Source organism: Ascaphus truei, chromosome 3 (assembly GCF_040206685.1).
Source record: "Ascaphus truei isolate aAscTru1 chromosome 3, aAscTru1.hap1, whole genome shotgun sequence".
Lineage (NCBI taxonomy): Eukaryota > Metazoa > Chordata > Amphibia > Anura > Ascaphidae > Ascaphus > Ascaphus truei.
In genome coordinates this window covers 351,565,486-351,637,574 of record NC_134485.1, presented here as the reverse complement: position 1 = coordinate 351,637,574, position 72,089 = coordinate 351,565,486, and the positions used below count along the sequence as shown (strand labels likewise).

At 48.1% G+C, this 72,089-nt stretch overlaps 1 protein-coding gene and 1 long non-coding RNA gene across 5 annotated transcripts in view; one reads left to right on the top strand and one right to left on the bottom strand.

The window, feature by feature from the left end:
• Window positions 1-13,128: 13,128 nt before the first annotated feature.
• LOC142491141 (uncharacterized) lies at window positions 13,129-45,758 on the bottom strand. Its single transcript, XR_012800304.1, has 4 exons — window positions 45,672-45,758; window positions 38,751-38,815; window positions 37,078-37,264; window positions 13,129-14,544 (listed from the first exon to the last, which is right to left on the bottom strand). It is a non-coding gene; the product is annotated as an uncharacterized LOC142491141 (long non-coding RNA).
• Window positions 45,759-59,562: 13,804 nt separating this feature from the next.
• RACGAP1 (Rac GTPase activating protein 1) overlaps window positions 59,563-72,089 on the top strand; it is a 25,068-nt gene continuing 12,541 nt past the window's right edge. For 2 of the 4 annotated variants that reach the window (XM_075591901.1, XM_075591900.1), the window contains exons 1-7: window positions 61,671-61,802; window positions 63,909-63,997; window positions 67,976-68,178; window positions 68,269-68,408; window positions 68,844-68,913; window positions 69,111-69,164; window positions 69,248-69,316. In XM_075591901.1, coding sequence (XP_075448016.1) covers window positions 61,741-61,802; window positions 63,909-63,997; window positions 67,976-68,178; window positions 68,269-68,408; window positions 68,844-68,913; window positions 69,111-69,164; window positions 69,248-69,316 — 687 coding nt within the window. In that variant the 5' untranslated portion in view covers window positions 61,671-61,740. Of the gene's footprint in view, window positions 59,683-61,638; window positions 61,803-63,908; window positions 63,998-67,975; window positions 68,179-68,268; window positions 68,409-68,843; window positions 68,914-69,110; window positions 69,165-69,247; window positions 69,317-72,089 lie in introns of those variants that run through there. The other 2 variants (XM_075591902.1, XM_075591903.1) reach the window with 2 other exon arrangements.

Below are 72,089 nucleotides of genomic sequence, written 5' to 3'. Positions count from 1 at the left end.
GAGAGTGGGGGGGGAGAGAGAGAGTGGGGGGGAGAGAGAGTGAGGGGAGAGAGAGTGTGGGGGGAGAGAGAGTGTGGGGGGGAGAGAGAGTGTGGGGGGAGAGAGAGTGTGGGGGGAGAGAGAGTGTGGGGGGGAGAGAGAGTGTGGGGGGGAGAGAGTGTGGGGGGGGGAGAGGGAGTGTGGGGGGGGGGAGAGGGAGTGTGGGGGGGGAGAGGGAGTGTAGGGGGGGAGAGGGAGTGTAGGGGGGGAGAGGGAGTGTAGGGGGGGAGAGGGAGTGTGGGGGGGAGAGAGAGTGTGGGGGGGAGAGAGAGTGTGGGGGGGAGAGAGAGTGTGGGGGGGAGAGAGAGTGTGGGGGGGAGAGAGAGTGTGGGGGGGAGAGAGAGTGTGGGGGGGAGAGAGAGTGTGGGGGGGAGAGAGAGTGTGGGGGGGAGAGAGAGTGTGGGGGGGAGAGAGAGAGTGGGGGGGAGAGAGAGTGTGGGGGGAGAGAGAGAGTGGGGGGGAGAGAGAGAGTGTGGGGGAGAGAGAGAGAGTGGGGGGGAGAGAGAGAGTGTGGGGGAGAGAGAGAGAGTGGGGGAGAGAGAGAGAGTGGGGGAGAGAGAGAGTGTGGGGGAGAGAGAGAGAGTGTGGGGAGAGAGGGAGACTGACTGACTGGGTAGGTGACTGACTGACTGACTGACTGACTGACTGGGTGGGTAGGTGACTGACTGACTGGGTAGGTGACTGACTGACTGACTGACTGGGTGGGTAGGTGACTGACTGACTGGGTAGGTGACTGACTGACTGACTGACTGGGTGGGTAGGTGACTGACTGTCTGGGTAGGTGACTGACTGACTGTCTGGGTAGGTGACTGACTGACTGTCTGGGTAGGTGACTGACTGACTGTCTGGGTAGGTGACTGACTGACTGTCTGGGTAGGTGACTGACTGTCTGGGTAGGTGACTGACTGTCTGGGTAGGTGACTGACTGACTGTCTGGGTAGGTGACTGACTGACTGTCTGGGTAGGTGACTGACTGACTGTCTGGGTAGGTGACTGACTGACTGTCTGACTGGGTAGGTGACTGACTGACTGTCTGACTGGGTAGGTGTCTGACTGACTGGGTAGGTGTCTGACTGACTGGGTAGGTGTCTGACTGACTGGGTAGGTGTCTGACTGACTGGGTAGGTGTCTGACTGACTGGGTAGGTGTCTGACTGACTGGGTAGGTGTCTGACTGACTGGGTAGGTGTCTGACTGACTGGGTAGGTGTCTGACTGACTGGGTAGGTGTCTGACTGACTGGGTAGGTGTCTGACTGACTGGGTAGGTGTCTGACTGACTGGGTAGGTGTCTGACTGACTGGGTAGGTGTCTGACTGACTGGGTAGGTGTCTGACTGACTGGGTAGGTGTCTGACTGACTGGGTAGGTGTCTGACTGACTGGGTAGGTAGGTGACTGACTGACTGGGTAGGTAGGTGACTGACTGACTGGGTAGGGGGGTGACTGACTGGGTAGGGGGGTGACTGACTGGGTAGGGGGGTGACTGACTGGGTAGGGGGGTGACTGACTGGGTAGGGGGGTGACTGACTGGGTAGGGGGGTGACTGACTGGGTGGGGGGGGGTGACTGACTGACTGGGTGGGGGGGTGACTGACTGACTGGGTAGGGGGGTGACTGACTGACTGACTGGGTGGGTGGGTGACTGACTGACTGACTGGGTGGGTGACTGACTGACTGACTGGATGGGTGGGGGGGTGACTGACTGACTGAGTGGGTGTGACTGACTGTGTGGGTGGGGGGGTGACTGACTGTGTGGGTGGGGGGGTGACTGACTGTGTGGGTGGGGGGGTGACTGACTGTGTGGGTGGGGGGGTGACTGACTGTGTGGGTGGGGGGGTGACTGACTGTGTGGGTGGGGGGGTGACTGACTGGGTGGGTGGGGGGGTGACTGACTGGGTGGGTGGGGGGGTGACTGACTGGGTGGGTGGGGGGGTGACTGACTGGGTGGGTGGGGGGGTGACTGACTGGGTGGGTGGGTGGTGGGGTGACTGACTGGGATTGACTGACTGGGTGGGTGGGTGGGGGGGTGACTGACTGGGTGGGTGGGTGGGTGGGGGGGTGACTGACTGGGTGGGTGGGGGGTGACTGACTGGGTGGGTGGGTGGGGGGTGACTGACTGACTGACTGGGTGGGTGGTGACTGACTGGGTGGGTGGGGGGGGTGACTGGGTGGGGGGTGGTGACTGGGTGGGTGGTCTCTGGTGACTGGGTGGGTGGATGGGGGGGGTGATTGGGTGGGTGGGTGGGGTGATTGGGTGGGTGGGTGGGGGGGGGTGATTGGGTGGGGGGGGGTGATTGGGTGGGTGGGGGGGGGTGATTGGGTGGGTGGGGGGGGTGATTGGGTGGGTGGGGGGGGGTGATTGGGTGGGTGGGTGGGGGGGGTGATTGGGTGGGTGGGTGGGGGGGGTGACTGACTGACTGGGTGGGGGTGTGTGGACGGACATTCACAGAGGTACACAATTAGGAGGCTTTATAAGGTGAAATTATAATAAGGCTTTATTGTGCCTTTTCCTTTTTTATCAGGAAAACATCCAAACAAGGGGGGGAACAAAGCTTCCATTCACTTGGGAGTATTTCTAGTGAAACACTATGCAATAATTCACATCTCCCTTAGTCAAGCAGTTCTCGCAGCCCCAAAATATATAACATGAAATAAGCAGATATAAGCAGTCTCTTAAGAATAAAAGTCTTATCTGTTTCTTGGAGGGAAAATCTCACTTCCTGGTTCAGCTTCAGGTGTAGTAGTTTTCCTGTGTCTTGAATTCAGCTCTGCTGTGCAGAGCTCAAGACCGGTCAGCTCCAGAGATCTGGAGTTCTTTTGGTCAGTCTCTCCTGGGACTCAAGAACCTCTGCTCTGTCTCTCCAAAGGTCAGCTCTCAGTCAGAGCTAGGGAGGAGTTACTTCCTGTCTCAAAGGCAGGCTTTTTCTACTACCTGTAATCAGGCAGGTGGGGTGCTAGTTAATTTGCTACAAGCAGTTAACCACCACACTGCTGGATTAGAGGCACCTTTGTGAACAGGGATAAATCCCCTGCAACAGGGTGACTGACTGACTGGGTGGGGGTGACTACTTGTGGTATCTTTCTCCCCCCCTCCCCCCCCTACACACACACACACACACACACACACACACACACACACACACACACACACACACACACACACACACACACACACACACACACTCTCTCTCTTTCCCCCCCTACACACACACACTCTCTCTCCCCCCCCCTACACACACACACACACACACACACACACTCCTCCCCCTCTCTACACACTGTGGATCACTGTGGTCTCCGGTCTCAGCCGAGGAAGCGGCAGGCCTGGTGTCACCCTCGGCCGATGCGGGTCACCGGGTGGCAGTGAGGGATCCGGACACAGGGGAGAGAGGAGTGGGGGGCTTGTGATGCGGCTGGTCACCGGGTGTAAGACACGCCGGGACATGGGGGCAGCGGCAGCCTCAGCGGCTGTCGGTGAAGGAGGAGACCATCTTCTCACGACGGGCTGATCCGGGTCACCGACCTGGCGAAGCTGCCACGCGGAGTCACGGAGGCCAGGGACATGGAGTTGGAGGTGAGATCGGGAGTGAGTGGGGAGATTTGGGGTGTCGGGGGGAGATTGGGGTGTCGGTGGGGTCCATGGAGGCCGGGAGAGATTGGGGTGAGGGGGGGTCACTGAGCCTGGAGAGATTGGGGTGAGGGGGGTCACGGAGGCCGGGAGAGATTGGGGTGAGGGAGGTCACTGAGGCCGGGAGAGATTGGGGTGAGGGGGGGTCACTGAGGCCGGGAGAGATTGGGGTGAGGGGGGGGGGTCACTGAGGCCGGGAGAGATTGGGGTGAGGGGGGGGGGTCACTGAGGCGGGAGAGATTGGGTTGAGGGGGGGTCACAGGGGCCGGGAGAGATTGGTGTGAGGGGGGTCATGGAGGGCAGGAGAGATTGGGATGAGGGGGGGTCACTGAGGCCGGGAGAGATTGGGGTGGGGAGGGGGGGCGGATGGCCCGATGGGAGGGGAGGCGACAGATGGCCCGATGGGAGGGAGGCGACAGATGGCTCAATGGGAGGGGAGGCGACAGATGGCCCTGCAGGGGCCTGAGGCAGACAGGTGTGGAAGGGGCTGGCTCCGGGAAGGGGGAGGAGTGGAAGTGCTGAGGAGGGAAATTTGCTGAGAGGCGGGGGAGGAGCGAAGGCACTGCTCAGAGAGCTGGAGGCGGGGTAATCTCCCCCAACAACATGAACCCGCCTCCAGCGAGCGGGGGAAATGTAAAAAAACACACGTGTGCTGCTTGGGCCAATATTTACTCGCCCGGAGGTTAAATCCACACGCCCCGGGTAAATGTATAGCATTGTCGAACACGGCATATATATATATACATATACAGTGGTTGACAAATCACCAAAAAATCTATTCGCCACACAAAAAAATCTACTCGCCACCTAGTACCAAACGTGTGCTGCTTGGGCCAATATTTACTCGCCCGGGGGTTAAATCCACTCGCCCGGGGCGAGCAAATGTATAGGTTTGTCGAACACTGTATATATATACGAAACAAAAAGAAAAGGATATGAAGTAGCGCCAAAATGGAAGTGTTGAAATTGTGTGAAAATATATATTATAGATAATAATTTGAATGTATGTTTCTAAATAGGCAAAGGCACTAAAAATCATAGATGTGTAACTACAATTTAAAATAAAAATATATAAAAAAAATATATATAACATATATTATGTGCACCTATTTCGTGAAATATAATTTAAGACAACACTACATAAACTTGTGATAACATAAAATACAGGCAAAAAAGAAGAATTAATATAAAAACCAGTCCTGAAGTGGTTTTCTACACTACATTATTATGTTTAATGTTATTGTATCCTTCCCTACGGGTATATTATATATGGGTTATTGCCTATTTGAATGTCCCCCTTATCAGGTAGATAACGTTTCAATATGCATGTATTTTATTAACAATATTCAATTGATTATTTATTTATTCTATCCATTTTTATAGTTTCATTATTGTTTGATTTTCATGTGATGAATTACTAGACTTTAGTAACAATTATCCCGTGGTTATCCCTATTCTCCTCCCTTTATATATTCAGACCTAATCGATTTTCTGTTTACATTATGCCTTCACTTTGTGACAGCATGTTCGTTCATCTAAGGCAATAGCCTGCTATGATAGGCTTATCCATTTGAACTCTGAACCTATTGAAGGACACGATCCAGCTACCTAGCAACCGGCTGCTATAAATTCTTAGCGAGGGCAGGAATCACCAGCAACCCTTTGAGAAAGTCACAGCACGTGACAAAACGCGTCAGGGAACGGAACTGCGTCATCACGCAAGCGCATGACGGGCCGTATCGAGCGCTTATACACATTGCGGCCAGTAGAGATTGGAGATATTCCTCAAACTCAAAGACTGCATCATTGATTTTAAGGAGCCTTTCTACTCATGCACCAGAAAACATCTACCAGCAGCTTCAAGTGAGAGTTGGACTGCAGGGTCTGGAGGCTGAGTGACCAGACTTGGCGGTGATATATTTCAGTATTTTTTTGATTTTAACTTACCCTTGTGAGTGGATTTTCTACCCCCCCCCCTCCCCTCCCCTTTCCCAAATAAATGTACTGTATTACGCTATGGGGCGTGCGCTCTCTCTCTTTTTTCTTTCATATATATATATTTATATATATATATGTAACGGGTATTCCCCCCCACACCCAATCGCATATATGGCCTATGGAAGGGGAACCTATATGTTACCAGGTGTGGTGCAGTATACCTGTCAGGCTCACAGGAGGTCTGAGCGTCCGCCAGTGAGAGCCTGGGGTGAATCCTCTGAGACGTTCTCGGTTTCAGCTCCTCCACCTGTGTAGGGTTCTAGGGATGTAGAAGGTTACCTACACAGGACCCGCATATACAATAACCACATACTCAGGGATGTATACAACCAGTTTATATATATGCAGACAATAACACACTTATAACATTCCCCGGCGGGAGTAACTGCACAGTCACCGTGTATCCCCACACTGTCCACAGCCCAACCCCCTTGTCCTGTGGTCAGCGCTGCCACTATGTGTGATGATAATATGTTAGGATACGGTGGTGCACATATGATGATACCTGCCGAGCGCTCCTGCACTCGGGCCTGCAAGCACTTCAAAAAGGATCTGCCGCTGGGTGATTCCGTCTGATGCTGTGGTTCCTTGCACGGGATCCGCCAGGGGCAATCCCACCCTGGAGATAGTCTCTATCTCGTTAACGCAGACTTGAGCCCAAGTCTCTTCTCGGGAAGCGCAGCGTCCGCTGTGTCCCTATCTAACACTAGTACTACTGTGACAGGATCCCTAACCTAGGGCCTGTCCCTGTAGCACCACAAACTGGGGAGTGAGGACCTATCTGGGACCTAGGGGGTTACTGGCCTAATCCGTTCCCCTAGCGCTTCCCGGTCCTGACTGCTCCTGACTGCTAACTACTACCTAGCACCTGCAGCAACGCACTGCAACCTACTGGGTACCTGCAGCGAACGTGCTGCACAAACACACAATGCCTTCTTGTCAGCAATCACAGCACTGACAGCCGTGACACTGACAAGACGCACACACACACACGCACCTAAGGGCAGGGTCCCTAACCTGGGGCCGTCCCTTATTAATTACCCACTAACCTAGTGGGGAGTTGGGGCCTGTCTGGGACCTGGGGAACCTTACCTGATGCAGGAGCCACTTGCTCCCTACACCCTTCCTTCCCCTTCTTGCTCCCAGCTCCAACTGACGTTGCTCTAAGCCCGCGAAAAGTATCTATCTGCCAGAGCAGGGAGATACTACAGCCCTATTTGCTCCCTGGCGTCACGTGGGGCATTCTTGAGGCTCATGGGACTCCTTGGCCCTCATTGGCCACTCTGAGGCACCTGGTGCCTGCCTCGCTATGCCCCATGGGAGTTGTAGTCCCGGGGAGGCTGTCTCTGCATTGGGGCCGCGTGCGCACTTGCCCTGCGCATGCGTGAGTCTCCACTGGCCACCGCAACTCCCTGACTCTATCTGCGCATGTGCAATCCCGCGCACGCTCGCGCAACCCGTCATGGCGGCCCCCGCTAGCCGGGTACGCCGCCGAGCTTCCGAGCGCTCCCTGCACTGGCCCCCACCCTCGTGTTGTGCCTTCGGGTCCGTCGCTGCCTCCGGCGACACCCGCGACCGCTCGGCACTTCGGGAGGGGGGTCTCTGGGACATAGAGGGCACCGGGGCTACATATACATACATATATATCACATAAAAAGATCACTTGTGAGTACATTCACAACCCTGCCTTTCACCATTATTGTATTGTATGTCTTTATTTATATAGCGCCATAAATGTACATAGCGCTTCACGGTAGTAATACATGTTGTAATCATATAAATAATAAATCACCTAGCATACAGTGCTTCCACTGCAGCAAGGTATTCTGGGAAATGACATGCAAATGAGAACACCGTGTCACCTTTTTCCTGAAATCCATTTTTACATGGAACCCTTAAGGACTAATGCTCGCTATTAACACAGCTTTTAAGCACAGCATGGGAATCAGATGCAAAGCCAGAGAAATCACTAACAGACATGTTATTACGAAAAGGGTTGCCTTTTTCCTATATCCATTGTTACACCGCCGGAAGAGATCAGTATACAGTATCTCGAAAGCTCGCACAAATAAAAGCATTCCGCTAGCCACAGAACGGTATCCTCTATTCGTTTTTCAAAACACACACACAAATGTACAATGTCATTCTATCCCTTTATACCAATAGGGACCACATAGTACCCACACACATGCACAGAAATGCAACACCCTCATACATTTCAACACCTAACCACACCATTGTTATACACCCCCCCTCTACATACACCTTTTGTAAAGCGCTGTATACACTGTGGGCACATTATAAATTAAGATTTACACATATATACACACTTACTCTAACATCACAAACATTCAGGGACCATTTAACACTTTAAGTCATCAATCCCATATTGCACAGGGGGAGGGCTAGGCTTCACCCACTGAGATAACATTCCTAGCTGTCCTGTTTGAAAGCACATTTCTTGGCTTAATCCAATGTAACATCGCCCGAACAAGAGATCACTGTATCTCGAAATCTCGCACAAATTAAAGCATTTTGTTAGCCACAGAACGGTATCGTCTATTTGCATTTGATTTTTAAAATATAAATATATATAGGTGCCGCTGGAACAAAGAGGACCAAATGACTGGGAGTGGAAAAGTTGAATACAGAGATGGTATTAAAAAATTGACAATTTATATGTTTCTGTTCGGGGACCTATTGGGGTGCATTTACCCCCCCCCCCCCCCCCCCCCCCCACCTCCGGCTCCCAGAGCTACTTAACCTCTGGTTGAAAGGAGAATAAATTATAAGGCAAATATGTTTCTCCGTCTGTTCATGTTTATACAAATATAGGCTTCAAATCGTATTTTATACAGTCAAAGTTAAAGCATGTGATAAACTGCATTTCTAAAACAAGGGTGCTATCTGGACCTTGGGTTAATTGGCTCGGATTTACCCGTTGACATTGCTCTCTACAGATAAATAAGAGGGCGGATATAGCTCTGGGTATCATATAGGCAAGGGCCCAGTCCCTTGCCGTACTTACTTGTTGTTTACTATTTGTATGGATACAGAAGCATAGAATGGGTGAACAATTCGAAGCTCATAGAACAAAGTGTGAAATCTCATGGCTGCACACCCTACTTCCTTCCCCTACCTCTCCCCCTTTCTCCTCCCCCCTGCCCTCCTCCCCCATCCCCTCCTTCCCCTCCTCCTCCTCCTTCCCCCTTCTCTTTTCCCTCACTCCTCCCCTTCAATGCAAGAAGCCAATACAAATAGAGCCAACTCAACCCAAGTGAGATACCTACTGTATATTGACTTTTCCAGACATTATCTACTTTGGACAAGAATGTATAATAATCCCACTTTAAAATCCAGTTTATTCTCTAACTCTCTGGTGAATACCTTTCCAAATGTTTCATATATACAGGCATACCCCGCTTTAAGTACACTCACTTTAAGTACACTCGCGAGTAAGTACATATCACCCAATAGGCAAACGCCAGCTCACGCATGCGCCTGTCATCACGTCCTGAGCAGCAATACCAGCTCTCTACCTGTACCGAAGCTGTGCGCAAGCGGGAAGACTACAGAGCCTGTTACAAATGCGTTATTTACATCAGTTATGCACGTATATAATGATTGCAGTACAGTACAAGCATCGATAAGTGGGAAAAGGGAGTGCTTCACTTTAAGTACATTTTCGCTTTACATACATGCTCCGGTCCCATTGCGTACGTTAATGCGGGGTATGCCTGTATATATAAATATGTAAAACGGAAATTGTCTATGTCGATAACTGAGGGTCCTCATACCCTCTTCTTCGTTCTCCCCAAACCCCCGAGAACGGGGTTGTCTCCCTAGCTCACTATGCCTGCCTTTCCAGTCATTATGGTAACTGGTGCTACTACTTTAGGGCATTTGTTAAGCCCTCCCCTATCTCGTTGTTCTTCCCCCCTGCTGTCTGTACCCCTCCTACAACCCCGTCTGAAAGATTTACTCTCCCCTCCTGTCACCCCATCCGCCGAGTCCCTAACGGAAGATGAGATATGGTCTCTGTGTACCTTGAATTAAAAATAAATAAATATATGTAATGATCTCCACAGTGGGAAAGTGGGTGGTTTGCAACCTTATCTTGCACTACTGGATCTTACTCAACGTCAAAGGCCTACAATCTGACAGAAAATAATTCAAAAGAGCAGGGGGAGGGGGATATTCTGTTCTTGCAGGAGACCCACTTCAATGTCTATGACCCCCCCAACACATTTAGAAACACCTTCCCACTGGGGTTCTAATCTTCATTTATCAGCAAAAAAAGAGGAGTAGTGATTTTAATTAGGCAGGGTGTCTCTTTTAACGCCGAAAGAGTGATCACAGACCCGGTTGGTAGATTTCTGATAATATATGGCTCTCTTGCAGGCATAGAAGTTACGCTAGTCAATCTATATGCGCCAAATGAGAATCAAATTGAGTTCATGAAGAAGGTCCTGGAAACAATAGATCCTCAGTCCTTGATCCTCATCTGTGATAGTGGGAGGTGACATGAATATGGTTCTTACACCCGAAATAGACAAATCAACCACCCAGGGCCAAACACATTCGGTTCATGTCCAAAGAAACGCAAAACAAATTCAGGGACCTACTAAAGGAATTTTCCCTAACAGACATATGGAGGGCACAGCATCAAGGTCAGCGAGACTACATTTTCTATCCCCCACCCCTTTCTAGTTAAAAGAAATATATATTTTTCACTCTTCTCTCAGATCAGATATTGGTTCAATTACCTGGTCAGATCATGCCCCAAATGACCTGACTCTCACCCTCCCCTTGGTCAAAAGTAATTTGTTTCGGTGGAAATTAAATTACTTCTAAATTATCCTGAAATAGAAAGCAAAATTAAACTATCATTGAATGAATACTTTACTATTAATAAGGAATCGGTATCGACACCTGCGATGTTTTGGGAAGCCCATAAGGCAACAATTAGAGGTGATTTCATTTCCATCGCCTCCCATAGGAAAAAAAAGTAAATTGAAATTGTACAAAGAACTAATAGATAAAATTACAAATTTGGAACAGCAACATAAAATGAATCCGTCAAAAAAATTATATAAATCTCTCTCAGCCACCAGGATGACATTGAGTCAGATCCAATTAGAAGACACTGAGAGGGCACTGAAATGGACCAACCAGCGATATTATGACAAGGGAAATAAGGCTGAAAGACTTTTAGCTTACAGACTTAGAGGTGTGAGAGTCAGGTCTCAAATTTCCACAATTCAAAGTAAGAATGGTAAAATCCTATCCCCCCTCCTTTTTGCCTTTTCAATTGAGCCATTAGCCTTAAACAGAGACAATACAAATATTCAGGGAATTACTAAATGGTAAGATCTCCCTTTTTCGCAGATGATATTATACTAACGTTATCCAACCCCCAAATATCTCTGCCCAATCTCCAATATCTTTTAACAGAATTCAGCAAAATATCAGGCTACAAAATTAATAATGACAAATCAGAAGCTCTAAATTTAACCCCCTAAGCCCATGAAATTAAGTTACTACAACTGAATTTTAAATATACAGTAAGTGGAGTTCCTCCCATATCAAATATCTAGGAGTTAAAATTGCCAGATATTATGGTATTATGGGAACCCCCTTCCCCCGCTACCCTCCCTGGGGCAACTATACCTACCCCCTGTACCCATTGATTGTCACAGTGGTAAACTATGACCACATATTGGTATGGATTGCCACAATGGCAATGAATCGGTAAGCAAAAAAAAATAAAAATAAAAAAAGAGCCACAAAATTAAAACACATGCCGTTAAAAAAAAAAACAAGCATTTGACAATAAAGCCATTGAGTGTGACTGTGGTAAACCATGCCCCCAATATGGGCATGGATAGCCACAATGAAAATGAATGGGCAAACTAAATAAAATACACAATTAAATAAAATTCAAACAATCAATGTGTTTCTTACCTTTGCTGTATTCACCCCCGTCCTACTCCAGCACCATCTCTTGACCGACAATGCAATGCTCCTCAACAGCCGATGCGCAGAAGTCCACGATCCTCTGTTGACTGAAGAGACGTCTCTGTTAAGTTCTTTCCTTCTTTCCTCTTTCTTTCCTTCTGTCTTCTGAGCTAAATAATCCAAAAGGGTCCGGAGATGTTACACCGATATCTTCTTGGGTTCAAATGAGATGGGACAGGCTTTATATAAGGCCTGTGATGTCATATTTTAGTGTCATTTTTTTGAGTAATGTGACGTCATCAAAAAGGGAGGGAGACATGCTACTTGATTGGCTATCTGACCTCCCTTTTGTGATGGTGCTTGTCTCAAATTAGGAAGCGGGCCCGCAGGGCTGAGGTAGGGATGCAAATAAACCGACCACAGCCTAGGGACAAAATCCCGTAAGAGTATCCATAGTCGGTATGGAATCAGGGGTCAGGGCTGGTGGCAATGGCACGGAGTCCAGGGTACAGGCAAAAGGTCAGGGCAGGCGGCAGGGGAGCAAAGTACAGGCAACAGGCAAAAGAGCAGGGCAGGCAGAAAGCAGCAAGGTCGGGTCACAGTCCAGGGTCAGCAACGGAATCCAACAGGTAACAGGAAACGGCGACCGCAAAGACCGACAGGAGCTGCAAAAACACAGAACTTTGCTCGGCGACTACCACAAGGAAGTGCAGCCTTAAATAGCAGACTGCCAGTAACCAAAATGGCCAAATTGAACAGAAAGGACAGGCAGCCTGAAAAACATGAACTGGCAGAAAAACCCAGCACAGATTGAGAAGAATCCTTACACCTTTTTGATGACGTCACATCACTCTAAAAAATGAAAGGCATAACATGGTATATCTACCAATCCGATTGCTTGGTGTACCATATCATGGCTGCCTTTTTCTTTTTTTGCTGGTGATGTCACATTAAAGGGAGGGAAGCATATACTATCTGATTGGCTGGCTTCCCTCCCGTTTTGATGACATCACATGCTTAAATAAAAAACGGAACCTGTCACATGGTACACCAACAAATTGGATTGGGGGTATACCATTTGACACTCAAATGTGAAGTCACAGGCCTTAGAGAAGGCCTGTCCCATCTCATTTGAGCCCAAGGAGACATCGGGCAACATCTCCTGCCCCTTTTGGATTATACCGCAGAGAAGACAGAAATAAAGAAACAAGAAAAGAAAAAAGGAAAGAAAATAAAGAAAAGAAGGAAAGAACTTACCGGAGATGTCTCTTCAACAAACAGATCATTGTGGACTTCTGCACATCGGCTGTTGAGGATTACATCATGGGTCAAGAGATTGTGCCGGAGTATGACGGGTGTGAATCTAGCAAAGGCAAGAAACACATTGATTGTATTTTATTTAATTGTGTCATTGTTTTTAGGTTTCCCATTCACTGCCAATGTGTTTATCTATGCCCCTTTCTGGGTATAGATAAGCACAGTGTCAAGCAATGCATTATTTGGCAAATTTTTGTTGAAATTAATGCGGCTCAGCTCAGGAGACCCGTGCTACAATACTGTGTTATTAAAATTAATATTCAAACTGCGTGATCGACTGTAAGAGCTGTGCAAGGAGATGCAGATCTCTCCGTGCAACTCTTCCAGGCTGTAGTTTAAGCAAACACAAACATAAGTCTTGGAAAAAAATCAAGAGTAGTGCAATGTTGCATTTTTTTTACCAAACTATAAACAAAATTGTGATTTTTCTTAGTGACTACCGTTTTGACACACATTTTTTATAGTGCGGTAAGAAAATGCAAACCCGCTCGGCAATCCACTAAACTTATCGAAGTTTTGTGAATAGGCCCCTTTGTCTATTATTTTATCACGTGTACTACTGCTGTAAATCACTATGTGCATGGATGGCACTATACAAACAAAGATATACCTACATTTTCATTCTCCTATGGATTTAATTTGAAAGGTTTCCATCCACTGATTTTTGCTACCCAAGATAGACATCATTTTCTACTTATAGCTCTATTCCATTTTTTTTGTAGAGTTGACACATATGTTGAACATCAATTGGTCTTGCCGAGATTCATAAGGAGGCCCTTCTTCTTACTTGCTTCAATGAGTTTATAGATGTCTTCTGGACATGTGCCAAAAATAACAAATGTCATCTGCAAATCGTAGGTGACAAGTATTCACTGTTGATTTTTACTCCTTTTCTTCCCAATTCAATGTTTTGAACAATTCATCAAGTGTTACTGTGGAAAGCTTTGGTGACTTATTTTTTCCCCCTGTTTCATTCCCTTGCTGATTCTTATCTTGCTTGTTTATTCATGTAATATACTAGTTCATGTGGCACTCTCATAATTGTTGCTAATAATACCAGTGTATGCTTTTTCAACAACTCTCCAGGTGTAGACAGAATCAAACACTTTTTTCATAATCCAATATGAAGCTGCAATGTGATTGTTGTGGCTTCCTTTGAACGGCCATTTAAATCCCTGTGAGGAAAAACTGGTAACTATATCAGCAACTATCTTGGGAACTGGGAGTCCCAGGAGCTGAAATGAATGCAGTTCAGCTTCCAGACGATACAACTGTTCCCATCCTCTAAAAATGGGTCATGTTAGGTAGGGCTGCTATATCAATACTGTGCAGCTAGTGTATTGTAAACTTATATACCGCTTTATAATATGCAGAGTTCCATGCATTAATATATTTTGAAGATAACTATGTCTGTGCTAAAACCTATATTCTACAGTCCTTCAGACACTGGCTGCACTATAGAAAGATAAGAGTAATTTGCATAATAAATCATGTCTCCAAATTTGCTGACTCCCAGCTACATTGATCAATCCTGCCGCTGAGTCCTCACTTCCAGGCATAGAAATTAAATCTTCCAACATCTTATCGCTCCCCGTATTTCTGTGATCCTGCCAAGAAGCAAAAGTGTGGTTATAATAAATACTAAAGGTGTGAGAGAAAGACACCGGACAGAGAAAGACTTTTAATCTAGCAATATTCCAGGATAAGAAAAAACCTTCCAGCAGATAATTTACTGAGGACCAGCCAAAAAAAAATAAATCAATAGGGTTATAGGACTGAAAACAAGATCAGAGATTAATGCAAAAAAGTTGTGCAGAATGAGAAGTGAAGGGGAAGAGAGGCAGATGCACTTCTTGAGTTCCAGGGACAAGGGTGTAGATCCTCAGAAGTCCATTAATGACTTAACGAGACGTTAACTTCATTAAGCTAAGACAGCCTGCTAGTAACTTTAATGGACGTCAGTTATAATGAGATGCAAAAGGCGTAGACCACCTCACAGCAGTCCGTTAAAGTTAACACAGAAGTTAATGCATTTTTTTTAGGACATCGCTATATTTGGCGTTAGGTGCTTTGAGCCAGGTAGCAGAATGTTCTTGTCCAGGGCTTTGAAGTGGCCAAAGTGAATACCTAGGACTAGGCCCAGAAATGTACCCAAGACCGGTGTATTAACCCCTTGGAAGCCATAGTGGCTATGAAGGCATGCATTATGCATGCCTTCATGGATACTAAGGTAACCGAAGGGTTAGTTCAAATAGCCTAAATACCCTACTACCACTTGAATGTCATAGCGGTACAACCACTATAGCATACAAGGGGTTAACCCCCTCCCCTAGTATCACCCTCTGAGTGGCCTACCCTCCCTTTCACATGTCACCTTCCACCATAACCCCTCCAACCTAACAACTCCCCACGAGACTAATGGGCAATAGCACTATTGGCAAAGTGTGGCTAATAGAGCTTTTCCCAATTGAAAAGCATTACAAAATGCATTAAAAATAAAGACATAAATCATAATCCCATTAAAAAAAAAATAATTTTAATCCATTGTTGTCACTGTAGCTACCTAGGCCCTCAATGGGGGCCTTGATTGCCAATGTGGCTATCAACGTTGACCATTACAAAATGTGATCACTTAACCGAGCCTTCTTAAAGGCCGTGTCCTTTATCTTAAAAGCCGCCCTGAAACAATCCAGTAGAGTTGATGCCCAACCATTAAAAAAAAAAAAAAAAAACTTAAATAAAATAAAAAACAAATCCTAGCCTGATGGCTAACAAAAAAACAAAACAAAAAAGAAATCCAAGGTTTGATGGGCAAAAAAAGCCGAAGAGCAAAACAAATCCAAGTCCGATGGCCTATTTGTAAGCCTGTAAGGAATCGGGGAGCGAGTCCCCCGCGGCAAGCTCCCTCCTTACCTTCAGGCTCGTGCAGCACCGCAGATCACACTGTGCACGCACGCAAAGTATGTCATCTGACGTTGTAGGGACTGGCCCCGCCCCGTGTCATGTCAGCGTTACGCGATGCAAACACGCGACGCGTGTGCACCGCTCCCCAGCTATGTATCAAGCCTCCTAATCCAAACTATTACCGTAGATTCATCTAAAAAAATTCTTCCACGGTAGCCCCGATCACAGCCATAACCAAGAAAGGGGCAGACGCTGCCCCCTGACCACCCGTGGCAGTCTAGGCCTTTGATCTTCTCAAAAAAGACTTTGTTTCTGCACCCATCTTAATTCATCCGGGCCCTACACTACCCTAACCCTGGAAGGGGATGTATCCAACGTGGGGGGCAGTGCCATATTATCCCAGAGACTGTCACCTCAAACCAAGCTACATCCTTGTGCGTTATTTTCTACGGCAGATCAGAACTATGACGTCGATAATCGGGAGATCTTAGCTATCAAACTTGCTCTACAAGAATGGAGACACCTCCTGGAAGGCACGGAAAACCCAATCACCATTCTTACTGATCATAAGAACTTGCTGTATATAGACAGCACCCGTCTTCTTGGAGCTCGTCAGGCCAGCTGGTCACTTTTCTTCTCACGATTCAATTATATAATTTCTTTCATTCCTGGGTCAAAAAATTTAAAAGCGGACGCCCTTTTTCCGACAGTTTATTGTTGAGGACAAACCCAAGGTCCAATCCAAAACCATTCTTCTGTCCAAATATATCCTGCCAATTCTTTTGATGTTCTGGATGACATTTTGACAAATTAATCTCATATTCCGGAAGGTCTAGAGGTTCCGGACGGTTGTTCGTTCGCGGCTCCACGTTTTTGCAAGAAAATCTTATAATGGGGTCATTTCCTCCAAATCTGCCGGTGCACCCAGGCACCAGAAGAACCATCGTCCTCATTAAACAAACTTTGTGGTGGCCCACTATGCAAAAAGACATCGAAGAATTTGTCAAGTCTTGCTTCATATGAGCCCGCAACAAGACACCTCGCAACAAACCACCCAGACTCTTACGTCCCCTTCCCATACCAGATCGTCCTTGGAGTCACTTGTCCATGGACTTTGTTGTCGAATTACCCCTCTCCAAGGGAATGAACACCACACTTGTCATAGTCAACTGTTTTTCCAAACAATCACATTTCATCCCTCTGAGAGGCCTTCCCAACTCGACCACGCTGGCTGATGTCTTTATTAAGGAAATTTTTCACATCCATGGGTTACCCTTAACCATAGTCTCCGATCGTGCGTCACAATTCATCTCCAAGTTCTGGCGGTCATTTTCCCAGAAGATGGGCATTGCCTTACACTTTTTGATTGGGTACCACCCCCAGACCAATGGTCAGACCGAGGACAAATCAGACCCTGGAGCAGTACTTACGGTGCTTATTACTAGCTGTGTCTGCAGTTGGGTGGAAGTGTTTTGATACTTGAAACTACTGTGCAGTCTACTTTTTGATGGTACTTAGTTCAGCTATATTGTGGGCAGATATCAGACACACATTTACATGTCACTATTCTACTTACCCACATTTATTTTGTTTGTACCATCAGGACTATATTGTGCCTGAGACGGTCCACTAAATGTTTTTTAGTGTTTTATATCTTTTTGTCAGTATTTTTCCTCGTCCATTGTTTATCTAATAAATTAATAATTTTGTACCGATTTTAAAGAGTGCCCCAGATTGAAGTTTCTGTAGGTCTTGTCTTGCAGGACCTACTAGCTTTTCTCATGTGCTTACGGTGCTTAATCTCAGATGCCCAAGACGACTAGGTGGACCATCTCCCCTGGGCAGAATTTGCCCACCATTCATTAACAAACGAATCAACATGGGAATCTTCATTTTTCATCAATAATGGATTTCATCCTGCACGGCTTACCATCCCATCTTCTTCTTCCAGGGTCCCAGCGGCAGACACTAGAATCAAGTTCTTATTTGACTCATGGAGGAGGATTCAAAGGAGCCTTGGGGAGGCTACTCAGACAAAAGAACCAGGCAGATCCCCATAGTCACAGGATTCCCGAATTCAACCCAGGAAACAGAGTGTGGCTATCGTCAAAGAACATCAGACTCAAGACACCCACTAGTTTGCTCCAAGATTTTTGGGTCCCTACCCAATTCTAGAAAAAATCCATGAAGATACCATCAGTGTTTCATGTCTCGCTCTTAAAACTCGTCTTCCAGAGCTCTCACTTCCCGGATTCCTCTTCCATGCCACCCACTCCAGTAATCATTGTGACGATGGGGAGGATTTGGCCCGGGATTAAAGGGGTTACACCCCAATTGGCCACCCCCTGACCTCACCAGGGAGACAAGGGGTTAACTGGGCTGAGGTCCAGAAATGTGATTTAACCCTTGTTATAACATGAAAATGTGTATTCCCCTGTTCCCAGGTTTTATTGTTATATCAGTGTCTGCATCACACACACACTAGGATCCATCCGGGAGTACAAGGGTTAATAGTTCTTTAATGATTATAGCCCTTTGTGTAATTTTCCCGCCTTTTCAGGCACCATTTTGCAGGGTCCCATAGGCCGCCATTAGGGCTCAATGCATTCTAATGGCGAATCTTGCTGTTTTAGTCCTGTTTCCTGTGAAGACCAGCAGATGGCGTCCGAGAGGAGGAGCGGCGGTTTCCCATTGTAAGTCAATGGGCCCATTGACTTCAATGGAGATTCCTCGAAGGAGCTTTCCAGGAACGAGTTGGCTGCCTTCCAAACCGCAAAACCGGAAAGCGGATACTTTTTCTAAAAGAGAGCTTTGATCACTTATTAGCCAAGTTCAACGACAAGTGGCGTGGGAATAAACAGTTCTAGAGCACCTAGAAATAAAATTCTTTTTGCCCCTAGTTCCTAGGCCTCCCCCCACTCGACCACCACCGGGTCCCCGAATCCTGGACCCCTGATAAGGGTCGAACCGAGAAGAGCGGGTCGCGCCATAGGTTCCAATGGCGGCGGCAGAAACAGCTCAAGAAAACGGCTAAGTGTGAAAAGCTGAAATTTAGGAATCCATAGCTCCGGTTCTGGAGGGTCCAGAGGGCCAGGGTTTGGGGTACCTGTAGTCACTGCTCCGGCATCGCTGCAGAACCATCCTTGACCCTCTTGGACCAACCCGACGGAGTATGGACCCCCTTGAAAGGTCTGGACTTTTCCCATAGACTTCAATTGCGGCCAATTTCCGTTGACCAGCTATGGCGGAAACCCCCCATTGACTTCAACGGCGGCGTGGCCCCGTTGAAAGTCTATGGCGGCGGATTCCCATAGCTGCCAGCTGCGGCGGTGTGCCATTTCAAGTCTATGGCAGCGAAGCCCGTTGTTTTCAATGGGGATTTAGTGAAAAAACGTGATTTAATTTACAGCGGAGATTATTGTATTAAAATAGGAAACGGTTTAAGGTGTATTTGTGTAACTCCAGTTCCGAGGGTCGTAGCAAGTCTCAAATTGGACCATAGGGTGTCCCAGTTCCGGCATTGAGAACTGGGAAGTTTGGACCCGCTGGACCCAACGGAACCGGATATTTTAATATGTTTTTGTTTTATCCTTAACACTGTGTCCCCAGGTAGGGACACAAACCAGAGGGAATTCCTTTGGCCATAAGTTAGCAGATGGCCAGGGAAGCGCCCTAATGTCTAGAATTTAAGTGCTGTTCAAAGGAGTTTATCACCTACACTGTTTACAGGAGGGCGGAGATGACTCAAACCAGAGCAGGCTATAAGTGTCCCATTTCACACCTTACAACAAAGGGTTTCCTGCCAGAAATTCCGTTTAGTAGACTGGCTGGCATTCCTGATGCAAATGTGGGGCTGCAGAAATGGGACCCCAGAGTCCAACTGAGCATGTGCCAATTAGCTGGGGGCATGTTTCAAAATGTGTTCCCCATGTTAATGAGTTGCTACAGGTAATTGAAAACCAATCACCTGTACTTAATGTTAAGGATAGGGTTACAAAAGGTTTATAAACGGTTGTCCACCCTTTATCCTGTGTTGTTCTTCTATACCATCTTGATTGCTGAGAGAAATGCTATGCAATGTCTGCATGCAAGGCCTTTTCATGGCTTTTCGTGTCTTGGGATGATGAAGAGTGCTGTATGAACTGCCAGTCCAGATGTGACTGTTTCATCATTTCCATCTTTAAGTAAGTGTCCATATTTTGCCTGTTGTTTGTATATTTTGTGTGTTCACCTTTATAAAGGAATAAATGATATTTTATCATATCTAAGTCTCGTCCAAGTTCAACCCAGTTATATATATATATATTATATTATATATATTTGGTGTAAATTGCAGCCTGTCATAAGGTCACCGTGACAGGCCTGTAATTAACTGGTGGCAGCGGCGGGATTGAACTGGACCTGTATTACTAGTGTTCTGCGGGATACTGTAATATAGTGGGAACTTGATGGTAATTGCAAGTTCCTGGGACTAAAGATATTGAACACACAGTGTACAACATATAACACAAGATATGGCACCTCCTCACTGTTCCCCTACTTGTGAGAAGCATTACCTCCAGAACCAAAGTGCCGGCAATCCGTCTGACTGGAGCCGGGCACCGAGACCGGAGGAGTGCATCAAGTCAGCGCGGGGACCAGCAGCCAGCAAGGCTGAGAGAGAGACAGCGATCGGTGAGCATGAAACCCGGCAGGCTGAGCAAAGATCCACAGCTGCAGCCACTGTAACCATCAAACCGCCCGGAGAGCAGGGAATGGACCCAGCTCCGGGATGGCAGAGACTTGTGGAGGGAGCGGGTGGTCTCGGAGACCATGGAAGTCTTGCACCAGGAGAGGTAACGGCCGTTGTGGCGGTCCGTCCATTTTCCCTGAAAGAGCTGGCACTGGTGTGTGCGTTGGGCAAGACGTGGTTCCCGGCGAAGTGGACCCAGTTCCTGGTGTTGGTACCACACCGACCCGCTTATCCCCTCCCAGAGCCCGGCGCTCAAGCAACTCCGCTCTGGACTCCGTTGCCCCTTGCTGGGGTTAGTCCACCGGTGGCGGAGGAGCTCTGGAATGAGCCCGGCGCTCAAGCAACTCCGCTCTGGACTCCGTTGCCCCTTGCTGGGGTTAGTCCACCGGTGGCAGAGAAGCACCGGTAGCCGCTGCGGCACTGCCAACAAATGGGCCACAATAATGCCCAGTGCCCAGACCGTGCGCGGTCGGGCGAAGAAGCCCCTCAGGGCCAGCACTCACGAGCTGCGGAAAAGATGACCCAGTTAGCGGCATCCTCTGATGGCTCCCGCCCAGCCAGGGCGACAACCCTCCTCGGGATGTCTCCTGGAGAACCTGGACGGGCTGCATCAGCAACAGCGGCGGAGAGCAGCGGAGATCCACCTGATCCCGGTGGAGAACCGGCGGAGAAGAAGCCGCCACTCCGGCATCCTGCCGGCGGCAATTTTATTTGGGGGCAGGGTTGGGGTGTGCGGGAGGTGGGTGTTTCACATTGTTTGGCGGAGTTGGCGATTCCCAGCGATGACCAGAGCCCCACAATCCACGCCGGCGACCCTGCATCAAAGCCGGGTACTGCTGCGGCAGCTACCGGGGCTCGCCCATGGCGGCGGCGGCGGCAGAAGAGCCGCGATTCCGGCAAAGTGCCGGAGCCCTTTCTGAGTGGGGGGAGGGACAGGGATTGCGGGAGGGGGTTATGTTACCAAGTTTGCATGGAGCTGTGTTTCTCCACAAAGACCTGGGACCCCGGTCCTGCATCGTTTCCCCTGTGCCAACCCCGGGCGCTGCTGCGGCGGCGACCCGTTGCTTCCCGGCCCAGATGATGCCGGCGGCGGCCACTCCAGGCCCCCTGCAATCGGGACCAACGAAAGCGGCAGTCTCTGCGGGGACCAGCGAGGTAAGCCAGACCAAGTCGCAGACTGACCCTGACTTATTTTTCCCTATGACTGTACCCTGTTGTTTCACTATACGGGTGACTGGGGGGTGGCAGGAGATAGGGGTACCAGGGGAGGGGCAGGAAGGGCAGCTTGTAGGGCAGATAGACTTCCCCATTACCCTGGCGGAGCAGCAAGGGGACTCTCGGTTAAGAGCCCCACTGTTGCAGCCTTGCTACGGGCTGGAGGTATCAGGCTTTGTGGCAAAGTTAGACCACCCCCAGATTACCTGCCAGCCAGGAGCTAAGGTGGGTGCATCTGCACCAGCAACCCTGAGCTCATCCCCGGCAGTGGGGAGACAGTGTCAGGGAGATGGCCTCACTCAGGTAGCCCTAGGATCCAGGTTAGGATTAGCTAGGGAGAAGCGGAGTGAGGGGAGGCTGCAGGTAGGTAGCCAGCATCACTTCTCAGTGGGAGAAGAAGGGCTAGTGGTAGCCGGGGAGGGAAAGCAGCAGGTATGGCAGCTAGAGTTCCACATTACCCTGGAAGAGCCTCAGGGGGTGTCTCAGATCAGCAACCCCCTGTTGCAGCCTGGCTATGGGCTGGGGGTATCCGGGGCAGTGGCAGGCTTGTGCCACCCCAGGGATACCTGCCAGCCAAGAGCTAAGGCGGTTGCATCTGGAGAGATGCTCCTGAGCTCATCCCTGGTAAGGGGGAGAAGAGGTCAGGGAGGTAGGTGCACTCAGGTAGTTCCAGTGTCTGGGTTAGAATTGCCCAGGGGAGAGAGGAGTGCAGGTTGGCTGCAGGGAGGTAAGCAGCAGGCTGAGGTGCTGGGCCTAGGGGATGCTAGGCAGGGAGACACCATGGAGCAGGGGGAGATAGGAGGTCAGTGGGGTGTTAGGCAGCTGGCAGAAGCTAGGGATGGGCTAGGTAGGCAGAAGGTCCCTTGTTCTGACGGGCCAGGAGTGACCCCCCTGACAGATTCCCCAGGGTTCCCAAAGGAGGGGCTGTGGGTAGATAGGCAGCCAGGGAGGAGAGTCAGGAGTATAGCAGAGCAGCTACAGGTAGGCACAGAGCCAGGGCAGGTATGGTCCCTACAGGATAGTGACATAGCTCTTTCCCAGACTTGGTTGACAGGAAAGCGACGGTCTGTGCTGGATAGCTGGTCTCCTGCAGGTGTAGAAACATGCCAGTCTCTGGGCAGTGTGCAGCCTGGTCTGCAAAGGGGCCCCTTCACCATGGACTTGGTTCACCAGGCACTGGGTGGGGGGCAGAGGGAGGCAAAGGAGAATGCCCGGTGGCCACGGTGGAGCACTGCTCCGCAGGATCTGTACTTTACAATCCACTGTGGCCAGGACAATGTACTGGACAATGCCGAAGGACAATTTTGCCAAGCCAACCCCTCAGGACTTATGGAGTGCTTCAAGGGCGCCAGTGGTATCCAGTGCCAGGGCGAGGGAGCTGGGGCACCAGGCACCCATTGAGCAGGGGAGGTGTGACGATGGGGAGGATTTGGCCCGGGATTAAAGGGGTTACACCCCAATTGGCCACCCCCTGACCTCACCAGGGAGACAAGGGGTTAACTGGGCTGAGGTCCAGAAATGGGATTTAACCCTTGTTATAACATGAAAATGTGTATTCCCGTTCCCAGGTTTTATTGTTATATCAGTGTCTGCATCACACACACACTAGGATCCATCCGGGAGTACAAGGGTTAATAGTTCTTTAATGATTATAGCCCTTTGTGTAATTTTCCCGCCTTTTCAGGCACCATTTTGCAGGGTCCCATAGGCCGCCATTAGGGCTCAATGCATTCTAATGGCGAATCTTGCTGTTTTGGTCCTGTTTCCTTTGAAGACCAGCAGATGGCGTCCGAGAGGAGGAGCGGCGGTTTCCCAATGTAAGTCAATGGGCCCATTGACTTCAATGGAGATTCCTCGAAGGAGCTTTCCAGGAACGAGTTGGCTGCCGTCCAAACCGCAAAACCGCAAAGCGGATACTTTATCTAAAAGAGAGCTTTGATCACTTATTAGCCAAGTTCAACGACAAGTGGCGTGCGAATAAACAGTTCTAGAGCACCTAGAAATAAAATTCTTTTTGCCCCTAGTTCCTAGGCCTCCCCCCACTCGACCACCACCGGGTCCCCAAATCCTGGACCCCCGATAAGGGTCGAACCGAGAAGAGCGGGTCGCGCCATAGGTTCCAATGGCGGCGGCAGAAACAGCTCAAGAAAACGGCTAAGTGTGAAAAGCTGAAATTTAGGAATCCATAGCTCCGGTTCCGGAGGGTCCAGAGGGCCAGGGTTTGGGGTACCTGTAGTCACTGCTCCGGCATCGCTGCAGAACCATCCTTGACCCTCTTGGACCAACCCGACGGAGTATGGACCCCCTTGAAAGTTCGGGACTTTACCCATAGACTTCAATGGCGGCCAATTTCCGTTGACCGGCTATGGCGGAAACCCCCCATTGACTTCAACGGCGGTGTGGCCCCATTGAAAGTCTATAGCGACGGATTCCCATAGCTACCAGCGGCGGCGGTTTGCCATTGAAAGTCTATGGCGGCGAAGCCCGTTGTTTTCAATGGGGATTTAGTGAAAAACCGTGATTTAATTTACAGCGGAGATTATTATATTAAAATAGGAAACGGTTTAAGGTGCATTTGTGTAACTCCGGTTCTGAGGGTCGTAGCAAGTCTCAAATTGGACCATAGGGTGTCCCAGTTCCGGCATTGAGAACTGGGAAGTTTGGTCCTGCTGGACCCAACGGAACCGGATATTTTAATATGTTTGTGTTTTATCCTTAACACTGTGTCCCCAGGTAGGGACAGAAATCAGAGGGAATTCCTTTGGCCATAAGTTAGCAGATGGCCAGGGAAGCACCCTAATGTCTAGAATTTAAGTGCTGTTCAAAGGAGTTTATCACCTACACTGTTTACAGGAGGGCGGAGATGACTCAAACCAGAGCAGGCTATAAGTGTCCCATTTCACACCTTACAACAAAGGGTTTGCTGCCAGAAATTCCATTTAGTAGACTGGCTGGCATTCCTGATGCAAATGTGGGGCTGCAGAAATGAGACCCCAGAGTCCAACTGAGCATGTGCCAACTAGCTGGGGGCATGTATCAAAATGTGTTTCCATGTTAATGAGTGGCTACAGGTAATTGAAAACCAATCACCTGTACTTAATGTTAAGGATAGGGTTACAAAAGGTTTATAAACGGTTGTCCACCCTTTATCCTGTGTTATTCTTCTATACCATCTTGATTGCTGAGAGAAATGCTATGCAATGTCTGCATGCAAGGCCTTTTCATGGCTTTTCGTGTCTTGGGATGATGAAGAGTGCTGTATGAACTGCCAGTCCAGATGTGATTGTTTCATCATTTCCATCTTTAAGTAAGTGTCCATATTTTGCCTGTTATTTGTATATTTTGTGTGTTCACCTTTATAAAGGAATAAATTATAGTTTATCATATCTAAGTCTCGTCCCAGTTCAACCCAGTTATATATATGTAACCATGCTGTAAAATGGATTACAGTCATCTCTCCTGCTGACAGTAAGGCCTGGTATGTTATGGGCATGCCAGCAGTAATTATGGAGGTTTGCCCTCACACACTGGTGAGGTGCCCTATGTATGGATGGGAGTGGTCACATGCTCTGAATCCATGATTAGTGATGTCAGAGTTGTGCCAGCCCCCAGAGGATACATAAGGCACAGCACAGCTCAAAAGTTAGGTTATTGAAGGTTGTTGCGGAGTGTTGGAGGAGTTGGTTGTAGAAGGAGCAAGTCTGAGTACAGACATGGGAGGAGACAGCTCATGAGACTGTGACCAGGGACCTGGTCACAGTGAATATCTCCCTGAGGGGAGATAGGGAATCCACCAATTTGGGAAAAGACACCTTTCAAAGGGAAGTGCGGTGAACATGAGCGGCTGAGTACAACCGCTGTGAGGGGCAGATGGCCCGCCGCAAGTCAATAAAGATGATCTTGTTAACTCATACCCTCGTGTGTAAGTGTGGAGTGACTACACAGAGGAGTGCACCACAGAGGAGTTCCTCACCAGGACCATCCACAAGCGGACGCTGGGATCCTGATGAGGTGGAGGCGCTGCACTGGATATAGGTAGGACTCATGCACACTACCTCAGCTGCCTGTCTGGGTTGGAATCCCCACACAATATCATGCGGGAGACTCAGGAGTCCTGTTGCCAACAGGTGCACCACCAGACACTACACTGTAATGGGGACTTGTTAGACCACAGGGGCCAATGTGAGATTGGGTGGGTCAGGCTAGGCCAGAAAATCCGTTACATTTGGAGGCGCTGCTGAGATATGTAGACCTGTCAACAGGACAGGCTTTTGCTAGGTCACTTGGAAACAGGGAGAGTGTCTGCTGCCACTTTGTGCTGCGTTGGGACGGACCTAGGGGTAGTCAGGGGGCTGATGGAGTTTGTCAGTTCGCAGGGACGACCTAGGGGCCTGAAAAGAGTTGGGGGTTTGGAGCCGGGCTATAGCTGTCCTAGTCACCTTGAGGCAGTGCTAGTTGGTAGGATGCCTAAAGGGATAGCCTGTTAACATGGTCAGGAATCCTGGAGAGGGTCTGCGCTAGGCTAGCCAACAGTAGGTAGACGCCCAAGTATTGCATGGAAGAGCCAGAGTACTCTAGCCCATTCCAGACCACTTACCGAAGGGAGCACAGACTGGGAGGAAGGAGATACAGCAGACACAGAGAGAGTGAGCCTAGCCTGAGGTAGTGCAAACACGAGTCCAGCCTACATTAGGTACACAAGGTTGTGCATCAAGGTAATCTTTATTGTACTGGTGTGGTAGCTGCCCCGCAGAGAGGAGCTCCATGTACAATAATTCTAAGTACAGTGAAAGAATGGCGACTGCAAGAATGGAGGATCCGCGCGGTGCGGAAGGTCCAAGATGGCGGACGGAGGATAATGGAGAGAGCGCACATGGCATGTGTGCGGGTGAAGAGCATGCTAAGGAAATGACTTTCACGGGCCTACTGTGGAGTGGTGCTAAGGCTGTGGCCGCACCGTTTTGGTCCTGCCTAGGACCGCAGGGTACTACCCTGGAGGACAGTGTTGAGGACATTGTCGTAATGTGTGGAAAGGAAGGATCTGCTTGCCAGCCGGTGAGCGCTATACAAAAAGCTACCTCCGTAGCTAAAGTGATTGGAAAAGCAAACCAAGATGGCGGCTCCCGCTTCCCTGGGAGACCGCGTGGGCTCGTTGCAGAGAATTCTGCAGTTGCAAAAGTTACAGACAGTTGGCCGGGATTGGCGCCAAGGAAAGAATCCCACCCTGTTGGGGGTAAGGGCGAAAGCTGTGGCCGCGCCCTCCAGGACTGTGAAAGGTGCGGGCTCAATTAAAGGACATCCTATTAAGCTGTGGGACCCGCCCATAATTGCTACTAGTGGGGGTGGTTTCCAGCTTTGTCAGATGAGGGTGGAGCTGGTCAAGGGAGTGGCTGGCAACTCAACCCCTGCTTGTCAGTCTCGCGGAGCCAGTTCACAGAACAAACCGCTGCTGCAAGTAACTCCTACTAAGACAATGGCCTGTCCACAAGAAGCGACTACGATGGTCTCCACTCAACCCTATTCAGCACCAGGAAGCTTACTGGTGATTCGGGTGGCGGGCACCGAGACTGTGGTGTGCCTCTGTCTACAATGCAGGCTACCCGGTGGTACCGTGGGCACGGCGGCGTGCTGCCCGCAATGTGGCACACAGTACTTGTGGCCTATGCCTACATTTGTGCCCATCCAGACTATCGAACCCGCGGGGGATACGGCTAGGCTGTCTGCCGGGTCCCCCGGTGCACTGTGGAAAGAAAGTGCGGATCCCGGAGAATCGGGATTGGGGCCGGTTGTTAAAGCCGAGCCCGAGGAGAAAGGAGCGGTCGGTCAGCGTACCGATCGAGAGACAAAAAGGCGGTCGCCACGAACGGTGACCCCGAGCAGAGTGGAAGCGGATTCCTCCGATGAGGAACCCAGAGTGTCGTCCGGTGTAGTGATCCGGCCTGTGGCAGTATCCTGTTGAGAAAACGGGAGGAAACTACCACTTACCGGGAGTATCGGTGAGAGAAGTCGGGTGTCGCCAGTGGAGCGGAAGGCCGAGAGGTGAAGTCCTTCCATTCCTGGGACCGGCGGGTCCAGCGGTGACGGGCGATCCACGTCCACCCTGCGGAGCGGTAAGAGCAGCCCTTGTACTTACCAGGCTCTGGTGACGGCATCCGTGGAGGAAAGGCGGTGTCAGGCCCAGGCGGAGGTAGCAGAATGACCGGAGAGATGACAACAATGCCTCGGCGATCGGGCAGTGTTTCCCGATCACCTGTGACTACAAAGAGCTGGCAGGCTGCGAGGAGAGTCGAGAAGGGTGAGGCTCAACCAGCGGAGAGTCCTCGCAGTGATCCTGGACAATCTAAGGGTAGAGAGCGGGTCGGAACCCCGCGGATACCATTTGCCCGTCCTTATGCCCAAACCCATGCCCTAGATAAAGCCCCTGTCCCAGTCACCTTTTCCCGTGGGTCCACGTCCAGTTTGGGAATGTCGGGAGGGTCCCAGGGAACCGGTGAGGAACGGACTGGGGACAGACTGGCGAGTTATACTTCCGATGATGGGTCGGTGGGTGGAGGCTATTCGGGGGAGGCATCTACGTCTAGTTGGAGACCTAGCGTGGCTATCGTGAAATTAGAGGAGAGGCCAAAACGTGTGGGGTGGCCTAAGTCCCGATCTACTGGGACATCGGGAGTGTCTTCCTGGGGGGACACAGAGGAGGGAGAATCCCTAGAGTCAGAGCCCAAGAAGGTTAGGGAGACCCGGTGGTGGGCCCCATTATTCGAGGGTTATGTGGGATGGATGGACCGCACTCGGTTCCTACTACAAAGGGAGGATGTAGTAGATTACTGGTGGGCTAAGGGAGAATTTATGCCGGAGAAACGGCAAAAGGAGATGCAGGAGTGGTGGTTTCAAATCTGCCACGGCAGTATAAAGCCCAAGGGTCCCAGTATACTGACAGACCCTGTGGACCCAGACGAGCCCCTGTCTTGGGTGTTGCCAGGGAGAGCAGGGAATGCTAATTTAACTCGGTGCAGCCGGGCTGAGAGGGCTATTACCGCCAAGTACAAGTATTCCCATGGCTTGGAATATCCCTACGTTCCGGAACCCCTCATGCAGGAGATCGAGGACAATAGGGACAGATGGTTGCGAGAGACCATAGAGGAGTATATGGTGAATAAGGGAGGTGCCATTAAGGGCAGCAGAGCTGAGGAGAGGATAGCGCACCTTATGCGGGTGTGGAGTATAGGCAGGAATGTCTATAAGCATAAAGTGGTGTATCGACCTGAAAGGGGGTTGCCACATGATTACAGTGTGACAGTCCTGGACATGGGGGGTCGGGAAGTTAAGAAACCCGATCCTCGTCACTATTATTAGGGGGAGCAGGATGGCTGTTGCGTAAGTTAGTGGCTGCTGGTCAGGGCTGGCTTGGCGCAAATGGTTGTGAAATCTGTCAATGTTGTGACTAATTATGTGTGTCATTCATTTTACAGTGCTTCCTGAAGAAAGGTACTTCAAATTTATGTCCCAGCCGGGGACGGTGGGATTCACCAGGGGGAGAATGTAACCATGCTGTAAAATGGATTACAGTCATCTCTCCTGCTGACGGTAAGGCCTGGTAAGTTATGGGCATGCCAGCAGTAATTATGGAGATTTTCCCTCACACCCTGGTGAGGTGCCCTATGTATGGATGGGAGTGGTCACATGCTCTGAATCCATGATTAGTGATGTCAGAGTTGTGCCAGCCCCCAGAGGATACATAAGGCACAGAACTGCTCAAAAGTTAGGTTGTTGAACGTTGTTGCGGAGTGTTGGAGGAGTTGGTTGTAGAAGGAGCAAGTCTGAGTACAGACTTGGGAGGAGACAGCTCATGAGACTGTGACCAGGGACCTGGTCACAGTAAATATCTCCCTGAGGGGAGATAGGGAATCCACCAATTTGAGAAAAGACACCTATCAAAGGGAAGTGCGGTGAACATGAGCGGCTGAGTACAACCGCTGTGAGGGGCAGCTGGCCCACCGCAAGTCAATAAAGATGATCTTGTTAACTCATACCCTCGTGTGTAAGTGTGGAGTGATTACACAGAGGAGTGCACCACAGAGGAGTTCCTCACCAGGACCATCCACAAGCGGACGCTGGGATCCTGATGAGGTGGAGGCGCTGCACTGGATATAGGTAGGACTCATGCACACTACCTCAGCTGCCTGTCTGGGTTGGCAATCCCCACACAACATCATGCGGGAGACTCAGGAGTCCTGTTGCCAACAGGTGCACCACCAGACACTACACTGTAATGGGGACTGGTTAGACCACAGGGGCCAATGTGAGATTGGGTGGGTCAGGCTAGGCCAGAAAATCCGTTACATATATATTATATTATATATATTTGGTGTAAATTGCAGCCTGTCATAAGTCACTGTGACAATCATACAAGGACAAGAGGAGTAAGAGGTACAATCTATCATAGACTCTAGAATATCGAGAGGAGCGGTCCAGTATTTGGTCCACTGGAAAGGGTTAGGACCAGAGGAACGGTCCTGGATACCCCATCACCAAATACATGCTCCCCACCTCTTAAGGCGGTTTCACTTAAAGTACCCCCTCAAACCATATTGGAGTCGTCCATAGCCACTCCTAAAGGGGGGAGGGTACTTTAAGGAACCGGGGAGCGCGTTCCCCGTGGCACGCTCCCTCCTTACCTTCAGGCTCGTGCAGCACTGCGGATCACACTGCACGCGCGCACACGCAAAGGACGTCATCTGATGTCGCGGGGACTGGCTCCACCCCGGGACACGTCGCGTGTCAGCGCCACGCGATGCACGCACGTGACGCATGTGCACCGCTCCCCAGCCTCCTAATCATCTCATCACGCCCACCTGTCTCGTGCATCTCCTACCTATCCCTGCCTCCACAGAGGCTGCACCTCCGCTCCCCCCTCCTGCCTCATTGGTCGCTTTTCCCCATATATGCTCAGTTGTGCCACTGGCACTTCGGCTGAGCATATTTCCTGGTACCCTTGCGTTCATCAGATCCTGTTCCTTATCTTGCCTTGCCTCACCTTGTCTTGTTTTGTTGCCTTCCTGTGTACCGACCCGGCTTGACCCTTGGACTCCACACCTCTGGTCTACTGACCCCGGCTTACCTCTGACCTTCTGCATCTCTCCAACCCTGACCACGGCACCCGGACTTCTATGATCCCACTGACTCCAACCTCTGCAAAGTATCAAGACTATTCTTACATCTGCAATACCGACCCGGCCACCTTGACCATCCACTCTCCAGACGTGCCCCGTGGCTGTGGGTGACATTTGTATCCATTCCCACCTCAGTACCGGGGTCCTGCCTCGTTTGTGGTGAGCACATCGTTACAAAGCCTTTGTTATCCGTGGTGTCAACGTTGGATCCTCAACTTGCCTCAGAGCCCTCGATTCTCAGTTGATAGTAGAAGATTCTTGGGTGAGTATTTATGTTCTATCTTCTTTTCTTCTTATCATGAAAGCTGTCTTCTTTCTCCAGCTACCAGATGTGGCTTCGTCAGCTTCTTCCTGCCTTCTGAAACCCAGGCCTTATATAGGGCCTGGTATGTCACTGAAGGGCAGATGTCACATGGTACATCAACCAATCAGGTTGGTTGATGTACCAGTAGAAGGATATGGGGGTTAACCCCTAGGTGAACCGAGGCTACTACCCAGGCTAAAATATATACTGTCCATTGGTCATGGAGAAAAGACACCAGTAATAAAACATGATGAATATGAGGCTATATAAGCCCTCCGGTACTCACATCAGGGTGGTGGGCTAGGGCAATTGTCCGGTAGAAGTACAGAGAAGTACCTCCTGGAGAGGCGCCTCAAAGTAAGTCACTGTCCGGTGTTCGTCAGCCTCACCTCCACCCTGTGTCCCGCGATGAGCCGTTCAGCTGATCAGTACTCACAAATTCCGTTTCTGTCTGACCCAGACGCTGAAATGTACGCAGCTCCTGTCCTTGCTGCTCGTGGTGTCGGCGTGCTCCAGCCAGAAGTGACGTCAAACAAGGGAAAAAAGGTAAACCGTGGTCACAGAATCTCCACCAGCCAACGCATTGAAAAAGTAAAAAACTTTATTGGTAGCTAACAGTGAACATCAGCAGCAGTACACTCTGACGCGTTTCGTCCAATGATGGACTTTTTCAAAGAGTGAAATGTTTGTTTTGTATTATGTGATTGTGTTATTTTGTAATGCTTTTCAATAGGCAAAAGCCCTAGCAGCAACATTTGGCTAATAGGGGCTATTCTCCATTAGTCTAGTGGGGGGAAAGGAGGGCGGGGGGAGGATAGGTCTTTGGTAGAGAGTGGTAGGGAGGTGGGTTATGGGGCTAGGTGGCTATGGGGGTGGGGGGGTTTGACCCCTTATATTCCATAGAGGTTGTACTGCTATGACATACAATGGGTTTTAAGGTAGTTAGGCTATTTGTACTAATCCCTTGGTTACCATGAAGGCATGCATAATGGATACCTTCATTGGCCACTATGGCTTCCATGGGTTTAATACAAATATTTTGTATTCTGAAGGCTGATGTCAGGTATATATTACATCTTGCTTTGCATATGGCTAGCACGGGTCAGCATTACAGCCAGTTAGCACCAGGGACTGTCTTATCCCGATGTTTGCATATGGCTAGCACAGCATTAGCCATATGCAAATGAGTGGCCTAATGAGCTTTATTTTTGCATATACTGTTTTTAGCTTTATGGATACCCATTAAACTAACGTCATGTTAGTAGCACAGATTTAGCTGAGCTTTGTGTATCTACCCAACCCTATGCAGTCTAACAGCAGTCAGCCTTCTATCTGGAATCTTCAGACAAAATGATCTTCTACTCCCTGTATGTGTGGGTGGATCCAGGATGGAAGGAAAGGGCACTTTCATTAATATTTAAAAGGTGAAATGAATTGATTTTGTTAATTAATTTATTTATTTTCTACACATTGCCTCCACTTTCAATTTTTATTTAAATTACAAACTTCATTACAATATGTAAGGATCTGCGCTGCGGGTAGACCCGCTTCCAGCGCCTCCTTACCTTATCCCTGTGCTGCCCAGGCTCCCCGGCGGCGTGCCTCACTCTTCGCGGTCCCCTCCACGGCTACTCCCGCACTTCCGGGTCGCCCCAGGCTTCCATTTACTAGCGCCGTGCGCCTGACTCTGCCTCCTCAGGCGCTGCGTCCGCATCACACGCTTCCCTGCCCCTGCTCCATCAGGTCCGCCCCCCCAGGCCCTTCTCCCCAAACTGATCCTTCCCCGGGCCGCTCCGCCCCTTGCTCTGATAGGGGAGAAGTGCCTGGGAAGATGGGACCTATCAGGTCCTCCCTCGGGCCGCTCCTCCGTTCCTCCCCTTCCTCTGATAGGTCCCAGCCCCCTATTTAGTCTCCCCTCACCATTACCTCCTTGCTCTGCATAGCTTCTGTACCTTGGTGCTGTCTGCTGTTGCCTGGCCCCTTTTGTCTTTCAGTTCCTGTTCCTGTCCCTGGATATTCTACTGACCTCCCTGGATCTTGCCCTTTGGCTTTGGACTTCGACTACGCTGTTCTCTGGAACCCCTTGGATTTGGCTTTGGACATTACTGTACTACCCTGCAGACTTCTACATCCCCTGGACACGGCTTAAGGACACTCTACTACGCTGCTCTCTCCACTCCACGACCAAAGCTTACGGACACTCTACTACGCTGCTCTCTCCATCCCACGACCATTGGCTTACGGACTTTACCTTTCTACGCTGGAGTTGTCAAGTACGGTACCATTTCTATTTTTGTTACCTGGACCACCTACGCTACTTCCACACTCCGGCCGTGCCCCCGTTTACTGCTAGGTGTGTGGTATTACTCCTTTCCACCTCAGTCCCGGGGTCTCGTCTGGCTTGTGGGCAGGCCGAGCGTTACACAATATTTTTCAGTAATGATCTATTTTCAGTAGACGCAGAGCTCTGTGAGTCCAACTTTGTCACTGACAAATGTCAAGGGGCACAAAGCATAAGAGACATTTATAAACTACTGTAGGGCAATCTAATCACATTAATTCTGCAACCACCTGACCGTGGATCAGATATTTACGCTAACAGAAGTCTCTCTTCTGTTCACATCGGCACCACAACTTGCTGAGAGCCGAGGAAGCGATCAGCAATGGAAGCAAATTACCTGTCATTCGACAATGGTACAAAGGATGTGTGTGGAGATCATGTAAAAGGTTTTCCTTTTCACTGCAAGGTGGGCCAGCATCACACTGTAGCGTGAAAGCGCTAATTATGAATTTCTATTGGTGGCCCTCTTATTAAGGTCTACTTCCGGGTGCAAATCCTAAAAATTACCTTTTATTAAACTTGTTTAGTTACGCAGCCTTGATTATTGCAGCTCTGGAATTGAAGCATTCTTGCCTCAGTAAAAAACGAGATCGTAACTACAGTATCCCTTAACAAAAATAGGATACATGTATGTTCTGTGACATTTGTTATTGTGCTATTACTGGTGAAGCTTAACAAGTAGTATCAGAAGAAGTATGAAATTAAGCCTTATGTGATGTGCAACGTACATCCAACAATATTATTTTATGGGAGGTAACTATAGACTCCTTAGGATTCAGAGAGACTTGGGAGCCTTGAAACAGAAGACAAATTCCTCTTTCCTTTTAGCAGGGAGAAAATGGCATGGAAGTCATGTGATAATTGCAAAAGCAATTACATGGCCCTGGAAACAAACTCAGTGGGCCAGCTGCTGGAAAACTATTTGCCACTAAACTGCAACAATGTTCTCCAAAATACATTTACAGGTACATTTATAATATTATGCAGTCTCATGCCGCAGTATAAAAATACACTTTTCTTTTTATTTGGCTTCTTTCCTTGATATGTCTTGCGTCATTTCATGTTTGCCTGAGTCACATGCCTGCAGATATCACAGGGTGCCATTTTACTCCATCCTTGGATTGCGATCTTTGTATTGTACTGTGGCACATACTGTAGATATCGGATACACAGGGATTAAGAAAGTCAGACCAGTCATTTGAAAAAGCATCAATGATGTTATTTGGAGTTGAACAACACACATTGCTGCTTTATAATATGAAACAAATAATAAAAATGTTAGTCCTTAGATGATTGATTACTTTATCTCTAACTTCAATATATATTGTTAAGTAGGACTGCACTGTATTATTGCACTGAATAATTACAAGACTGGTTGATTTATGTGAAAAACAATACACAAGAGTAGCTTTTGGGAACTGAAAATCAAACGTACACCAACTCAGTTGGCAGGCCATTATAAACACTAGATTTCTTGCCCCGGAGGGAGTAATTAATGCTGTTGGCTGCCCTAAGATTCCCTAAAATTATTAGTTCAATTGAGATTTCAGACGACATCAAATACTCCAAGGGAAGAGGGTACATATATGGTCTGGAAAGCGTATCTATGTATCATTATTATGTCTATCACAACCTACAAAGAATTCTTAATGTATTGGTTCTCGTTTCCTTCATTTTGTAGCAAAAATAATAGTTGTGTTGGTTGCCAGTTGGTCACTAATGCAATAACGTGCTCAGGATTACGGTACCACCCTGTAAGCTTTTTTTCCAAAGCTAAGTTCAACCAAGTCCAAGTAAAAGTATTTGGAGTAGATGTGTGTGGCCGTTATAGGCTGCAGGAGTTGATTTGTATGGCCATTATAGGCTGCAGTGTAGCCATTATAGGCTGTATGTGAGCATAAAAGCCTAACAGAGTGTTTGCAGCCAAGAGACAAATGCAGAGAGCTAGTCCCCAGGGCTTTTCAGGATATATTTAAAATTGCATAAAGTCAGTTTAGAGCTTCAGTAGCCAAAGTCTCAATGGCTATCTTCGTAGCAATAAATTCATAAAAACACAATTTAAGAGCATTGTGTGGTCCACCACATAATTAATTATTAACAGAAAATAATAGAGGAGACCTATGTCTGTTACAACATATTCCATTATCAAGTCTGTAATATCATCAAGTAAAACTTTCTATAACCACAAATTCCCAGACATGAATTCGTCTGTACAACCGATGCTCATTTCACCATACTGATAGTCCAAAATAAACACGAGTGCTTTAGCAGACGTGCAAAGAAAGCATAATTGTTTATCATTTTTATGGCAGGATAGTTGATCATAGAATGGAACTGCATGTTGCAACAGCAAACATGTTTCCTATATTTCTCTGCTAAAACTCTAATTTGCATAGACACTCTACACTACTATACTACTACTAGCGGAATACACGGAGTTGCCTGGGTGAGGGGGTGTCCAAAGTAGGGAGAGTTCTAAATATTTGTTTTACATTTTGTACAATAGTTTAGCTAAAACATGCAAAGGATTGCCAATCTAAAAACTATACTATTAAAATAAAAACAAACTAACCATAGCTGTATCCTAACCAATAGCATCATATCAAGTCAAGAATATAATTGAGAATGGAAAAAAAAAATGCAGATAGACTACACTGAAGCTAAAGTTTCAAAATAAAAGTTCTTTATTCACATGCTTTTGTTTCGTTCACTGTTCGCAGCGGAACATAAGTACGAAAGGGGAGGAATTTAGCTAAAATTAAGAAAATCGCTTTAGAACCGGTACTTTGTGCACCAATAAGATCTCCTCCAATATGTACCTACATTCCAAATGTGAACTCAATGGAACAATTCCCTGAGGAGATAAAGTGAAAAAAATGAAGTTTCCACGAACATTTTTCAGAGGTTACCCGAATCTATGGGCCAAACATACCAAGACCCCAGCTAGGCTCTTCCTTTTGATCCTATTAGATAGCATGCCACGTTTGGTGGCTCTAGGATTAAGCGTGTGATTTTGTATAGCCGGATAACAAACAAACTTTCAGAATTATAGTATAGATGAGAACCTGTTAAAGTACCAATGCCCCCAAAAAGAAAGATTTTTTTTTTAACCTTTTATTGAATCACGGGGCCCCCCCGAGTTGAACTGAGGAACTTACAATCCTAGGATTCCCCGATTGTCAACATAATTCATATTATACTTTTGCCAGGAAAGTAATAAAGATGGCTGTGGGGTGACTCAATTGGAAGCTGCAATGTCATCTCACAATGGTGTTACAACTTTCTATTAGATACCATTATAAGACAGACCCAGTGGCTATATATGTTTCTATGTTATATATATTTTTTTACACTTCAAGTCTCAGGGACCCCTTGTTTCAAATAAGGAAAAATATATATTTTTACAGAATATTAAAAGTAACTATAATAAAATAGTTACCACATGCACCATCCTGAATGTCAACGTGTACACACCATTCTTTCTGTTTCCATCCTGTATGTGTACTGTATGTTGACTTCCTGTTAAGATCTGTTGACTTTTCCAATCAGATGCAATATTTATCTTCTCAGAAAGTGCTCAATTACAAAGGAACACACAAAGCCCAGACTTTGTTTTCTCTTCTCTTTAGTTTCTGCTTAATGAACCAGGCATGTGTATGACCTGAAAAATCGAGAGCATTTTGTCAAAACCAGTAAGGTTGGCATTTTTAGGATCGGGAATCAATTAATTAATGGGACAATGTGTGCATTCCCCACCTCCTGCCAGATAGGGATAAAAAATAACAACATCACACAACCGAAAGGGATTGCCGTTTTAAATCTTCCTTCCCTTATCTATTTCATTTTCATGTTTCTTCCCTTATCATTTTAAATGGTCATTCAACAATAAATTTTTCCTTGTTTAATACAGCAGTCCATACAGTGATAAAGCAATAGCAAGCAGTTCCTAATTTGTTGATTTGTTACTTGCTTGGTAACTCTGATGTAGTTTTTTGCTACCCGAGGCAAAGAAGTTTCTCTAATACAGGGGTATGCAAACTTTTCTGTTCACGCCCCCTATCTGCTCTCGCCCCATTCCTTACCTGCTCTCTGCGTTGTCACGTGTTGCCAAAGAGCTGGCTGAGAGCAGGTAAGAGAAGTTACAGAGGCCTCACATCTCCCCTGGCATTTAATTTAAATGCCTTGAGGAAGAACGCAGGGCCTCTGTAACCGCTGCGCCCTCCCTAGAAAATCTCACCCCCCTCCCAGTTTGTACACCCCTGCTCTAATACATTATTTCTCCATAGGTACAAAGAACGAGCACTCATCTAAATAAGTCTAAAGGAGCTATTCAGAGTGTAGGATAGCAGTTTGAAGATCTAACAGGGTGTAAGGAGGTGTAGTATCACCTTCAGTTCACAGGCATCTTTAGCTTCCCATTACAGAGTGCAATACGATGTGGTTGGAAAAAAATAGGCACAACTGCACCAGGGAACCAAGAAATAAATGATATCCAAGAGAGTGGTTACCCATAAAAATAACAAAATGTAATGGATCATCCAAAAACAGCTACATCACGGGGTGTGAGAACCCCCACCAACGCGTTTCGAGCGCAAGCTCTTTTTCAAGGCGAGTCACTCTGCCTATCACCAGACAAAACGGAAGCACACCCCCCTACATGCAAGAACAACTGAAGATCCAGGAGGATATTACCAACCCTAACGTGAGTTTATGATTTTCACATTGCTTATCCTCCATTCCGACAACATATGTTTGGACACTTAATTGGTAAGGTCTTTTACTACAGTGTTTGTGGAGACCATGACAAACTAGTCGGATTATAGTGGAGGAGTGATTTACACCACGTGTTTATGGGTTGGTATACCAGTTATACATTATTTTAGGGGGGTTACACCCAAGGAACTTTCAACTAATTATTCTCATGTCTATGCTGAAATTTGGCCTGTACTTGGAGCATCACACATTTTTTTCTACTGCCATTACAGAGTGCCAACAGCCGTCCAACAGCTCCAGGAGAAACGCATCCGGTGAAGTGACTGGTATCAAAGTTATATTCATCAATGGGATTATAATAAATCACGCTGATAGCACACACTTAATCTATATCCTATACCTACCCGAGCCCTGTGAGGAAGGAATTGACTTACCTCCTGTGAGGAACGCAGGGTTGTGGGTGTTATGGGACTCAAAATTGGCACAACGCAGTGAAAATCTGGAGAAAAACATAATGATGGCTAAACAAAACAAATACGAGGGACAGATTGACTTATGAATGCAATAAAATCTATACGTGGCAGAAAGAAACCATACGTCCCAAGATCCTTTTCTCGTAATGGTTTTCAAAATAAGAAATCACCCAGATGTCTAGTTCAATCCTTAGAACACCAACCAGATATCATACTGGCAATAATACTGAATTTGAATTGTCTGACCATGACTCCTTTCCTTATAGTGTCTCCTTCTCTGAGAATGAATCCACCACATACATAACAGATGACGCCCGTTTCACTAGAAAACCTTTTGGAATCAGAGCAATTATCACACACCAGGATGCCAATCAAAAAACAAAGATGACCCAAACAGAGGATAAAAAATAGATTACTCTACCCTTTCCTAACTCTGTCTCAGTGTCTCCCCTGCTGAAATCCCTCTCCTGGCTCCCTATCAAATCCCACATCACACACTCAATTCTCCTCCTCACTTTTAAAGCTTTACATTCTTCTGCCCCTCTTTACATCTCAGCCCTAATTTCTCATTATACACCATCCCGACTCTTGGGTTCTCTTGTTTTCTCTCTACCCCCTTTGTATCTAAAGACCTCTCCCGCCTTAAACATTTCTCACTGACTGCCCCACACTGCTGGAATGCCCTTCCCCTCAATATCAGACTAGCACCTTCTCTATCCACCTTTAAGACTCACCTTAAAACACACCTTCTTAACGAAGCATTTGAGTAGCTCCGTGGCTGATACTATAACCCCATACATAAAGTTTGGCCCCTGCAGACGCACTTACCAGAATTCCCTCCTACTGTCTCTGTACGTTCTTCCTACCTACCAATTAAATTGTAAGCTCTTCGGAGCAGATACTCATTTTCCTAAATGTTACTTTTATGTCTGAAGCACTTATTCCCATGATCTGTTATTTGTATTATTTGCAATTTATATGATTGTCACGTGTATTACTGCTGTGAAGCGCTATGTACATTAATGGCGCTATATAAGTATAGCCATGCATAATAATGGTATATTACTTTCCTCTCTGTTGGCAGTAAGTCCTGGTAAGTACAGGTATGCCAGCAGCGGTTATGGAGGTTTTCCCTCACACCATGGTGAGGTGCCCTATGTATGGAGGGGAGTGGCTGCATGCTTTGAGTCCCTGGATAGTGACATCAGGGATGCGCCTGCCTCCTGAAGTATATAAGGCACAACACAGTTAGTACGTGTGGCTGTTCTAGCATCTGTGGAAAGCTGCTGGGAAGTAGTGTTTTCCCACAAGGGGATTATAAGAACAGTTTGTGACCCTAGTGAAGTAACTAGCGGTCCAGGTTGACTAGACAGTCTGTCTAAGCCACTCTGTGTCCAGGGACCTGGCGCAGAGGTGATCTCTCTAGGAGAAGAGGGAATCCCACTTCAATACGGGAGGGCGTACCTGGCAAAGGGACAGCACGGAGAAATGTGCCGCTAGAGCCGGCAGCTGCATGGGGCAGTCTGCTACATCAACATACACAATAAAGATGGCCTTGTTAAAGATACCCCCGCTGTGTGAGTGTGAGATTACTCTACAGTGGCGGTCACCACCGAGAAGGAGTTCCTCACCAGGACCATCTCCCTGCGGAAGCATAGATCCTGATGAGGTGGAGGCGCTGCACGTGAAGTAAGTTGGACTCGCACCCACTACCTCAGCTACCTGTCCTGATGACATCCCCTAATACCATCAAGCGGGAGACTCAGGAGTCCTGTTACTGGCAGGTGCACCACCACACACGACCTTGTAATGGGGACCGGTTAGACCACACGGGCCAATGTGAGATTGGGTGGGGGAAGACCCGTTACAATTGGAGGCACTGCTGAGAGGACTGTTAACAGGACAGGCTTTTGCTAGGCACACAATAGGAAGCAGGGAGAGTGTCTGCTGCCACTTTGTGCTGCGTGGGACGGAACCAGGGGTAGTCGGGGAGCTGCTGGAGCGGCAGGCCGCAAAGACGCCTTGGGATCCTGCTAGGGGTTAGTGAGTCTGGAGCCGGGGGCTATTGCTGTTCTAGTTACCTTGAGGTAGCGCTAGCGGGGGACGCCTGAAGGGGTAAACTGGTAACTTAGGGCAGGAATTCTGGAAGGGTCCGCACTAGGCTAGCCAACAGTAGGTAGACGCCCAAAGTACTGCATGGAAGAGCCAGAGTACTCTAGTCTCCATTCCAGATCACTTGACCAAGGAGCACAGACTGGAGGAAAGCAATACAGTAGACACAGAAAGAGTGAGCCTAGCCTGAGGTAGTGCAAACACGAGTCAGACTTAAGTTAGGTACACAGGTGGTGCACAAGGCATGTTTATTGTACTGATGTGGTAGCTGCCCCGCAGAGCGGAGCTCCATGTACAAAAACCCCGTGTTCAACGATCAAGAGAGACCCGTCAGAATGGAGGATCTGCACAGAGTAGAAGGTCCAGGATGGCAGGGAGAGAGAACCGCAAGAATGGAGGATCTGCACAGAGCAGAAGGTCCAGGATGGAGGATAGAGGAAGAACAAGCTACAGGAGAGACTCTTGTGTGTTTGTTATGGAATGGCGTGAAAGCCGTGGCTGCGCCGTGTTTGTCATGCCTATGTTCTCGGGAAGATACCCCCGAGAATAGTGAGGACGACAGCCTTGCGAGATGGGAGGAACGAAATGGACTTTGTTATACACCAATAAACAAACAGCCAGACGCTACTTCAAATACAAAAGAGGACAGTGCTTACCAAAATGGCGGTTCCCGCGTTCCCGGGACATCGCGTGGGCCAGCTGCAGAAAGCCTTGCAACTCTGTCGATACCCTGTCCCCCAACCCCGTCCATCCCCAAAGTTAGCCCCAAGGCCATAGATAAAGTCCCTGCCCCAGTCGCTATCACGTTTGGGTCAACCTCTAGCCTGGGTATGTCAGGGGATTCCCGGGGTCCTATCTAAGGACGGACTGAAAGCCTGGACTGGGGAACTTCTGATGATGGGTCTGAGGGTGGAGGGAGGATTTCCCGACGAGGGTCGATAATGAGTGATAATAATAGTGTGCTGAGTATCGAGGGTGGGCACTGGTCCCAACATAAGGAACGAATTATGCGATCTGAGGGTACTTCAGGGGTATCATCGGGCGGGCCTGAGGAGGACGAGCCTCTAGAACCTAGCTCAGAAGAGGTACGGGAAACTAGATGGTGGGCGCCCTTATATGAGGGTTATGTCGCCTGGATAGACCGCACCCGTTTTATTCTAGAAAGGGATGGGGTGGTTGATCATTGGTGGGCTCCCGGGAATTATGACGATGAGGCCTATCTCAGGGCGCTACGAGTGAGGTGGGAGCGAATACAATCAGGTCTTGTTACCCCAAAGGGATCTGAAGGGTTAGATGACCTGGTAGAGTCAGATGAGCCCCTGTCATGGGTGTTACCAGGAAAGGCTGGGTTAACTAAATTGACCAGGATCTGCCGAGCTGAAAGGGCTATTGCAGCCAATTACAAAAGGTCACATGGGCCTGAATACCCCTATGTCCCTGAACCTCTAATGAGGGAAATAGAGGACAATTGAGAGAGGTGGCTTCGCAATGATATAGAATATTATATCGTGAATAAGGGAGGAGACATTAAGGGAGTTCAGGCTGAGCATAGGGTTTCCCAACTTATGCGGGTTTGGAAAATCGGGCGCAGCATCTATATGCACAAGGTGGTGTATTGCAATGAGCGTGGTTTGCCCCGTGAGTATAGTGTGACAGTCACTGATGCAGCGGGGCGGGAGGTGAAGAAACCAGACCCTCGACACTATTATTAGGTCTCGTCAACGAGTGGTCTGCTTTTTCTTTGATGCTCTCTGCTGGTCAGTGAGCGTATGTTTTGTCATTATTATGTGAAGGTGATAATGTTTAACGCTTAATTTGTGTGTTCCTTTTCAGTGTTTCCTGGAGCAAGGTACACCAAATTTAGGTCCCAGCCGGGACGGTGGGGATTCACCAGGGGGAGTATATAGCCATGCATAATAATGGTATATTACTTTCCTCTCTGTTGGCAGTAAGTCCTGGTAAGTACAGGTATGCCAGCAGCGGTTATGGAGGTTTTCCCTCACACCATGGTGAGGTGCCCTATGTATGGAGGGGAGTGGCTGCATGCTCTGAGTCCCTGGATAGTGACATCAGGGATGCGCCTGCCTCCTGAAGTATATAAGGCACAACACAGTTAGTACGTGTGGCTGTTCTAGCATCTGTGGAAAGCTGCTGGGAAGTAGTGTTTTCCCACAAGGGGATTATAAGAACAGTTTGTGACCCTAGTGAAGTAACTAGCGGTCCAGGTTGACTAGACAGTCTGTCTAAGCCACTCTGTGTCCAGGGACCTGGCGCAGAGGTGATCTCTCTAGGAGAAGAGGGAATCCCACTTCAATACGGGAGGGCGTACCTGGCAAAGGGACAGCACGGAGAAATGTGCGGCTAGAGCCGGCAGCTGCATGGGGCAGTCTGCTACATCAACATACACAATAAAGATGGCCTTATTAAAGATATCCCCACTGTGTGAGTGTGAGATTACTCTACAGTGGCGGTCACCACCGAGAAGGAGTTCCTCACCAGGACCATCTCCCTGCGGAAGCATAGATCCTGATGAGGTGGAGGCGCTGCACGTGAAGTAAGTTGGACTCGCACCCACTACCTCAGCTACCTGTCCTGATGACATCCCCTAATACCATCAAGCGGGAGACTCAGGAGTCCTGTTACTGGCAGGTGCACCACCACACACGACCTTGTAATGGGGACCGGTTAGACCACACGGGCCAATGTGAGATTGGGTGGGGGAAGACCCGTTACATAAGTAAAGACATATATACATACAGTGCTTGACAAATCACCCAATAATCTACTTGCCGAACCCAAAAATCTACTCAATGCCTAGACCCACCCCTAGCCCCACCCACTTTTAAATTTTTTAATAATTCCTACTAAGAATTGAGTGAGTGTGTGTGACTAATCTGGGTAGATGGTTGACTGGCTGACTGGGTGGCTGACTGGGTGACTGCCTGTTATGTATAGGGGTGTGTATATGATATGTATAGGGGTGTGTATATATTATTTATAGGGGGTGTATATATATTATGTATAGGGGGTGTGCAGCTATATGTATAGACGTGAGTGTGACTGTGTGACTGACACAGGCACGCACGTGTACTCAGGGCTTCGGCCGCAATCTTGTCTCCTCACCTGCACGGGCCTGGCCGGCTCTTTCCCTCACTAAAATCCGCTGGTAGGAAGGGACCCCTAGTACAATCCGCCACATCTGTGCTGGGGAGACCCCGCACTGCCTCTCCTGACCCGGGCTCTGGTGGTGTAACGGGTGCTCACCACAAACAGAACGTGACCGCGAGGCTGCGGTGGGGATTGAGAATAAACCGACTTCCAGCTGCGTGAACGTGTCCGGAGTACAGATTGGTAATAGTTGTCCGGGTCGGGGTTGGAGAAGTGCGGATCGTCATAGGTACTTGCCGTGGTCAGGGGTTGGAGAGGTGCTGAAAGCGTTACTTTTTCACTTTGGTAGGAATCACTTCACTCAACCTAGTGATTTGGACAGCATTGGTTTAGAAGTCTCCGAAACACAGACAAATACGAGCTCGGCAAGCTAGGAGTCAGACAACAGGGCTGATTCCACACTTCCTGAGCTCGTATTTGTCTGTGTTTCGGAGACTGCTAAACCAGTGCTGTCCAAATCACTAGGTTGCATGAAGTGATTCCTACCAAAGTGAAAAAGTAACGCATTCAGGTGCGGATCGTCGTAGGTATTTGCCGTGATCAGGGGTTAGAGAGATGCGGATCGTCGTAAGTACTTGCCTTGGTCAGTTGCAGAGATGGTCAGGATCCAGGTACTAGCCAAGGTCTGATAAGGAGCGAAACAAGAACAGCGGATGCAAGGTACAAGGCAAGGAGGCAAGGATTGCAGTTAGCAATTCGTACGCAATGAAGTCTTAGTCCTCGGCCAGGCTCCCTGCTGGCGTGCTGAGGCGCGCTGAGGCTCAGGGAAAGCGGGTGCTTTCCCTGGCCTTGCGGTTGCTTACCGCACGCGCGTCAGGGGGCGGGCCGGGGGCGGGCCCGTCACTGGCCGGGGGCGGGCCAGTGACGTCACAGAGCTGGTTCGCCCTCATTGGGTGAACCGCTCACGTGACCGGCCTGTCGCGCCGGCAAGCGGGGGAATTTTAAATTCCCCTAAGACCTACACTACCGCGCGCTTGTGGAAGCGTAGACGAGCCCCTACTAAAGCCGCTCTAATTGCGGCTGTAGGGGCTCAGTGCTGAGCGGGAGCGCACGTTAGCGCGCTCCCGCCAGCAAGCACGCAACATGGCCGAGGCCTTATGCTCAGCCAGTTTGCCAGAGGGCTGGCTGAGCATATAAGATGCCAGAAACCAATGGGCTGTGTGCAGGGTTAGGCAGTCCTGCCAACTAGACGGCATCAAGAGACAACGACCAGGAGCATGACGGGAGTTGTAGTTCAATTGTCCAAGAGATGCAAAAAGTGTCCAGTGTAATGAAATTACTGTGTAGCATCATGACGTAACGTCCGGTCGGAGGAAAATGCTGTCGTAGCACCCCGCCGAAACACCTCGCCAGGGGGTAAAATGCAGTTGCCAGGGGCAACTGCATTTGTCAAGGACTGCATACTTAGATCGATGGTCAACATCAGCAAAAAAAGGAGACGATACTGGGGATTGAAGATACCAATGCCATCAACATTTCTCAATACACCTTCACTCCAGCAGAGCTTTTCGTTCTTAACTATGGACGTTCATTCATGCCAGATAAGAACTTTAATCTTTTCTCCACTGTTGTAGATGTATACAGATTCACACATAAACTTACTTTAAAGGGAAATCAGCAACCTGATGTTTGTTCTGATGTTCTGGCGGTGTCCAGCATAGATACCCCACCAGGTGGCGACGTTGTGTCTATCTACGACAGGCCTGTACAACTCGTAAAGTGAGAACGGCCAAACTGCTCCAAGGAAAAAAAAATTGGGCCGCACGGGTAAAATCATCATCACCATCGTCATCTCTCCTCCAGCACCTCATCATCATCATATCTCCCCCAGCACCCCTCATCATCATCCTCATATCTCCACCAGCACCCTTCATCATCATCCTCATATCTCCCCCCAGAACCCCTATCAACTTTTGCGATACTCCCCATCTATCTCTCATACCCCCATTTCTCCCCCTCACCCACACACATAATACTCCCCCTCCACATCAAACACACAATACCCCCCTGCACACAACACACATCCCACCCCCCTGCACCTCACATCCCTCTCCCCCTTGCACCTCACATCCCTCTCCCACCTTGCACCTCACATCGCTCTCCCCCTTGCACCTCACATCACTCTCCCCCTTGCACCTCACATCACTCTCCCCCCTGCACCTCACATCCCTCTCCCTCCTGCACCTCACATCATTCTCCCTCCTGCACCTCACATCATTCTCCCCCCTGCACCTCACATCACTCTCCCCCCTGCACCTCACATCACTCTCCCCCCTTGCACCTCACATCACTCTCCCCCCTTGCGCCTCACATCACTCTCCCCCTTGCACCTCAAATCACCCCCCATGCACCTCAAATCACCCCCTTGCACCGCAAATCACCCCCCTTGCACCTCAAATCACCCCTCCTTGTACCTCAAATCCCCCCCCTTGCACCTCCAATGACCTCCCCCTGCACCTCAAATCACCCCCATTGCACCTCACATCCCTCTCCCTCCGGCACCTCACATCCCTCTCCCTCCTGCACCTCACATCATTCTCCCTCCTGCACCTCACATCATTCTCCCCCCTGCACCTCACATCACTCTCCCCCCTTGCACCTCACATCACTCTCCCCCCTTGCACCTCACATCACTCTCCCCCCTTGCACCTCAAATCACCCCCCATGCACCTCAAATCACCCCCCATGCACCTCAAATCACCCCCCTTGCACCTCAAATCACCCCCCATGCACCTCAAATCACCCCCCTTGCACCGCAAATCACCCCCCCTTGCACCTCAAATCACCCCCCTTGTACCTCAAATCACCCCCTTGCACCTCCAATGACCCCCCCCGCAACTCAAATCACCCCCCTTGCACCTCACATCACCCATCACCCGCACCCCCCTGAACCTCACATCACCCCCACGGCCGCCAACAGAAATCATGGAGCCCGGGACAAATTAAAGGAGCAGGCCCCCCCCGAACCCATGGCGCACCTCCCCCCCCGAACCCATAGCGCACCTACCACGAAAAATATATTTTAGCGCGTAACTTTTACTTAACTGTTTTCTTATTGTGATACAGAAAAAAACATTACAATGCAACCTGTTTATTTTTTATATTTTCAACAAAAGACATGTGACTGCCTGGGTGGGTGAATGACAATTGGGTGAATGATGGTGGGTGGGTGAATGGCGGTGGGTGGGTGAATGGCGGTGGGTGGGAGACAGTGACTGGGTGGGTGGGAGACAGTGACTGGATGACAGTGACAGGGTGGGAGGGAGTGACTGGGTGGGTGGGAGTGACTGGGTGGGAGAGTGTGACTGGGTGGGAGCGAGTGACTGGGTGGGAGGGAGTGACTGGGTGGGAGAGTGTGACTGGGTGGGAGAGTGTGACTGGGTGGGTGACAGTGACTGGGTGGGAGAGTGACTGGGTGACAGTGACTGGGTGCTTGACAGTGAGTGGGTGACAGTGACTGGGTGAGTGACAGTGACTTACCTTGACCGGGTGGGTGCAGATTGCCGCCGGACGGTTTCCCCTCCTGCCCCCGATATCCCTGCGGCAGTTGCCCGGGACGGGAGGTGGGCTTTGGGGGGCTGGGGGGTGGGGGCACACAGGAGGTGAGCTCGTGGGGGGGGCCACGGAAGGTGAGCTCGGGGGGACGCGGGAAGCTGGCCGTGGGGGGAAGCAGGCCGCAGGAGCTGGCTGTTACATCCCCCTCTGTCCCACGTTGGAAGCGGGGAGGGGGAGCGGGCCCTGCGCATGCGTGCCGGGAACATGGGGAATCGCCACCATTTTTTTTTTTTTTTGTAACTTAGATTTTATTGCATTTTTCCAAACAAGTGATACAGAATACAGTATACATTACATTCATTTTTAGTGTTAATCTCCGCTATAGACAGTACCGTATGTCAGCTCGTGAGACATATCCCGGTTTTTCGGGCCCTACTCGACCGGATTGTTTTGGGTAGACTAGCAATAAAGATAATAACATAATTCACATAGTACGATTGATTCAAATTGACAAACACAAAATCAATAAAGAAAAAAAAAGAAAAAAAAAAAAAGAAAAAAAAAAGGAGGTGGGTAGGAAGGGAGTAAAGGGGTGGCGCGGCCGGAAGAGGAGCATCGACTCGGGCTAGGTCTCTTCACCGCTCCTAGTAAGGTTCTTTGTGGGTTGCGTCCTCTCCAGTTTAACACCTCTGTAGGCGTTCTGTCTATTTGTCTGTGTAGTCGTCGTGAGCTGAGTTTCCGCTCCTAAAGGAGAACGCACCTGCATCTATCACAGCCAGATTGTGTTCCTCTCAACCCCGGGGATATCCGTCTGCGCCAGCCAAGGCGTCCATACTTTGAGATCATTGGTGCCAGTGTCGTTAACTAGACTCGTCAACTTTTCCATCTGGCAGATAAACCACAATCGATTTCGAATCTTTGGGATACTTGGAATTTCGGGGCGTTTCCATAGTGCTGCTATCTCGCTCCGTGTGGCTATTGCAAAATGTGCTATTAGTTTATTGTTTGCTTTGGACAGGCCCGTTACGCCACCATTTTTTTAAACTTTTTTTTTTTCATTTATTTAATTAACTGACGCCCGGCCGGAGTCATCGTGGGCCGCACAGAGAGGCCAGGCAGGCCGCACAGAGAGGCCAGGCAGGCCGCACAGAGAGGCCAGGCAGGCCGCACAGAGAGGCCAGGCAGGCCGCACAGAGAGGCACGGGCCGTGTATTGTGCAAGTCTGATCTATGCCATCAGGACACATCGTGGTTTGGATTTAAAAGATTTTTGTTCTAGTAAATCTGTAAAATCTTGAACAGAAGATCAACCTGACCATAGGAACGTGCTGACCTCATTTTTGGGGTGAGAAGACACAGGTTAAAAAAAGATATTCCCAATGTTATCCCACATACATGAGTGGAAATGCCATTGAAATCTTTCAGAAATCTTTCGAAAGGGATTTGTCACTAGTCTAATCCAAGGGCGCCACAATGGAGGATAAACTATTTGACCTTGATTGAACAAGTGGCAATTAAGTCCATTAAAAATAATGAGCTATTGTGGTGAAAAATGCAGACATAGTGGGTTGGGGGTGTGGAAGGGAATGGTGGTAGTCCTTAATAGGGCCTATTTCAGATCAGAGGCTCGTAGACATTTGGAGAACCACTTGTCCTATGCCAAACTCAAATCTGACCCCACTCATGAATTCCTTAGTGAACTGGTAGACCTATTAGGCCTCGGCCATGTTTAGCGCTTGCTGGCGGAAGCGTGCTGACGCTCGCTCCCGCTCAGCACTGAGCCCCTACAGCCGCAATTAGAGCGGCTTTAGTAGGGGCTCACCTGCACTTCCGCAAGCGCGCGGAATCGCAGGTCGTAGGGGAATTTAAAATTCCCCCGCTTGCCGGCGCGACAGGCCGGTCACGTGAGCGGTTCGCACAATGACGGCGAACCAGCTCCGTGACATCAGTGGCCCGCCCCTGGCCAGTGAAGCGCCTGCCCCCGGCCCGCCCCCTGACGGCCCGCTGACAGCGCGTGCGGTAAGCAACCGCAAGGCCAGGGAAAGCACCCGCTTTCCCTGCGCCTCAGCGCGCCTCAGCACGCCAGCAGGGAGCCTGGCTGAGGCCTTAGAGGAAGGTAGTGACTTACAGATTCTGTCTCTGATAGGAGTATGATTTCTTACAGTGTCAAAATTCAATCACTCACATATTCCACCATTTACCCAAAATATACAAATCTTTGAGATGTCCGTCGGGCAGACAAATTGTTTTCCAGCATCGGGTCTTTAGGTGACCACCTTTCAATCTATGTGGATCATTTTTTGCAGCCCTTAGTCTCCACACTTCCATCTTTTTTTACTAGATACGTAGCAACTTTGTAAACTTAACTTTGCCAAACAGCAACAATATGATACATAGTTATACAAGGCATGGCTTTTGAATTGGGAAGTCTTTAATCTACCTATGATATATACCTTATACACTGTATGAGTGTTTTAAGTCACTACACTGGATTGTATCTATGTAACCATGCCAATACTGTCTCACTACATTCATTAATTCTATTTGTAACGTTTTATGTATCCATTTAATCTCACTTCTAAAGCTATAAAACATTCTAAATATGATTATAGAGAGAGCAAAGCAGAGATGATCTGCTACCAGTGCTCAAGGGCCAAAAAGCGTAGGAATGTCCTTAGTATTGTAACACACGTATGAGGCACTCAAATGAGCAAATGAACAGTTCTCAGCGGACAAAATAACGCAGGTTGCATATAATGTGCAATAAATTTTTATAAGAACACTTTTTAATGAGTATATAAAAAAAACTCACTACAGTATATATAAGTGATGATTTGCATCACAAGTTCTTTGATGCATACTGATCATTTTCAGCTGGTTTTTTAACCCTATGGTGTCATGTCCGGGGGGAGGGTATTTAATGTTACTGCTCTCCCAACATTGCAACTCCTTGAAAAAACTTGGTGCGAAACGTGTGGGCAGGGCCGCCTACGGGGGGGGAGGGGGGACAAAGGATACTGGCGTCCTGGGCCCCTGCTCGGCTGGGCGCCAATTAATTACATTTTTTTTAAAAAAATGGAAAAAAATGGCGGCAATTTCCGGGGTCCCGGTGCACATGCGCAGGGCAAGCAGGGTGTCCTGGGCCCGCTGCCTGTTCCCCCCAGCAACCCAGCCCCCCCACGTGGGACGGAGGGGGAAGCGCCAAAACAAGCCCCACACGCGCAACCCAGTCCCCCACGTGGGACGGATGGGGAAGCGACAAAACAAGCCCCGCGTGCACAACCCAGCCCCACTGCTCCCCAGGTGGGACGGAGGGGGAAGCACCAACACCAGCCCCTCCGCTCCCCACGCGGGATGGAGGGGGAAGCGACAACACCAGCCCCGCGTGCAACCCAGCCCACCTGCTCCCCACGTGGGATGGAGTGGGAAGCCAACACCACTCCCGCGCGCAACCCAGCCGCTCCCGCTCCCAACTTGATACGGAGGGGAAAGCGCCAACCCAGCTTCCCCTGCACGCGCCTCCTGGCCCAGCACGCCGCCCACCTCCCGCTCCCCCCCCAGCCGCCCACCTCCCGCGCCCCCCCCCAGCCGCCCACCTCCCGCGCCCCCTAACGCCCCTGGCAGCTGCTGGGGATATCGGAGGCAGGGGGGGGAGAGCGTCTGGTGGCAAGGAAGCAGCACCCACCGGTAAAGGTAAGTCACCCACCCAGTCACTCACCCACCCAGTCACTCACCCACCCAGTCACTCATCACCCACCCAGTCACTCACTCACCCAGTCACTCAGGCAGTCATCTATCTTTTTGTTGAAAATATAAAAATAAACAGGTTGCATTGTAATGTTTTTTTCTGTATCACAATAAGAAAACAGTTAAGTAAAAGTTGCGCGCTAAAAAATATTTTTTCGTAGTTGGCGCGCTATGGGTTCGGGGGGGGGGGGGGTGCTATGGGGGAGCCCTGCTCCTTTCTTTTGTTCTGGGCCCCATGATTTTTGTTGGCGGCCCTGCGTGTGGGAGGATCTTTTGTCTGTTATTTGTTTTGTGTATTTTATCATGATCGAATAAAGTCATTTTTTAAATATTATTTCATACCATGTGAGTTCCTGAGCACTCTATTCGTCTTTGATTTTTCTGTCTATCTTTAGTTTCGATGCTACCTCAAAAAATGTCTTAGGCGCCCAGATGGTCTCATCAAATCAATTGATCAATCAATAATCTGTTTAGAAACTGCTACAAATCAGACATAATTGTCTCATTTTGTCTGCAAAGGCTACTAAACTTTAACTTAGAAACATAGAATTTGATTGCAGAGGTAGCGAGGGCCCAGGAGAGATGAGCTTCCGAAAATTCTGGGGAACAGGACAGGCTTTAGGTTTTCCTCAGGTTCTTTTCATTGGTGACAGCGCGTCCAGTCACAGTAGGCCCCAACAGAGCTGGAGACAGTCCCTACCATGACAGTCTTTTCTCCTATACTTCTGTCCAATTGACTGCGACTCAATCAGAAGTATATAAACAAAGGATCTTTATTTGGTGCAGCCACTGCAGGTGGCATTACAGCGTTTCAATTATTGTGGAGAATGGGTTCCAGACCCCTGGATGGTGCGGATCAGCAGATAATGTCGAGGCCATGTTATTAGTACAATTATTAGTAATAGTCAGCATGGATTTATGAAGGATAGATCTTGCCAAACTAACCTTAATTGTTTCTTTGAGGAGGTAAGTAGGAATTTTGACCAGGGTAATGCAGTTGATGTGGTCTACTTAGATTTTGCAAAGGCTTTTGATACGGTTTCACACAAGAGGTTGGTGTACAAAATAAAGAAAATTGGACTCAGTAATAATATATGCACCTGGATTGAAAACTGGTTAAAGGACAGACAACAGAGGGTTGTCATAAATGGAACTTTTTCAGGTTGGGCTAAAGTTGTGAGTGGAGTACCTCAGGGATCGGTACTGGGACCCCTGCTTTTTAATTTGTTTATTAATGACCTTGAGGTTCTGATCGAGAGCAAAGTCTCCATTTTTGCTGATGATACTAAATTGTGTAAGGTAATAGAATCAGAGCAGGATGTAATTTCTCTTTAGAAGGACTTGGAGAGACTGGAAATGTGGGCAGGTAAATGGCAGATGAGGTTTAATACAGATAAATGTAAGGTTATGCATTTGGGATGCAAGAATAAAAAAGCGACTTACAAACTAAATGGAGATATACAGTATTGAGGGAATCCTTGATGGAGAAGGATTTAGGAGTGCTGGTAGACAGCAGGCTTTGCAATAGTTCCCAATGTCATGCAGTAGCTGCAAAGGCAAACAAGATCTTATCTTGCATCAAACGGGCAATGGATGGAAGGGAAGTAAACATAATTATGCCCCTTCACAAAGCATTAGTAAGACCACACCTTGAATATGGAGTACAATTTTGGGCACCAATCATAAGAAAAGACATTATGGAACTAGAGAGAGTGCAGAGAAGAGTCACCAAATTAATAAAGGGGATGGACATTATAACTTATGAGGAGAGGCTAGCTAAATTAGATTTATTTACATTAGAAAAGAGGCATCTAAGAGGGGATATGATAACTATATACAAATATATTCAGGGACAATAAAAGGAGCTTTCAAAAGAACTATTCATCCCACGGGCAGTACAAAGGACTCGGGCCATCCCTTAAGGTTGGAGGAAAGGAAATTGCACCAGCAACAAAGGAAAGGGTTCTTTACAGTAAGGGCAGTTAAAATGTGGAATTCATTACCCATGGAGACTGTGATGGCAGATAAAATAGATTTGTTCAAAAAAAGGTTGGACATCTTTTTAGATGGGAAAGGTATACAGGGATATACCAAATAAGTATACATGGGAAGGATGTTGATCCAGGGATTAATCCGATTGCCAATTCTTGGAGTCAGGAAGGAATTAATTTTTCCCCTTAATGGGGTTTTTTGTTTGCCTTCCTCTGGATCAATAAGTAAGTATAGATATAGGATAAAGTATCTGTTGTCTAAATTTAGCATAGGTTGAACTTGATGGACCTACGTCTTTTTTCAACCTCATCTACTATGTAACTATATGTGCTATGCACAGATCTTGAGCTCTTCTGGGGCTGAGCTTCTCTCTCTTCCCCAGCTGGGAAGGAACTCCAACTCATACTGACTATAATTTGGAATGCATACTACCTAATCTAAAAAGGGGAGGGCACAGGGTCTGCACCATGATTGGCTGCAGCACAGACCCAATGCCACCACCTCTCCTGCCACTTAAGGAGGCTGCGTGAGGAGGGGGGGGGAGGGGGTGTAAACCCCACAGGGTAGCCTGTTGCTGTCAGAACTTACGTGACAGGAAGGCAGAAAGATAGTCTGGACCAGCCATGGCTATACAGATAAGAACTAGTTGGAAAAATAACAAAGGGCTTTTTTCCTTGTTACTTACTATAAACATATTTACAGGTGAGATACCTTCCTGTAGTTCCTCCTGGGATCCGAAGATGGAAACCCATATATTTATAGATTTCCCCCTTACCTCTGTAGCTGGGCAGAATAAAGCAAAGCTCAGCCTATGCTGAACCACCCTGCATCAGGTACCCTTCCAGCATATTCTGGAAACCGGAAACTAGTGAATCATCTATCTACTGTATGTGATTTGCAAAATGAAATGAGTTACATGAAACCTGCAACATTATATTAGGACCTTTAAAATAATTTAACCCCTTAACTCCCGGTAGGAACCAGAAACCCCCCGTGTCGGGGGGGCCGTGATGTCACGGAGCTGGTTCGCCTTCATAGGGCGAGCCACTCACGTGACCTGGCTGCGCGCCGCAGAATCAAATGTATCTGATTCTTCACGCTGGCGCACGCGGCAGTCTATGGTCGCGATCATTGCCTTAAGGCATTTTGATCGCGCGTGCTCTCCTCTGTGCGGTCTCTCCGACCATGGACGCGATCTAAGGCTGTGGCCAGGGTGAAGAGACGCGTGCTCACGAGGCGTGACGTCACGGTCTGCCCAAGCAGGAGAGGTTGGGTGTCCTGCTCACTTCGCGCTCGCGGAGGGTGTGGGGCGGCATGTCACCGACTGGAGTGTGACGTCACATCCTCAGCTCCATCTGATTGGCGTTTGTGACTGCTGTTCTGTCATTGGTGCTTACCTGGTCATGTGACGCGCCATCGTGTAGAAAAAAACAAATTCTACTCTCCCCAAGCACAGCTCGGTCCAAGCACATGTAACAGCACTTAGGACACGTCCATCAGGAACAAGGTATTTAAACGCACTGAGCGCGTCTCTACACCCTGACCTAAGGGGAGATGAGGAAGGACTCTGGCTTATCACTCAGTGACATCTCACAAAAGGGAGCATCTAATCAAATCTCTCCCAAGACTAGGCCCCGCTCCCTCAGTCAGCACGCCCGCACTGCAGACAGGGCGGGCGCTGACAGACACAGACCGCGATATGCGGTCTGTAGGGAGCCGGGAGCCGGAGGGGAGCGGGAGGGGGGCGGGATCTGATCGTGGTGCCGTCCACCCCCCCACACACATACATACACACACACACACACACATATACATACATACATATACACACACACACACACACTTTAACCTGCAGCTCCTTCCCTGCTCCCGCCCAAGGCGCCTCCCATCTAGCTCCTTCCCCTCCCCTCCTCCCCATTGGCTGACTCGCGTACCATGTGACGCGTCGCCGCACGGGAACACAATTCTTTGGTATCCCCTGCTGGCTGACGCGTCACAGTACGTAGTCAGTTGGCAGTGAGGAGGACTGGGACGGATCGTGAGGTCTAAACAGTAATAGTGAGTTGTGCTCACGCGGCCGCCCGCGCCACCGGGCGCAGCGGGTCCCAGCCCTTACTTTAACCAATACATTAGGCAGATTTAGATAAAATGGTATCTATTACCCAGATGAAACCCCTTAAAGCTGCAGTTCAGTTCTTTTTTTTTCAATAGTTTCATGTGGGCAAACTCTAATTACCTAAAGAACTATTGTTTACGAGAAGCCAGTCAATTCGTTCTCCATGTATTGATCGGCGAAATTTGGCAACACCTTTAGAGCTGGCATATGTTTTTCCTCTGCTTCTGTCACTCAGTGGAAGCTCATGAATATTCATGAGCACTCCTGCACTGACATGTGAAAGAGGGAGGGCAGGGCTGACAAAGGGGTGTGCCAGGGCTTGTGACAGGACATGAAGGGGCAGTGCCTTAGAGAATGGTTGTTAAAATAGAATACAAGAAAATTGGTCTTTCAATGTTGTTTTTTTAAAAACAGAAAATGCTAAAAGTATTTTTTCTTACTACAGAACTGATTTATTAAAAAACACACATGCAGGATATTGCCTGAACTGCAGCTTTAAACATGATCACTGGAATTAATTAACTTTGGTCCTAAAAGGGATTGCCCCTTTAAACCTGCCCCCTCCCATTGGTACACTTTAGTCCTAACTAGCTGAGAGCCCGGCGTTTCCCGGGATGTTTGTGGTGTGGGTGTGGCATTTGGGTGGGGAGTGGTCCACGCGGCCCATGTGCGGTGGTAGTGCTGCTGTGGCTGTACTGATGGTGATTGTATTGGTGTGCTGATTTGGGAGGGTTTGGTGCTGATGTGGGGGGTGCGGATGTGGGTGTGCCGATGGGGGAGGTGCAAAGGTGGCGATGTGTGGGTGCTGATGGTGTTGATGGGGGCTGGGAATGGTGGGGGAGGCGAGAATGCCAGTGTGCTGGGGGGGCATACCGGTGTGCTGATGTGGTGGTGCTGGGGTGTGTGTGTGTATACATGTTTGTGTGTATACATTGTATGTGTGTGTGTGTATACATGTGTGTGTGTGTGTATGTGTACGTGTGTGTGTATACACGTTGTGTGTGTATACACGTGTGTGTGTGTGTGTGTATACACATGTGTGTGTGTATACACGTGTGTGTGTGTATGTGTACGTGTGTGTGTGTGTATCACGTGTGTGTATACACGTGTGTGTGTCTATACACGTGTGTGTGTATACACGTGTGTGTGTATACACGTGTGTGTATACACATGTGTGTGTATATATTGTGTGTGTGTATACGTGTGTGGTGTATACACATGTGTGTGTATACACGTGTATACATGTTTGTGTGTGTGTATACATGTTTGTGTGTATACATTGTATGTGTGTGTGTGTATAAGTGTGTGTGTGTGTGTGTGTATACATGTGTGTGTTGTGTGTGTATACATGTGTATGTGTGTATACATGTGTGTGTGTGTGTATACATGTGTGTGTATATACATGTGTGTGTATACACATGTGTGTGTGTACACATGTGTGTGTGTGTGTACACATGTGTGTGTACACATGTGTGTGTACACATGTGTGTGTATACACGTGTGTGTGTATACACATGTGTGTGTGTATACACGTGTGTGTGTGTGTATACACGTGTGTGTGTGTGTGTATACATGTGTGTGTGTGTGTATACATGTGTGTGTGTGTGTATACATGTGTGTGTATACATGTGTGTGTATACATGTGTGTGTATACATGTGTGTGTGTGTATACATTATGTGTATGTATACCTGTGTGTATACGTGTGTGAGTGTATACGTGTGTGTGTATGTGTACATGTGTGTGTGTGTATGTCTCCATGTGTGTGTGTGTATGTCTCCATGTGTGTGTCTACGTGTACATGTGTGTGTGTGTCTACGTGTACATGTGTGTGTGTCTACGTGTACGTGTGTGTGTGTCTACGTGCGTGTGTGTACGTGTGTGTGTGTGTACGTGTGTGTGTGTGTGTGTACGTGTGTGTCTACGTGTGTGTCTATGTGTGTGTGTGTCTACGTGTGTGTGTTTGTGTCTACGTGTGTGTGTGTATACGTGTGTGTGTGTCTACGTCTGTGTGTGTGTGTGTGTGTGTCTACGTCTGTGTGTGTGTGTCTACGTGTGTGTGTGTGTGTGTCTGTGTCCCTGTGTGTCCTTTGGCCCGTGACTCCGCCTCAGGGAAGGGGGGGGTGGGGGGGTGAGGTGGTGGGAAGGGGGGGGGGGTGGGGGTGAGGTGGTGGGAAGGGGGGGGGGGTGGGGGTGAGGTGGTGGGAAGGGGGGGGGGGGTGGGGGGGAGGTGGGGGGTGGGGGGGAGGTGGGGGGTGGGGGGGGGGGTGGGTGGGGGGTGGGGGGGAAGGGGAGGTGGGGGGGAGGTGGTGGGAAGGGGAGGGGGTGGGGGGGAGGTGGTGGGGAGTTGGGAAGGGGGGGTGGGGGAGTTGGGAAGGGGGGTGGGGGAGGTGGGTGGAGGTGGTGAGGAGGTGGTGGGAGGTTGTAAGGGGGGAGTGAAGGGAAGGTGAAGGGGGGGTGAAGGTGGGGGTGGAGGGGAGGTGAAGGGTGGGGGTGGAGGGGAGGTGAAGGGTGGGGGTGGAGGGGAGGTGAAGGGGGGGGGGTGGAGGGGAGGTTAAGGGGGGGGGTGGAGGGGAGGTGAAGGGGGGGGGGTGGAGGTGAGGTGAAGGGGGGGGGTGGAGGGGAGGTGAGGGGGGGGGGAGTGGAGGTGAAGGGGGGGGTGGAGGGGAGGTGAAGGGGGGGGTGGAGGGGAGGTGAAGGGGGGGTGGAGGGGAGGTGAAGGGGGGGTGGAGGGGAGGTGAAGGGGGGGTGGGGGGGGTGAAGGGGAGGTGGGGGGTGAAGGGGAGGTGGGGGGTGAAGGGGAGGTGGGGGGGGGGGTGAAGGGAGGTGAAGGGGGTGGAGGTGAAGGGGGGGGTGGAGGGGAGGTGAAGGGGGGGTGGAGGGAGGTGGAAGGGAAGGGAAGTGGAGTGAGGGGAGGTGAGGGGTGGGTGAGGGGGAGGTGAAGGGGGGTGAAGGGGGGTGAGGGGAGGTGAAGGCCCGCTCCCTCACCCGTCCGGCCGCTCACTCACCCGTCCGGCAGCTCCCTCACCCGTCCGGCCGCTCCCACGTGGATCTGAGGCGGGAGGCAGCTTGTTGTGGCCGCTCCCCGCTGTGTCCCGGGCGCTCGCTCGCTTCCGCTGACTGTAGCGGCGCCGGGGGGGGGGGGGGGGGGTGGAGGGGAGGTGATTTTGAAGGGGGGGTGAGGGGTGGGTGAAGGCCGCTCACTCACCCGTCCGGCCGCTCCACGTGGAACTGAGGCGGGAGGCAGCTTGTTGTGGCCGCTCCCCGCTGTGTCCCGGGCACTCGCTCCTCCGCTCACTGTAGCGGCGCCGGGGGGGGGGGGTGTTTGAAAGCGCGGGAGACACGGGGAGAGGAGGACGTGCGCGCGGGTGTGGAGGCTGATTTCGGGGAGGAAGAGGCGGGTATGTGAGCCCCCCCCCCCGGGTTATACAATGCTGCTAATGTACACCCCCCCCCCTACTGTGTGTGTGTGTGTGTCCCTGTGTGTGAGTGTGTGTGTGTCTGTGTGTCCCTGTGTGTGTGTTTGTGTCCCTGTGTGTCCTTTGGGCCGTCACTCCGCCTCAGGCCAATGAGAGGTGTGCGGGGGCGGCCCAAGGGACCCAATGAGATTTCCCCTAGGACACCGGACATCCAGCAGGCAGGCAGGCAGGCTGGCATGCATGCATGCAGGCAGGCATACAGTGCTTTCACTAATATAGTATAATAAGAAGATAGGGATTACCACTTGTAAAATGACCAAGAGGTGCGTCAAAATTGATTTTTTTTTTTTAAATAGGACTAATACAACATAGAACAAATACAAATGAGACTGTTACTTCTTTACATTGGAGATTCTGATACATAATGTGTCCCTTTATAAAAAAAATAATACAAGTTTTCTTCCTACAATCTGATCCCCTGTAGTCACTAGTGTGCCAGCCACAACACACATAGCACGGTATTGTTTTACGAGAAGCCAAACAATAAAGCAGAATTGCCAATATTACACTAGCATGAGAGCGGCCGCCGCCTCCCCCTACAGTCTCAATGAGCTAACCTAGTGCCCCCCGCCCTATTCAGGCGCGTGGTGCCGGTGCACGTGACCTTGTTTCCACGGTAACGGGAGGGTGGCGCACGCAAAGTGGGCGGGGCGCGTGAGGTTGGGAGGTGCCATGAATTCAAACTTGAGCGGGAGCCGTTGCGAGAGCAAAGTTGCCAGCGTAGAATAGGAGCCGGCTGCTCATACAGACGCCGTGTGCGTGTTATGACCGAGAGAAGAGATAACCCGTAAGTGGACACCGGGCACGAGTCCTACGGCGGGGTGGCAGCAGGTCCGGGGTTACTCGTGGCCGAGTATATGGCTGAATAACCGAGGGGAGGGGTGTGAGAGGCCGCATAGGACCTGTGAGGCGGGGGTGTGTGGCCGCATAGGAACTGTGAGGTGGGGGTAAGAGGCCGCATAGGACCGATGAGGCGGGGGTGAGAGGCCGCATAGGACAGGTGAGGCGGGGGTGAGAGGCCGCATAGGACCGGTGAAGGCGGGGGTGAGAGGCCGCATAGGACAGGTGAGGCGGGGGTGTGAGAGGCCGCTGGAGCGTTGAGAGTAATAAGGCGATGGATAGCTGGGTCACTGGCACAGGAAGAGTAGCCATGTTTATTACGGTTAAACCGTCATCCCCTTTAATTGTACCTACTCATTTCAGCGCTGCATATTGTACTTGTTTCTGACAGTGTCTGCTGCATCTTTAGCTAACTGGGTAAGCAACTGGGAGATTGACTTCTCTGCTAATAGCTGGTTAGGGAATTAATACCACCTTCTATTTTGTGTGTAAGTATATACAAAGCAGTACTTGCACATTTCATTGATATGATCTTTGTATATAATGGTATGTGTTATTGTGCCGCCATTTGGTGGGATCACTTTGCTGTAAGCTCCCTATCCCACATGGATATACAGTGTGCATATATTTCTGTGCTAGCTGTTGGGAGGGTGTAACTGCTTGGGTGCCAGGTCAATGTGTTGCTGAATGCTCCTGCAGCCAAAGTGTTAAAGAACCTGTGCTGTCTGTGCACATTGTTGAAATTCTGGTGCAGGTGAACATTAGATAAAAGGTCAGTTAATGTATTGACTACTTTTTGGAAGTAGAATGATAAATATGTACTTTGAGCACTTAAGTGCAAGGGTTAAAAGTGTGTGCTGCATCTGGCAGGAAAATGATACATTTCACACAAGTTCATGAAATAGAGGGTATTTGTTTCTACCTCCCTTAATTAGTTTGGTGCCTTTCAGTTTGATCATTCAGTGATGTATGAGATTTGAAGGCTACACATGCCTCTCTGTATAAGGACATGCTTCCTGTTGTGGAGGTGACAGTTAAATGGACACAGGCCTAGATTCACGGCAGTGGATAATTCACAGTTGAGTGCAAATAACCGCACGGCTATTCGCACTCAGTAGGGAAAAAAATAAACATCCCAGCCAGGAGTCAAACCCTGGTCCACTCTGTTAATGGCCTGGAGCATTACCATTGAGCTATAAGACTTTCCTGGTGCTTTTGTAGTGAATAAAGGCATAGAAGCCTATTGTCATTAGTGTTCATAGCCGCACGGCTATTCGCACTCAGTAGGAAATGAAATGGGGGGAAAAAAAGACAGAAACACTCTCCTATTGACATTTCTATACCCCTGCTGTGGCCTTAGGGGGGGACCCTTTTGTCCCACTTTTTATGTAATAAATGTATTTTTTGTTGCTTAAAACCGTGAGCCTCCCTTCTGTTACTTTGGGCAGTGCACTGCCTTATTTTTCTACTATTTCCTACTGAGTGCGAATAGCCGTGTGGCTATTTGCACTCAACTGTGAATAGCCGTGCGGCTATCAGCACTCAACTTTGAATATCCACTGCCTAGATTCACTAAAGGTTTAATGCCAATTTAATTTATTGGCCCATCGTTTAAAGTAGAAACAAAGGGCTTTTTTTTGCCTGCCTTTTAACACAATGCAAATGAGTAGGTGACACCAGATTACTCATTCACATGGTAAAGTATTTGCTAAACTCTCATACCTATTTAAATATCCTACTGGCAAACTTTATTGGCCAGCCTGATGTTAGGTCTATGTATAGACATGGTAACACTAGTCGGCCTATGTGTGATAAAAACTATTTATATTTAACTACAAATGTTAAGGTATGTTGACCTATCAGTAAACCTAGATACGTTTCTGCTTTTGTGGGTTATGAGCCCATGCTTTTCAGATGGGAAGAAGCAGCAACGGGGGTGAGTGGACTGGGATCTCTGTCTGACTACACCCTGTGGGTAAGGAAGAGGCTGGTGAATTGTTGGTGGATGGAGGAAATTGTTTGCAGGCTTATCTGGGGTGACTTGAATTCTTCTTGGTATAATCACAGGTAGAGCGACTATATCGAATGATCAAAGCAAATGTAAAATGTAATTGGTATGCAAGATATTTGTTCGCAGAGAGCTCTTAGAAAAAACTTCTTATGCTTCCTGCTGGAATAATTATACTTTGAAAAAAAAAAAAAACCTTTTAGCACTGTAGATATTCGGCTTGTAAAGCTGTGAGTTTTTCACCACTTTCAAATTGTCTTTGAAGTGTTGTGTGAGCTTGACCAGAGGGACAAAGCTGAAAGCTCGATGGAGCAGTGTATGATCTTCAGGCAACGGTTGCAAATGAAGTGGCCTTTCCAGTGACGTAGTCAATTTAATTTTCATTGTGGCCTCCATTAAGGGCATCTTCGTTGATGGATATACTGTACTCGGCCTAAGGAAAAACACATCAATCTTGCATGCTACTGTATAGTGCTGACAACTTTTCTCTGCATCAGTGGGAAAGGGGAGTAATGGTGCAGAACATGACTGAGACCTGGAAGGTTCTTCTCCTCTCTGCTCTTCTCCCCCCCCCCCCCTTTTCCAAAAAACACCTCCCTTTAGGGCACCATAAAATGAATGAAATCAATAGGTTATCTAGTTCTGTACAGGTGTGACTTTTTATTAAAAAAAAAATGTATTCCCCTTAATGAGAAATATCTACAATTCATATTCAGTTAGGGGCATATTGCTCTGCAAATGTTTACATGCAGTGTATAGCAATGTTAAGGACAGCTACTTTTTTAAAGTGTTTTTTGTCTTCTAATTAAGTCTTAGGCTGAGTCCCCGGTGGTCACAGCGGCGTGCGCTGCACAGCTCTCTATGGGGCAGCCCCCAGTGGGTGTGGGCGCACAAAGCGCTGTGACGTGTACGCTAGCAGGGAAGACCATTTTTGTCTTACCGCAACGCGATCACGTGGTCGGTGCGCAGCCAATGGTAGGGCAGATATGCCTCCTGACATGGCCCTGCTCCCCTACAGACCGCTGATTGCGGCTGTAGTCTATGCATGCGCTGCCAGGTGCGCGTGCAGCAGGGAGGACTGGGGCAGTAGCCTTAAAGAGGGACCTATGGGACTGAGCTTCAAGCTGTGTTTTTTTTTTTTTTTTTTTTAATATGAAGCACTTATGTCCTGTGTGAAAATCTTCGGTATTTCTGTATCCTCTGTGGATTACAAGTGACTGACACATAAAATAAGCATCGGAGTGATAGAGCAATGCTTGCTTTACATTGTTTCACGTAACTTCTTGTGGCACTTCTCGCAACACCCTGGTCTAGAATGCCTGAGTTACAGGCTAGTTATGACATAGGAGAAGTTGACTGACATACATTATCGCAGGAACAGAAAAAAATGCTGGTGGAGTTATCTCAAATTTGCCTGTGGTAAAAGTATAGGCAGTATAGAATTTAACATGAAACGTTGGTATAATAATGTATTAAAAGGGGCTTGACCAGCATGCTTCTAATAAACCTACCACAGCAAAGTATCTTTAATAATCGTGTTTGAGCACTAAACAGGACTGATTCGATTTAGTCGGGAAGGTATATGAAAGTCTTGGACTCCTAATTGTGAAAGCTCTAACGCTGTGTTTTGTCTTTGTTGGCATTTTAATGCCAATAGTGGTGTTGTAGTTATGGCAATGGCCTATGTGTCCGTGAAAATGGCTTTTTCATTGCATCATTAATTAAATAGAAATAGCTGTTAGTCCAGTTGCAAAAGTGCAGAGTAAACGAGTACCTCAGTATTAGGTGATGCTGGGGTGGTTTTTTTTTTTTTTTTTTTGGTGACAATTGAGATGAGACCAAGTTTTCAAGTGTTCTCTCTTACTCATGTCAGCAATACTGATGTACAAAGGTACCCCCTGAGCTTTCATTACATCACAGCTGTTACAAATTACCATTTAACACTAAACCGGCAGTTTTCTTGGCCTATCATAACTTTTTTGTTCAAGGAGCAGGAATCTAAGTGTTGGGTTAACTTGAGATTTAATGTATAATGCAGCAACCAAAGGGTTTATGAAATGCCAAAGCAGATACTGTTGCCCACACCCATGGGCCTGGTTCCATGGGATTGGTGAATTGCCCAGTTTGGTTGCAAGCTTTCCATTAACTGTGACCATTTTCTGCAGAAAGATGGCCACCACAATGATGAATCTACGCAACTTGTTTGAGCAGCTGATGCGACAGGTGGATGGACTGAATGAGGGAATAGAGCCTCGTAAGTATCTGAGTCAAGTGATAGAGAGGTTTAAAGTATATATTATTTAGTAAATGTGACTAGTCTTTATGACTGCAGCATAGAACTGTGGCAAATGCTCTTTATTGAACATAGAACACGGGTAGATAGATGCAAGGGATGGCAGCCCACACCACTTATATACCATCTCAAGTGCTCCATTGAGTTGGGCAGTTGGTGCTCGCAATTACATTGCCCTTTAAAAAGAAATCCTGCATTTTTACACTCGGCCTCGTCTGTCAAGGGAAGAGAAGATCTGTATGCTTTGTTGCAGCTGTTGCATGCTGTCTCAGAGCTGCTGCCAGACGCTGCTGATCTCGAGCTTTATAATGTCATGAGTTCGTGGGGGGAAACACGCTTAAAGCTCAAACTGCACCTCGGTGTGAGCAGACTGCATTGGTCGTATGGCTGTCAATTACTGCGGAAGCTTCCAAAGCTACACCCATAATGCTTTGCCAATGTGAATGCAAAGCATTGTTTGTGACTTTGGAAGCTCCTGCAGTAGTTGACTGCTATACCACCCACACTATACTGCCTGGGATTTGTCATTGCGTAGATTCCTCTTTCTCTCCTCCCTGCGAACCCTACCGCTTGTTGCAAATCGCTGCCATAGACCATGGTGTACAAATATTTCCCCCTGCCTGCTTGCGCCCCACATCTTACCTTGTCTTCGACACCCCGTTGCCATGGCTATATGTCGCCGCAGTTGCAGAGGCCTCACTCCATCCACCGGCATTGAAGTTAAATGCCTTGGGGGAAGAGCGCAGGGCCTCTGCAACCGCCGTGCCCCCCAGTTTGCACACCCCTGCCATAAACCATTATACAGCTGTCTAATAAAGTGGTGTTCTTTATTTTTGAGGTTTACCTGCCGTTCTTGGAATTCCATGAGTGCACTGCAAACAGGAGTAGAGCATCACAATTTGCTTCCTCACGGGGCGACTTCATTCATCTTACTTTTAATAATGAAAAATATTTGGTAAAATATGCAGTCATGAGTACAAAATATTTATAGTCCATATAATAATAGCATGTTCTTGAATAGCGCTGCTAGTTGTACGCAGCTCTTTACAGAGACATTTTGCAGGCACAGGTCCCTGCCACGTGGAGCTTACAAACTATGTTTTTGGTGCCTGAGGCACAGGGAGATAAAGTGACTTGCCCAAGGTCACAAGCAGCCGACACCGGGAATTGAACCAGGCTCCCCTGCTTCAAACTCTGTGCCAGTCAATGTTGTTACTCACTGAGCCACTCCCTCTCCAGCGCGCGCACAATCAATTTTGCTTATTCTAAAGCTTTACTTTCTCAGTGTCTTATTCAGCTGAGACCAATAGTGGCACAAAAGTGTGCCAGACCCTTTCAGGGGCTCAGTGAGTCCAAATATTTAAACGAAGTCTTGAGTTACCTGCTCCACTTTTTTGTTTTAAACATTTCCATGGCCTTTAATATTCATGTGCTTGGAGAGGTCTTGTTCCTCCATAGAATATTTTGAGAGATTTAAATGAGACCACATCCAGTCAGAGCTGTGTTTTGCGGCTAATATTCAGTGCCCATGCAGGAGCTTGTCACGGTAGACCAGGTCTTTTAACACATGTATATTTAAGGGATCTGTCAATAGGCAAAACAAGGCAGTGAAATAAAATGAGGTTTATTTGGATAAGACCTCAAACACAAAATACAGAAAATATACACACTTACTGGGGTCTGAGTACTAGACTTTCCTTGTTGCATGGCGCCTGCTTCAGCAAAAGGAGTTACCCTGTCTGCTCTGGTTGGTTCCTGCTGGCTGGGCTTCTCTGCTGGTGTGTAACTTTCACCCAGAAGCACCTTTGAGAAGCCCGCCAGCAGCTCCTTGTCTCTTCAAATCTCAAACAAAAAAAGAGAACTCTCTGCTACACTGCACTCCCTTTAGGCCTCGGGCATGGTCAGCGCTGAGGCGTGCTGCTGCTCGGCACTGAGCCCCTGCAGCTGCAATGAGAGCGGCTTTAGCAGGGGTTTGCGCACGCTTGCGGAAGCGTGTGTCTCACCGAGTCTTGAGATTTTCCCGCTTGCCGGAGCGCAGGGCCGGTCACGTGAGCGGTTCGCCCAATGAGGGCGAACCAGCTCCGTGACGTCACTGGCCCGCCCCCTGGCGGCGCGCTGTAAGGCTAGGGAAAGCACCGCTTTCCCTGAGCCTCAGCGCGCCTCAGCACTGTTAAAGGCACTATGTCCCAGGCCTTTTATATAGAGCTTGCTGCCTAACTCTAACATTGAAAGGGCTGGCAGCCAATTAGAGCACAGATTGTGGTTGTGCAATCAATGAGGGGGAAATTAAAAAAACTTGCCTATGGGTTTGAAACCCAGCAACAGTTTTTTCCTGGTCAGCCCCATACCCCTTGCTGTCAAGGCACCTATACGTCTAGGCGAAACAAAGGCTTTCCTGAAGATAGCCAGTCCACAGCCCTTCGAACCTTCCCACCCCCCCACCCCCCTCCCTCATCATGTACCACAAACATGCATGTCTTTGCATAGGGAATCCCATTACTTGGGCTGGTTGCATTGAGATGCTAATTCACCTCTGGCTGTATAGACAATAATACATAATGTATAAAACACAATACACTATCTTGATAAACTCATCTCTTGGGAACCTTATATATGTGTTTAAATTAGTTTGGAATACCTGGGCTCGAAAACCAGGAGTCTGGGGGACACTGTGCTGCCCCAATGTAATTCACCTCGTGTACCCACAAATCATGCCTGCCCTTCGGGGAGAACTACTGGACCTCAATTAACTTTGCTCCCTGAACTCCTGCAAACAAAAGGAATACATTTCGATCCAAATATCCCACCTAAAACTTAAACTCCCAAAATAAAGTCTCTGACACCGGAAACCCCAAAAGCCCCTAAACAGATCAGGTTTTTGCTATACTTTACATGGGACTTCTATAGCCTACCCCGTCCTTATGTACAGACAGGTACCCGCAAACTATACACTGTTTGCGGGTAACAACTACTACTGGCTACTCCAGTCAGCAACACTTAATACACTTTTTTAACCCTAGGTAATCCCTAATATCCACCCTTAATCTCCTGCTCCCAAAGTCACTTTCCTGCAGCCATCTCCTGGGGGAAGTCACAGCCCTACTTGGCATTCCTATCCCACAACCCTGCAGGGAACCGTATATGGGAACATGGTTACAGAAAAAACATGGTTTTACCTTACTGGACCCAAGAGCTAACCCTCTTGGCCCATTACCCACTGTCTCTAGAGGCAAGCGGCCGGGCTTCACCTTTATTAATGGACAGCAACCTCCGACCGTCACACTGATCTACAAATGTATGAACCCATTGGGTAGAGGGTACTGCAGTACATATAGCGATGTTAAGCTAGTTGTGAGTGGTAAAAGAATTCACTTTCACTGGATCAATATATATTTTATAGTAAAGATACCACCCATCCAGAATTTAGCAGAGGTTGAACCTGATGGACATTTGCCCATTTTCTTTTAAAAAGACTATGTCTTATGTCCTATAATTCAGCGAGGGCCAAAGTGCATCTCTGTGCCAGTATGACATTACTTACAGGAGTGTGCCTATTTCTGATTGAATGGTGTCAAAGCATCTCTCTTCCAGGAAGCATTCCACGAGAGCGGTACATATCCTCCAGGGTCATGTTAAACAATTCAAGCAAATTGATATTTTACTTTTAAATCAATATTTATATAACATTACTGTCTGGCTGGCATGATGACTGATCCGGACATCCCTAATATGAAAGTAAATTTAATTGGAAATGCCAGCACAGTTAAATCAAACCTTTCTTCCTGTAGTGTAATTGATTGTTTGGCGCGTTGAAGCACTTTGCTTTGACAGTACAGCCTCTAGGCATAGTTCACCTGTGGATTTGTTTGTAAGTCAAGTTGTCATGATGTTCTTGGTTTCTAAATGTCAAAGATCAATCTTCCTTTCTTCTTGCCTCAGAGTTTATTCAGCTGGCTAAGAACTTTGAAGATTTTAGGAGGAAATGGCAAAAAACTGAGCAAGAGTTGGCGAGGAACAAAGGGATGCTGATGAAGACTGAGACTGAGCGCAGTGCACTGGAGGTGAAGCTGAAACATGCTCGCAATCAGGTGGATGTGGAGATTAAGAGAAGGCAGCGGGCAGAGGTTGAGTGTGAGAGGCAGGTGAGATGAAGCCGGTAATGTGTGTAACCTTTTGTTATGGGAAAGTAGCAGGTCACTGATTTTGTGTTTTTCCTTGTTTTTGTGCATTAGGAACGGCAGATTCAGCTGATCCGGGAACTGTTAATGTGTGATGCGTCGGGCAGCATTCAGCTCAGCGAGCAGCAGAAAAATGCTTTGGCTTTCCTCAACAACCGGACTCGTCTTTCTAATGATGGCAATGGGACTAGAAGGTGAGACCTAGACCAGCGCACAGTCAACAGTCATTCCTCGTCACAATCTACATCAGTTATCTGTGTCTAACACTTTATTGGAAGCAACACATTCACCTTTTCATAACTTGAGTAATTTTCTTGTACTCGCTTCCACAGTACAAACTAGTGAACATCCGGGTCTAAAATCCAGTACTGGGGTGCATGTTCTTTCATAGGAGGACTATGTTTATGTATAGAATGTTACCTCCACTGTACACGTTATAATTTGAGGCACTCTGCTTATTGTGGACATACTAGTCTAAAACTGCTTTAATTGTACACACCCCCCCCCCCCCCCTTTTTTTTTTAAATTTATTTATTTTTTATTAACTGCTCCAGTAAATCTGATGCAAAAGTACTTTATTACCAGTCTTCAATTTCAGTGGTTACATTTGGTATTTTCTGTTTGCTTAGATTGTCTAAGATTGATGAATCTGCATCCATTCTCTCAGACATCAGCTTTGACAAGACGGAGGACTCCTTGGTAATGTGGAATAGGGGAAGGGAAATGTGGTGTGTGTGTTCCACATAAGATTACTGCATTTCATAATAAATTAGCTTGACTAGAATAGGTAACATTATAAATAAATGATATTCTATTTTATGCAAGATGGCCAAAGTTATCTGTAGGAATTATAACTTGTTAAATATAATGAACTGGTTGGTATTTCATATCAACAGGACTGGGATTCTTCTCTTGTGCGAAGTGTGAGGCTAAAGAAGAGAGAAAAACGGGTATGTTGTCTTGTGATGAGTTTACTGTGCAGTGCTCATTTATTTTCTTAATTGCATCTAACCTGAATATTGTTACTTTGTAGCGCTCCTCCAGGCAGCATGCAGAAGGTCCTGCTAAGAGAACCCGCTCTATTGCAGGTGCTGCGGATCAGGTAACTATTATAACATTTTAGTCTTTTTTTTTTTTTCTTTCCTTTCTATTATCTTCTATCTATATGTCAAGGTTTCCTTCTGGTAGTTTTTGTTTTTAAATGCAGTAGCTCCTGGCACTTATAGCAATGCAATTGTCTAAGCTGCCGATCGATCCATTCTGTTTCCCAGGGAATGCAATATGGCTGCCTATTTTAAGAGGAAGTGGTGCATAATCGCTTTCTAAATGGCTGCTATAGCAACCAAAGGAAGCTAACTGCATAAAAAATAATTACAAGGGTGGGGTGACAAAATGCAGTATTATCTAATCATGGGGTGGCCTACATGTGTACTTTTTTTTTTTTTGGGGGGGGGGGGGGGGGCGCACTATCCTTTCCGGTGCGGGCAGGGCCGCCCACAGCTTTCCAAGGACTAGCGTTTCCACCCGGGACCCCTGTCAGTGACCCTGTGAACCCCTTGCACCCTCACTCTCTCCACCCTCTCCCTCAAAGTATCTCTCCTCCCAGCTCGTTCTTTCCCCATCCTACCTCACTTGCTATTCCTCCCAACCTTTACAATACTCCCCCTACACGCGTGCGCACACACTCTCCCCTCTTCTCCTTTTTTTTTTTTTTAATCTTTGGGCAAGTGGTGTCTGCTTGATCTAATCCTACACAACAGATTTTAATTTAAAAAATAAATAATAAAAAAACATGATTTTGAATGAAACGATTGTAAGCTCTTCGGAGCAAGGACTCCTTTTCCTAAATGTTACTTTTAAGTCTGACGCACTTCTTCCCACTGTTTATATTTTATTTATATGATTGTAACTATTACTGCTGTGAAGCGTTATGTACATTAATGGCGCTATACAAATAGAGACATACAATACATACAAATGCAGCTTGAAAGATTTTCTTTATTGCGATATATAAAAAAATTACTAAATGAGGGTACAGGAGGTAGGAGATGGGGTGTAATATACCAGTGTTTCTGAGTACACACTGGGTGCTATCTAAATAGGCATACTGTACATACAAATTGGATCCACATTATTTATATGCAAGTAGCCGACTGGAACATGAATAGACAGAGCTAAGGTATAAATTAAAATGAGCTGTTTGCCAAAAATTAGTAAAGCGCTGAGAGAATTCCAAGGGATTAAATCATGAAGATATAGCTCAAACATGCATATACATGAAAGCAGGGTGATTGGGTTTAAAATATATACACATTTTTCTTAAAATAAAAAATGGAGGTCTATAGAACATGCATGCACTACTCCTGTTCTAAATGACCATGCTGACTTTAGTTTAAAAAAAAAAATCCCCTTTGCTATCAGTTTTTGTGGCAAAGATAAAAAAAGATTTGTGCAAGCTTTAGTGAGGCGATGTTTTTTGATCGTAGCAGTAGTCTATGCTTTTCTGTGTTAATACCGATTGGTAGAAACACATTTTAAATGTTTGGCTGTAATTGTGCTTCAATCTTATCCTATTGACAATAGAGGGGGTGGGGGAGAGAAACACATGAGCATGTCCATGACGAGCACCAAAGGTTAAAGCTGCAGACCAACCAATATCCTACGTGGTGTTGTGGTGTGTGGGTGTTTTTTTTTTTTTATTATTATTATTATTTAATAAAAGCCCTCACTAACAGAGCACCAATTGTATCTAGTTACTGCCTGGTCACATGACATGACCTTCCCCACAACTTTGCATCTTTGTTACTCTTCTGCTGCACTGACATTAATTTAATGAACCCCGTGTCAAATCTTCACCCATCTGTCGGCAATTAAGCTAATTACTTATCATTGTGTGGATTGTATTGATGTACATATATTTAAAGGGAAAAAACTAAACGGCAGCTTGGACTGTTGCTTTAAATCCCACCTTCCAGCGGGGCTTGGCCAGATTAAAGATTTGCACCTAATAAGTGGCTTTATATATGGACACCCCATCTCGTGTATGTGTGGATTTTTTTTTTTTTTTTGGCTTAACAGACTGCTTTTTCAACCAGAGGAAGCTCTTTGCCGTCTCTCTCTTGCCTTTTTGAAGCCCCTGCGTACCGCTCCTCACGGGGTTGCCTGACAGGGGAGCTCCCAGTGGGAGTTATGCTGCACAGGTCATAACTCCCAGGGGGAGTTGAAACAGGGTTGTGCTGATCTGTCTCTGTGGCTCTAGTGGGAACTCCCGCTGCAGTGTGTCCCTTATGTGTGTCCCGCAAGTAGTGAAGAGATCTGAAAAATTATTCTAGCAACGGAGTTATCTTGGAGAAATTCTTAGACTCTGAGACCCGCCAGGTCCATGGCTTTATTTGTGGCCTCCAGGTGAGCTTTCAAACCTTGTCTATGGATTGCGAATTCACAATCCAAGAGCAACCTGTGCATTCTCTTCGAAGGACAGCGGTGGTTTGGTAAAAGATTAGATACTATAAGCGTCCTGGCCTTGGATTGGTGGCGGGGGGAGTGACAAGGAAAATTTACAAAGCCCACTCTAAGTGAGAGGTCAACAATAAGAAATATATGATGGCTAGACATCTGGTAGAGGAAACGCAAAGTCAACGTCTTGGCAAGTCACAAGACTTTACTGTCCCTTGTTTAGAGGCTTTCCCAAGTTTGTGTAAGATGAGTCCAGTCTCCTTCATTTTGGAGGCAGAATGAATCACTTCCAAGGACGCTATAAATTACGGGTGCCGGGATATGCAACAGTTATTTCTTGGAATTCAAGACCGTTCACAGGAAAAGCAATTTTCTAACGTCAAGATTTCTGAAGAATAAGAGCCTTATAAGGCTACAGT